Below are 72,089 nucleotides of genomic sequence, written 5' to 3'. Positions count from 1 at the left end.
CGTTATACATATATCCCCAAACTTGGAAATATAGGGAACTTTCATCCATGCCCGATTTAGCCACCAAGAAGTACAAAGATTCAGAATGGATTTGCCCAATTTTTTTTATTGTTACTCACAGACAGTATCTGCTCAGACGTCTAATATTGCTGATTTCTTTAATTTGCTAGCTTGTTTGTTGATTGAATTTAGATCCCAACTTACTGTCAATAAGTGGCTAAGCAACAATGAAAACAGAGATAAAACAAAGCCAATCAACCAAGGCAGATGATTAAATCAAAACTGAAAACGTAATTACTTCCATTATTAAAATATGTCTGTGCAGCAAGTGGCACATTTCCTACTCCTATCTCTTTCATTATTGTTTTCTTAGCAGACATATCACTATGCTGAATGCCTTGGTATGACTAGAATTTAGTCTTGGCACCATCAGAACAAGGATTAGGCAGCATAAGCTGCCACAAGACTGGCAGAGTAAGAATGTGTTGTAAGCCACCCAGAGTCACCTTGTGGCAAGATGGGCAGCCAACTATTTTCATACATACATACATACATACATACATACATACATACATACATACACCTGAATGAGCATTGACATTGTGACATTCAGTGATCTAGGTCTCCAAAATCATAATTCCTCCTATGCTTTGTGATTCAATATGCACTGCACAGATATGTAAACATGCGAATGAGGCTACAAACTGTAGCAGTCATGGCAAAGGCAGGTCTTCCCAACCACTTATCCCCACAGGCACCACAAGTTTAAGAGACAGCACAGAGTCAATGATAGCATTTGATAAGAGCAGCTCCCCCCTGAGCTTCGGCTGGCCCAAGATCTCCAGTCCTTTCGCCGCGGCCTCAAATCACTCCTTTTCAACCTGGCTGACCTAGACTGACAGGGATTTTAATTATATTTACAATTCTAACTCTATTCTTTAATTTATTTTAATTTATTTCAATTTTTATTTTTAATTTACTGTACAGAGACCTTTAAGTTTTGTTGTTGTTAGCCGCCCTGAGCCCCTCGGGAGATAGGGCGGGATATAAATAAATAAATAAATAAATAAATAAATAAATAAATAAATAAATAAATAAATAAATAAATAAATAAGAAAAATAAGGAGAGAAGCAACATGAAATTAAGGGGAAACTTCCTAACAGTGAGGACAATTAACAAGTGGAACAGCTTTGCCTTCAGATGGGTGCTTCATCACTAGAGGTTTTTTAAAAGAGACTGAACAGCCACTTGTCTGAAATGGTATAAGGCTTCTGGCCTGAGCAGGGGGCTGGACAAGTCACTTGCAGTTTTCTTGGTAAGATTTCAGAAGTGGTTTGCCATTGCCTGTTTCCTAGGGCTAAGAGAAAATGACTGGCCCAAGGTTCCCCAGCTGGCTTTTTATCTAAGATGGAGCTAGAACTCCATCCAATCATGACTTTCTCAATCCTTCTCTTCCTGTCCATTTATTCTATTTATCTATCTATCTATCTATCTATCTATCTATCTATCTATCTATCTATCTATCTATCTATCATCTATCTATCTATCTATCTATCTATCTATCTATCTATCTATCATCTATTATTTGTTTTGTGATTCAAGTTTAGTTCATTCTCTCTAAATAACCCAATTACTCTAACATAAAGGAGAGACAGTTTGGTGTAGGGATTAAGGCAACAGGCTAGAAACTGGAGATGGTGAGACAGTCCTGCTTTAGGCACAAGTCCTAGGAAGCAGGAAAGAGCAAGCCACTTCTGAAATTTTGCAAAGAAAACTGCAAGACTTGTCCAGGCAGTAGAAAGGAGTCAATATGGACTTGAAAGCACATGCGCACACACGCACACACACCCTGCATAGCATACTTTTTGTACTGCTCATTTATTTTGATATTCACTCCATTCAGCAGACATTGTTGTAAGCCAGCTGGAGTTGCCTATGTCTGAATTGGGTGGCTATATAAATTTGTTTAATAAATGATAGATTAGATAGATAGATAGACAGATAGACAGACAGACAGACAGACTTGACAGAGATAAATAGATAAAATTCTCAACTCTAGCTCTTCTTTTTTCAAACATAAACACTTCCTAAGCAATTTAGTCTCATTGTGCTATAACAAAGTGGATGGAAATACACTGTTATATATAATCATTTATGGGAGGATTTTTGGACAGACATTATTCCTTACCAGTGATTACTACCTACTACTTTTCTACCAGTGTAGAAAAGGATTGTGAGATTTATCCACCCATTTTCAATTTCTCGTAAGCAATCTACCAAGATAGATTGTACCCTTGCTGTAGTGTTTTTGTATTTATGTATAACTTGTAATCATTCACTCCATCTTCCCTGTCAAACACAACAACCTTGTCTTTCAATTTTCAGATCCATATTGTATCGCATTATATAGTCTAACACATGCTACCAACCAGTCAGTCCCACAATATCTTCTGCATGCAGAATGTATATTCATATTCAAACACACCATCCTACCCATTTCTAACATCACTACAAGCATTTCTCCTATAAATTTATCCATAAATGCATGGGTAATACACCAATACACCAAGGAAACAACCCACCCATTTTTCTCCCTGCTAGAAGAATTGCATGCTACGTTGAACTGCATTCTATGTACTTCATTTATTCTTACACATGCTTTACTTTCATCCTACACAAATATTATCAAATTCAGCAACCATTGTAACTCTATTTTGATGGAAAATATTTCATAATTCAAAGTTACAGATGTTATGATGTGCACTTTATAAATCTATATATACTGTACACAATAAATGTCTTTTTTCTCATCTGTACATTTCTCAACTTGCCAATGACCAAACTCCTGCTATATGCAACTCTTATCTTGCATAAAATCATATTATACTTCTCAGATTTTGCTCTTATACCTTCTCAGTCAGAATTTGGACAAGTATTTTTTTTAAAATACATTTAGAAAATGTACAACTCTGGCAGTAATTTTTGCATTCATTCTTGCTTGTTACCTTTCTCTTTTTACAGGAGAACAATAACAGCATTCTAACATTATCAGGTCCAGAAGTAGCCTTCAGACACATGTTAAACAAGTCACACAGACATTCCATAAGCAAATCACATTAATATTTTGATATTAGTAACATCATCTATATTTGCAGATGCAGTAGGTGTGGTTTAAAAATTGCTAGGTATTCTTGGAACCTATATACATATTCATATATAAGGACTGTTTCTATTTGCCCCATTTTGTTCACCACAAAACTTCTTCATAACCTTGACCTGGCACGCAGGCAGAAATGGGAGCAAACTACGTCTGGACTAGACTTTAAACACTCAAGCAGGAAGGCATGGAGCCTACTGAAAAAAGTGAGAAGAGACCAACCAGCTTAACTAGAGTACCCCATGATAAGAAACATACTAAATTAGTGAAAAGAGAACTAAAGCACTTAAAAACTTTGTGCTCACCTAACCAGGAATATGCTCGACCCTTCCAAGTGGCTGAAATAGATACTGCCTGTTCTGAACCAGCCCTCTTCTAGCAAACCCCTATTCAAAAGAAGAGACTGGAGAGCGTCCAAGGCTAAAAGGCTTCTGCCAAGATTTAATTACGCAGTTAACAAAAACACTAGAGCTTGTCTTCTCAAGCGGAAAAGTTGCTTTCAGCAACCAGCCCCTCCCCAAACACTCCTTTTATAGAGAGCTCAGGGCGTGGTCTCCCTGTGCCTCCTCCCGAGGAGTCCCACATTCTTTCTTTGTTTGTTCCTGCTCGACTGCCTCCTGCGTCGGGCGTCCTTGAACAGGGCCAGCTGTGGGTCATCATCTTCCGCACTATCGGGCTCACGCAGCTGAGAAGAGGGCCCCGGCTGGGAACTCTGCCAAGCCTCCACGCCATCATCAACCGGTTCGTCTCCCACACGGTCCTCCTCCCCCTCATCTGAGTCCTCCGACACATCTGAGCCGGCTGCCGAAACCACAGGCTGGCCCTGAGTCACAACACTATCCCGCACCGCAGGGCCCTTCCCCCGGGTCTGCCGATCCGGATGCGGTCGGGATGGGAACTGTTCGTGAAACGCAGTCACCAACGCAGGGGCATGAACGGCGGTCGCGTCTTCCCATGTGAAGTCCTCCGGCCCGTACCCTTTCCACTCGATCAGGTACTGGAAGCGACCTTTCAGCCAGCGGGAATCCCTGATGCTGGCGACCTCGTACTCGGGGGTGCTGCCTCCATCACGAGTTCCTGATGGGGGAGGTTCCGCTTGGCGAAGTGGACAGGCCGGTTGTTCGGGGACCAACAAGGACCGATGGAAGACGGGGTGCACGCGCAGGGAACGTGGCAGAGTTAAACGATAGGCGACCGGATTGATGACGGCCTCGACTGGGAACGGTCCAAGGTAACGGTGGTCCAGCTTCCTCGCCGGCCGAGTGGATGGTAGGTTCCTGGTGGACAGCCAGACCCGATCCCCCACCGATAGTGGAGGCGTATCCCTTCTCAACCGATCGGCGAACCTCTTGTAGTCGGCCTTGGCCTTCTCCAGCTGCCGTCGCACCAACCGATGGATCGCCTGTAACTCCGCCATAAATTCGTTCGCTGCCGGCTCCGATAAGTCCACGGGAGAAAGGGGGAAAAACCGGGGGTGATAACCCACGTTGGCCAAGAACGGTGTCATCTGCGTGGAGGTGTGCTGCGAGTTGTTAAAGGCAAACTCGGCTATGGCCAAATAGTCCACCCAATTGTCCTGCTGCAGGTTAACGTAGCAGCGCAGATACTGCTCTAAGATGCCGATGACCTTCTCGGTACCCCCGTCGGTCTGAGGATGATGCGCGGACGAGAGGCAAACCTTAATGTCCAACGCCCGCATCAACTCCTGCCAGAAGCGGGCTGTAAACTGGGCCCCCCTATCGGAGACGACTCTATCGGGAAGGCCATGCAGCCGGAACACCTGTTGGATGAACATGCGACTAGTGGCGCGAGCTGACGGTAAGCCACGACAGGGGATGAAGTGCGCCATCTTGGTCAGCATGTCCACCACCACAAACACTGTCGTGAAGCCGGAGGATGGGGGTAGATCCGTCAGAAAGTCCATGGACACAGCCCCCCAGGGTCTCTTGGGTGTTGGCAAGGGCTGCAGTAAACCAGGCGGGGCCCCTGTCGCTGACTTGGCCTGCCTGCAAGGAATGCAGGAGGTGACATAAGACTGGACATCGTGTCGGACTCGGGGCCACCAGAAGGTACGGGAGACCAGGTTCAGAGTCTTGAACAGGCCAAAATGCCCCGCAGCCGGGTTATCATGACACTGGCTGAGGACGAGTCCCCTGAGTGGCCCTCCTGGAACATAGAGCCGGTCACGATAATACAGCAGTCCATCCGCGACCGACCAAGGCGAATCTGGCCCCACCTCTTCCTTCCGCTGAGCCACCCACGCCTCCTGCTGCTGCGCCTCCCGGATCCGAGCCCGTATATCCACCGGCTCCCGCACCGCAGCAAAAGACTCGACGGGGATCACTGTCCTGGGCGGAAGCTTGTCTTCCGCTCGGGTGTATTCGGGCTTTCTGGACAGAGCATCCGCTCTCTGGTTGTGCCCGCTTGGTATGTACCGCACCCGGAAGTCAAACCTCGCAAAGAAGAGGGACCACCGGATCTGGCGTTGATTCAAATTCCGAGCGGTCTGCAGGCTTTCCAGATTCTTGTGGTCCGTCCGGACCTCGATCTGATGCCGCGCCCCCTCCAGATGATGCCTCCAAGCCTCGAACGCCGCCTTGATGGCCAGCAGCTCCTTCTCCCAGATGGTATAGTTGCGCTCCGAGGGGTTCAATTTCCGAGAGTGATACGCGCAAGGGAAAAGGGTACCGCTGGGCGTCGTTGCCTGGAGTAACACGGCCCCAATGGCAATGTCGGAGGCGTCCGCCTCCACGACAAACGGCCATTGCGGGTCGGGATGTTTCAAGATGGGCTCCTTCATGAAGGCGTCCTTCAAAGCCTGGAACGCCTGTTGTTCGGGGGCGTTCCACTGGAACCGAGTCTTCTTCTGCAGGAGCCGGGTGAGGGGGGCTGTCAAGGCAGCAAAGCCAGGGATGAATGTCCGATAGTAGTTGGCAAATCCAAGGAGTCGCTGAACGTCCTTCACGCGACGCGGGGGTTGCCAACTCTGCAACGACTCGACTTTACTCGGCTCCATGGCGATGCCCTCAGGAGAAATGCGGTGACCCAGGAAATCGATGGTCACCTGGTAGAACTGGCACTTCTCCAACTTGGCAAACAGCCGATGTTCCCGGAGGCGCTGCAGGACCTGACGGAGATGCTGATGATGCGCTTCACGCGACGGGGAGTAAATCAGGATGTCGTCCAAGTAAATCACGACAAACTGGTCCAACAGATCCCGAAAGATATCGTTCATAAAATGCTGAAACACAGCGGGGGCGTTGGTCAGGCCAAACGGCATCACCGTGTACTCGAAATGTCCATAGCGAGTACCAAACGCCGTCTTCCACTCATCACCCGGCCGAACCCTGACGAGGTTGTAAGCTCCACGCAGGTCCAGTTTCGTGAAGATCTTAGCCTCCCGGAGTCGGTCCAAGAGCTCGGGGATGAGGGGCAACGGGTAGCGGTTACGCACCGTGATGGCGTTGAGTTTCCGGTAGTCACAGCAAAGCCGTAACTCGCCCGACTTCTTTTTGACGAAGAGCACGGGCGCAGACACTGGCGAGGACGAGGGCCGGATGAAACCACGAGCCAAATTCTTTGTCAGGAAGTCCCGCAATGCAGCCAACTCGGGCTCCGACATGGAGTACAAACGCCCCACTGGGAGAGGCGCATCAGGGACTAGATCAATGGAACAGTCGTAGGGCCTGTGCGGGGGTAATTGGTCCGCCTCTGACTCGCTGAACACATCAGCAAAGTCGGACAGTTCGGGAGGCAAGGAAACCCCTGAGGAACCCTCCACCTGGCCGGCACAGATATGGCGGGTGTGGTCCACGCACTGCAAACTTGGGAAGGTGACCAAGTTCTGAGACCAAAAGATCTGTGGATCATGCGCCCGGAGCCACGCCAGTCCCAAGACCACGGGGAAGTGCAGATCCGAAGTGACGTAAAACTGAATGGCCTCCACATGGGTACTGATGGCCATACACACGGGTTGCGTGGCGGCCGTAATAGGTCCGGACAGGAGCACTCGACCATCGATGGTCTCCACAAGCATGGGCGGATCCACTGGACACTGGGGAACAGCCCATTTGGCCACAAAGGCCGAATCCATAAAGTTAGTGGTAGCCCCAGAGTCAATTAAGGCATGGACCGGAATCCCCTCTGGCTTGCCAGGAAGGATCAGTCGTGCCTCCAAAATCAAATGCCGTGGAGGTTCACAGGCACCGTCGGAACGGCGTCGCTCGGCGTGGTCGTTGTGGGTCACCCGATCTTTCACACCGTCTAGATCGGGCTCGGGCCGTTTCCCGATAGCAAAGCAGGGGACTTTCTCGGGGCAGGCTTGGTCACTGACACCCGCTGACGCTTCTTCGGGCAAGAAGCAGCCAAATGTCCAGGGTCCCCACAGTAAAAACACAACCCCTCCGATCGTCGTCTGTCCATTTCCGTCACCGATAGACGGGACCTGGCGGCACCCAGCTCCATTGGCTCCTCCCTCTGGACTGGGGGCTCACGCACAACAGGGGCGGCAGGGGTCTGTGGGGTGGCACGGCGACTCTTACGCTGCTGCAGCCGGGCATCGATCCGCAGACAAAGATGGATCAGCCCATTCAGGTCTGAGGGAATGTCCACGCGGGCCAGCTCATCCAACATCTCCTCTGACAAGCCATCCTGAAAGGCATCCACGAGCGCAGCCTCATTCCAGGCGGAATCCTGGCTAAGCAGCCGGAAATCGCTGATATAGGCCTGTAGAGGGCGCTGACCCTGCCTCAAAGCTTTCAGGCGTCGGGTGGCAGTCTGCGCCTTAATCGGGTCCTCGTACATGAGGCGCATATGGTCACAAAACCCCCCAAAGTTATCCAACAAAGGGCTAGGCTGTGCCAACAGAGGCGTGCCCCAACGAGCTGCATCTCCCGACAGAAGGCTCAACATGAATCCCACCTTATCTCGGTCAGTGGGGAAATCAGCTGCTCTCACGCTGATATAAAGCTGGCATTGTCCCAGGATGGCAGGAAACAGTTCTGGTTTACCAGCAAATTTATCCGGCATAGCTATCTGACATTTCCTCCTGGGTGGGGGTGCAGCATGTACCTGAGCTTGCAGTTGTGCCACCTGAGCTGCCAGCAAAGTGAGTTGCTGGGTGAGCTGGGCATTCTCGGCAAGAAGCTGCTCCATCGTAGTAATAAGGGGTGGGTGGCTGAAAGCAAACTGTTCTGAACCAGCCCTCTTCTAGCAAACCCCTATTCAAAAGAAGAGACTGGAGAGCGTCCAAGGCTAAAAGGCTTCTGCCAAGATTTAATTACGCAGTTAACAAAAACACTAGAGCTTGTCTTCTCAAGCGGAAAAGTTGCTTTCAGCAACCAGCCCCTCCCCAAACACTCCTTTTATAGAGAGCTCAGGGCGTGGTCTCCCTGTGCCTCCTCCCGAGGAGTCCCACATTCTTTCTTTGTTTGTTCCTGCTCGACTGCCTCCTGCGTCGGGCGTCCTTGAACAGGGCCAGCTGTGGGTCATCATCTTCCGCACTATCGGGCTCACGCAGCTGAGAAGAGGGCCCCGGCTGGGAACTCTGCCAAGCCTCCACGCCATCATCAACCGGTTCGTCTCCCACACGGTCCTCCTCCCCCTCATCTGAGTCCTCCGACACATCTGAGCCGGCTGCCGAAACCACAGGCTGGCCCTGAGTCACAACACTGCCCTGAAGAATGTCAAAGCTGGAAAATCTCCTGGTTTTGATGGAGTAATGCCTGAATTTATCATCCATTCTGGGCCTCGTACAAGAGAATGGCTGGCAAAATTCTACACAGATATCCACCTTCAGCACAATGTGATTGCGGGGCTCCCCGACAGACTATCCAACATATAGTGAGGGAAATAGAAGATACCCAGGAGATTTTAAGGACTTCCTCTGCATAACAACGGCAGCTACTGACTGGATCTCCAAACTCGACATTAAACTCTGAAATGTCATTTCTGTTTTCCTCTTAGGTTTTATAATTGCTTCTTTTTAAAAAAAAATGTTTTAACTGTTCTAACTTGTAAATATGAAGTGCTTTTAATTCATACGCTAAATAAATAAATGTTCACCACACTAATACAAAATGTTAATGCTCATGAGACATAATTTGAAATAATCAAATCTTAAAACAGATGTTCTATTTATTTTACCACAAAAATATTAACAAGTTAATATGTATATTCCTAAGTGCAATAATGGAACTTTCACAAATAGCTTCTATTTAATCTACATAGAGCTTTTCTTCCGCCCTCCCTCCCTCCCTCCCTTCCTTTTCCATTTGTGATACTTTTTTTCTTCTTTTAAAAAAATCCAAGCTAACTTCTTCATGGAGTGGTGGCTTTTCATATTTTTCTTCAGATGAAATCCATATTTTCAAACATTTTAAAATTAGACAAACTCTGGAGTCTATAGACAAGGTAGAAGAACATGTGTCTGAAGCATAATGACAGGCCAATGTTAATACAAATCAGATTGCAAACAAGTCAGAAGTAACATCAACATGAACACAGGAGTCAAGGAACTCAAGGAAGCAGCATTCAAAGCCTGTTCTGGATACTCTCCCAACAACTGAAAGCAAAGCTGTTGTAATTAGAGTCAAGAAAGCCAAAATAGAAGTAGCTCAAATAAATTATCTACTTTAGGGAAGGGGTGAAAATAATGAAATGTAAGTAAATAAATGTCACACTAATAATTGGCCTTCTTGTGAAAGGTTGCAGGCATAGACTTCAAGCTTCTTCACTTCCTGCACCATCTCCAACTACAAAGGGAACATTCTGAGGTAAGCAAAAATTTAAAATGTTTTAAAGACTTTTTTTTAAGTTCCCAAACTTCCCCCCAACCCAAAAAAAGAAGGCATGGAAATCTTATTGTTTTTTTAAAGTGATGGCAGTACAAGATATACATTTGTTTCATATATTTTTAATCCTGCATTTGTTATTTTTAAAAATTACTCAAGATGTCAAACATACCTAATACTCCTTCCTCCTTCTATTTTTCCCTACAACAAACAACCCTGTGAGGTGGCTTGGGCTGAGAGTGAATGACTCAGTCATACAAATCTATAAGATGGTGGTGGCGCAGTGGTTAGAATGCAGTATTGCAGGCTAACTCTGCCGACTGCCAGCAGTTCGATCCTTACCAGCTCAAGGTTGACTCAGCCTTCCATGCTTTCAAAGTCGGTAAAATGAGGACCCAGATTATTGGGGGCAATCTGATGACTCTGTAAAGCGCTTAGAGAGGGCTGTAAAGCATTATGAAGTGGTATACAGGTCTAAGTGCTATTTATGTATATGCTCCTGTCTGTTTCATCTTACTGCCTTACCCTGTATGGCCCTAGCCAACCTTCCCCTCCACCACTGCCACCACATCATCCAAATTCATGCATAAATGGTTTCCCTTTTTTATTTGCCAAATTTGTAATGGACAAAGTGGTGGAAGATGGATTATTTGGCTGTTGTTCCTCCATAAACCTTTTTTTAGTAAAATCAGCAAATATTGATTTCTCATTAGTTACTTAAGCTGTTTTTTATTGTCACACAGTACAAGGTGGGAAAGTACAGCACATAGTTATGTTAACATTTTTTTCTTAAAAAAATTAATAATCCCGTGGTTATAGTCCTTGATATTTATAAAACAGCCTATTTCATTAACATCTAATTGGGATACAAAATTAGCTGTCTATTTTAGGACTATCAACTGTGTTTGCTTACACAAGGTATTAGTATGCAACCTATCAGATGGAAGCGTTTTAAAATATTAATAGAAAATCAGGGAAAGAAGCCTACAGGGAAGTAGGTAGGAAGGTCTTTGCTTAAGGTGTCTTGTAGATCAATTATCTAGCTCTTTTTTCCCTTTTGCATTTTGGAAAGGAGATGGAGGAGGATCAAATTAAATGCCCTTTGTATTCTTGTATTTGAAACCTGCTGAAATGGGGGATGCTTAGAGAGTGTGGCTATTACTGCACTTCTTGATCTGTTCACATAGAAAACCCTTTCTCAAAATGTGAGCAATGACATTCATGCTTCTGCCAGAAATTTTTCTGAGGCCCATGCATTGACTGAGGAGTCACTAGAGTAGCAAGATGCATCTGCCAAAACCAAATATAAAAGTGAACCATGAGTTCACACATATCCATATATTAAAGGCGCAGAATGGCCCTCTTAAAAGAGGCTATAAAATTGAATTGTACCTTCTCATACTGATAAGGCAAGTTCTTCAAAATAAGGTCATCCAGAGAAGGACTGAGTTTTAAACAATTGCTGTATATTTTGAACATGCAATGCTCGCCATTAACATCTCTTAGATGTATTTGCCTTCTGAACCATCCTGCGGACACCATTCCCTAACTCCTTCTTTAAGGAATGACAAAATATCTTATACAGCTATGATGGGTAAAAACTGAATTGCATTTGAAAATACGTTAAGAGGATGTTTCACTTGGCAGATTCTTTTTAAAATGGGAATATCCATCTAGCTTTGGAAGAGGGGACTTTTAGGTAATCCTCAAGTTACAACCATTGGTTAGCAACTGTTCAGTTATAGGGTCACTTAAAAAAAGTGACTTACAATCAGGCCTCACACTTAGGACTGTTGCAGCATTCCCCATAGTCACGTGATCAAAATTTGGTCACTTGGCAACTGGCATTTATTTTCAAGGGTTGCAATGTTCTGGGGTCATGTGATCATCATTTGCAACCTTCCCAGCCAGGGTCTGTCAAACAAAATCAATGGAGAGGCCAGATTCAGTTAACAATTGCATGATTCTCTCAAGGACTGTAGTGATTCACTTAACAACCGTGGCAAAAATAAGTCTGCAATATTGGGCATGTCTCACTTAACAACCGCCTTGCTTAGCAACAGAAATTTTAATCCCCACTGGGGCCGTAAGGTGAGGACTACCAGAATACACTATTGATAAGGCAATTCCACAGACTCTCTATGAGCTACTGAGGTAAACTCGGGCACTGAAGAAGTTGAGATCAGTTTATTCTACAATTTTTCGAAGTTATTGTTCAGATCAATGGAGGGGGACATTTTGCTTTTACTCAATGATCAGACAGATACCACATGGAAAGAGAAATATCTGGGCTGAAATCCATCCTCTCCCCAATACTTGAATGGGAACTAATTATGATATTTAGGTATTTGAGATTTTCTTTTCACTTCCTCTGGCTATTGTCCTTGTGGGTGTTGTTTTTCCCTTTCTTTCCTTCCTTTTACTTCTTCTTGTAGTACAATCCTTTACCTAATTTTCTTCTGGACTTTGGATAGCCGTGGGTTTTATATTTGTCTTTTGCATATCTCTAGCATATGCTATGATGAAAACCTTTCTTCGATAAGTATGTAAATACAGTGACAATAACAGAATTGTCTCAGATTGTTAATAAATTGAAAAGATGCATGCTTCCTACTCTAAATAGTTTCACTATATTGTACACAAGGGACGCGGTGGTTCAGTGGGTTAGGACGCTGAGCTTGTCGATCAGAAGGTCGGCAGTTTGGCGGGTCAAATCCCGAGTGCCGCGTAGCAGAGTGAGCGCCTGTTACTCGTCCCAGCTTCTGCCAACCTAGCAGTTCGAAAGCACGTCAAAATGCAAGTAGAAAAATAGGGACCCCTACGGTGGGTAGGTAACAGTGTTCCATGCGCCTTTGGCGTCTAGTCATGCCGGCCACATGACCACGGAGACGTCCTCGGACAAGCGCTGGCTCTTCAGCTTTGAAACGGAGATGAGCACCGGCCCCTAGAGTTGAAAACGACTAGCACGCATGTGCGGGGGAACCTTTACCTATATTGTACACTGAATATTTCATTGCTGAAGAGGTAGAAAATAAAACAGATTTAAAAGGCAGTTGTCAGAAAGAATTGCATGTAGTTATATTTGCACATCTTCCTCTCTGTTCTACCCATTGCTTTACAAGTTATTCTCCAGTGCCAGGAAACAAATAAACAAAAAACCCTACAAAAACATGGAGTAAAACTATTTGACAGTCACAAATTATGAAAAACTTATAGCTTAAGATAAATTTTGCTTGGGCAATAGTGGATGAGTCCTTTTATGTGATTCATATCCTTAAAAAAAATAAAACAATGGTATTTATAAATAATGCTTTTTTAATCTGTTACTTGGAAAAAGTGAACTAGAGATAATAAATATGAATAAGGAACTAGACACTTTCATTTGATATGGATATCAAATGTACTTCTCTTTTCATACATAATGTTTAGTTATTCTATAGTCTCACTACTATACTTAACTACTTTCATTTGTTGTTACTTGGCTGGTTGGTTGAAAATGATGCCTGAATACATCAAGAGAAACTAATTTTAAAAAAAAAAGAAGAATAAGAAGAATTTTGATGAAATATTCAGAAGCAGCTTTTGCATTGTTAAATTGCCCATTGTGCTTTAAATATTGTTTCTAAAGCTGCATGTCTTTCTTTAGGAACTCTTGAATGTGGAATAATGCAGGAAAAATATGCAACTAGCCTTGCAATCAGTTTCCTAAAATTGTATAATCAACCTTAACAATTTTCATGTAATTTAGATTCCAAAATTGTTTATTAAAGAATAGAACTAGGAAAGAGTCTGTGAACAGCATGACAAACATAACTGTCTTATTGTTTGATTGAAATTCTTATTATCTCATATGCATAATGTGAGTGGTAATCTAGCTATTTAAATCAAATTAAATATTTGATAACCATTTGCAAACTAATCATTAATTTTGTGTGTATGATTTTTTTGGTTTATTGGTTTGTTCAGTTCTATAAACGATAAGATTGAAAGAAAGCATGGTAGTTCAAATTCTAAAAAAGTATAAATCTTTTATGCAACAATAGAAAAAACTCCCCCTCCCATTAAAAAAAAGTAAGGGAGATGATAATGAATGATACAAGGATACATCATTAAATCTTTGGGTACTGGACCCTAAAACTGGAATCAACAATCAGTCACAACAAAAATAATAAAAATAAAAAATTAAATTAAATTAAATTAAATTTAACACAGCAAACAATTTTATGTTGTTTATATTTCATGGTACATCTGCAAACCTGCTCAAAATATTGGGTGCCATTATCTAGGATAGGGGTCAATTTAGATGTTTTATATATTTAATACATAACACTGCAAATGTATCCTTAATAAGTGTACAGAATGCAAACATACATTAAAATAGTACAAAATTGAAAAATGGAGTGACAAATATTACTATAGGGGATGAGTGTTTCAAAAAAATGGTCTGAGGTTGACATCCAATATTTTACACAAGACGTGGAATAACCAGTAACGTCTCAGAAGATGATCAGAGGCAGATTTGCATAGGAGAAGGAGTTCTCTCAAGGATCCTAGTCTCAAGTTCTTTAGGGCTTTATTGGCTGATACTCAAATCCCAAACTTTTCTCAGTAGCAAATCAATAATCGATGCAGCTCATTCAACAGTACCATATATGGAATACTTAGTTGAATCTTAGAGTATCTTTTCTGTTGGTATTTCTAGATTATGCATAAGGGTAGCTCACATAAAGTATTTTACAATAATCAAGGTATGTACTCACTGAACTTTTCTTGATGACTCCATAAACAACCAAAGTTATACTGTTGGATCATGGTTTGAGAGACATTTCCTTATCTAAAGAGAGGAAAAGAAGAGAGAAAAAGAAGAACAGAGATCTCAGAGGTGGAGAAGAGTTGCTTTTTTTAAAGAAAATTTAATTAAATGTACATTTAAAACAAAAGTGGACATGATTCAACTTCCCTAGCTACAACACTATTAGTATTACCTTATGTTACAGAAAGAAATAATAAAAACTTAAAATACATTCTATGACAGGACAGAGTATAACAAACAGTACATATAACATCTGTAAATTTTTTAGTAAACTGTCTTTCAGTCGTCAGCATTATATTTACATATCCTTCAGTTGTGTCCTGATATAGGTGCTAATAAGAAATCCTTACATTATCAACTAATCAAACAATAGTCATCTCAGTGATCCTCCTTATCTCTAACCAATTGTTAAGTATGAATAATAAAAGAGATAGTGGACACCCTTGTCTCATACCTTTTTGTATTTGAATATTATTTGTTAATTCTCCATTTATGATCTTTATTTAGTATACTTTGAAATTCTTGCGAAACCTTCGGTAAGTCTGCTTTCATAAGATGTTATGATATTCTTTCCTCAGTGATCATTTCATCCTCTTTATAAAGATTTTTATAGAATTCATACATCACCCATTTTTTTTCTTCATTTTGATGTACTAATTCCTCTGCTTGATTACATAATTTACTAATCTATCTATAGTCTTTTTGTTTTTTCAGTCTATAGGCCAGCCATCTCCCGGGTTTATTTTCCTGTTCAAACAATTTTTGTCTAATGCTTTTTATTTTTTGTGCCATTTCTCCCTTTTCTGTAATATTCAATTTATGCTTATTTAAATCTAGCTGTTGTTTTAGATCTCTACATTGTGGTTTTTTTTGTAGTTCTAATTCTAATTTTTTGTGTTCTTCCTGTAAACTTTTTCGATATTGCCTTTTCTTTTTATATTGATTGGCCATGTACGCAATTGCAGTTCCTCTCATAACTGCCTTGGCCGTATCCCATAAATTTTGAGTGCTAGTCTCCTCTTTCTTATTTGACTGGAAGCATGTCTGCATTTGTTCCTCAATCTTATGCTTAAATTCTGTTTGGTTTAGGATTGCCTTTTTTAGAGTCCACCTCTTTGTTGTTGTCTTCTGTTCTTTCCATTTAATTACAATGGGATTATGGTCTGCCCAAGTATTAATGTCTATTATTATGTCATCAATATCTGAATTTAATTCTTTCGTTGTCCAGACTATATCAATTCTGGACCATGATTGATGCCACCCTGAATAGTATGTAAATTGCTTTTCATTCAAATTTCTCTCCCTCCAACTATCTTGAATATTTAATTCCTCCACCATTTTAAAAAAAGTACTGGGTAATATTCTCCTGGTTTGTTTCCTTACTTCCTCACTCTTATAATCTAATTCTCTGTCTATAATTGCATTAAAATCGCCAATTATACAAATTTATTCCATATCAGCAATAACCTTATGCAGTTTCTTATAAAATTGTTTTGGTTTTTCATTGGGGGCGTAAATTCCTACCAGGGCGACCTTTTTTTTACTCAAGGAAATTTCAATAATCAGTTTTCTACCTTCCTCATCTCGATAGATTTGTCCTGCTGGGATTCTTTCTTTAACATATATCACAATTCCTCCTTTCTTCTGCTGTGAATGCGATACAAATTTGATTCCTAACTTAGGGTATTTTAATAAATCCTGATCTTGAGTCTTTATATGTGTTTCTTGTAGAATTGTTATATCTAAGTTTTTCTTACTGAGCTTATTCAAAATTATATTTCTCTTAGCTGGGGAGTTTAGTCCATTCACATTTAATGATAATACTGTTAATATTTCTACATTACTGCCTCTGTTTTGATCTTGTTGCCCTTGTCAGTCTATCTTCCTTGAGTTCTTTGTGTCTACTCTCATCATCATTGTCATAGTTCATTCTCATTTTTTCTCTTCTCTCCATTTCCCGTTCTTTGCCTTGTGATTCCCATGTCTTTCTATTATATCTCTCTGTATTGTTCTCTTCTCTTAACTCTCTTTCTTCTAGTTCTTCTTCATTGCCTAGATGCTGCTGGAAAAACTCTTCTGCTTTATCAATCGAATCTAACCTATATCTTTTTTCTTGCCAGGTCACCACAATCCCTTCCGGCATCAGCCACCTAAAATTAATGTTTTGTCTTATTAATTTTGATGTAATATGTTGGTAGGGCCTTCTCAGGTCTCTTACCATCCTCTGGACTTGTTTGAGGACAGTTAGTTGTTTACCTCTGTATTCTATTGGGTCGTCCCTTGTTCTGTGCAAAATCTCATGCAAAATCTCATCCCTAATTGACTTCTTCACAAGTCTGATATGTACCTCCTTGGGTAAGTTATTTCTTCTCATGTAATTGGTGGATTCTATATATCTCATCAATCTCATTTGCCATCTCTTCTTTCCCTGTCCCTAGGGCCCTTGCTAGCAAGTCTGTCATCATTTCTGGGAGGTCCTCCCCCTTCTCTTCTTTCACATTTTGGAAACATAGAAAATAGTTTGCTTTCTCAGTTTCAAGCAGTATGATGGGTTTTTTTAACTCTTTATTTGCTTGCAAGAGTTTTTCATTCATTTCATCTACTCTTCTTTCCTCCTTATTCATTCTATCTGTGGAGGAGAGTTAGTTGAGCAACATATGACCTTCGGTGCTGGCTTCCTCATTGCCATTGCTTCTTGCCAGCCTCCTACAAGCAAAGACTTTGCCAATGGGAAGGTGGCAAGAAACATAAGCAATCATGATCAACCTTACAGTTCCTGCTGGTTTTCTCTTTGCCTAGTGGGATGATGTTATGGAACATAGGAAATGAGTATCCAATGGCTCCTACTGACTGAACAGCAGCCACACAGTGGTGCTGAAGGAGAAACAACTTTCCCAAATTTCATTCCCACAGAAGTCATGGATCCAGACATTCTGTGAATTGGCCCACTTGAGTCACTTTGGTTTAATAATCGCTGGCTTATACCTTCCAATTTCATCCAATTAAAGATTATAAACAATCAAACAGACATGAGAGATGTAATGGTTTAATCCTTGCCTACTCCTTAAACATATGCACTTGGTTACCAGAGTTGGGCTGAGTAACCAACAATAAAGCTTCCAGGTTCTTTCAAGGCAAATTCTTAGGGATTGTTCTCATGTGGAAACTGCTCAGTCTGGTTTAATGTATTAGGGCTAGTTCAGGTTTATGCTTGACCAAGCACTTGAGACAGATGCTTTGTCTAAAAAGAAGACAATTTGCCAAGTGAATGACTATAGTCCATTACAAGTATTACACTGAACAGTAATAGTACTGTTCAGGGCAACTCACAAACCACATGCAGCCACTAAATCCAATACATTTTAGATTCCTTCTAAATATCAGCATTTCTTTTTAAGAGACAATGTGAGATGGAAGGACAAGAAACAATGGTTGGAAACTGGTCAAAGAGAGAAGCAACCTGGAATTAAGGAGAAACTTCCTGACAGTGAGGACAATTAAGCAGTGGAACAGCTTGCCTCCAGAAATCATAGGTGCTCCATCATTGGAGGTTTTTAAGAAGAGGCTAGACAGTCACTTGTCTGAGATGGTATAGGTTCTCCTACTTGACTAGGGGGCTGGAATAGAAGACCTCCAACGTCTCTTCCAGCTCTATTCTATTCTATTCTATTCTAGATCTCGTAATGAGTGCATGACAGTGGAAAGTAAGCCATTTGGGAGATAATCTGGGAGGAGGAGGAGAAGGAGGAGGAGGAGGAGGAGGAGGAGGAGGAGGAGGAGGGGGAAATTCTCCATCAAAAACTCAGAATGACCAGGAATCAGGGTCAAAATAGTGGGTTGAGGGAATCACTGAATAAAACCATTCATACATCATTTCTTCATAATCAGGGTGGGGAAAGATTTAGGAATAAATCCTAAATGTAATATTTAAAGAAAAGATATAAGTGATTTGATTTTAGGTACATAGCCAGCACTGATTAAGTTGTAACGAGTATCCATGATAAGTGAGGTTTGAGTACTATTCAGCTAAAATGTGATGTTTCATGACTCAGGTTGGGTTGGGTTGGGTGCTCAGTTTTTAATCCTGGCTCCCTGCTAGACCTATAACCCTTTTGTTGGAAAATTACTGTGCATACTTTCCTACTTACTTTACACCAAACATACCCCCACTCAGTCCCCGTATCCTGATCGGAGCAAGCACATATGCGATTCAGTTCAACTAGCTAAAAAAATACAGCTTGATGTTTATTTATTAAATACCAGCAAACATTTTTAAAAAGCCAGCTGGCAAAGTGAGACAAAAGTGGGCCAAACCGTGAAGTGACAAAGAGATTTTTAAAAGACAGAGGAAATAATATCAGTAATCTATATTTTGTCTGTGTGTATTTATCTCTATCAAATGGCTCTGAGCTTTCCAGAGCCATTGCAAAGAATACTGGCAGTAAATAGCATGGACAGTCCATAAGAGAGTGGCCTTGGGTTAGTCCAACCTTAGCCCTTTTATGCACATAATGGCAGCAAAGTAAGGATAGAAAGTAGGACAACAGGTGATCCTTCCTCTATTCTCTATTAACAGGTTGGTGGATGGGAATGATGTACCCAAAAATACCTCTCCAATTAAACAAATTTATGAAAATACTTTATTTCCCATGTCTCCATTAGGACCGCAGTAACAAACGGGTTCTGGGCTGTCAAAGACCTCTTCTATATTTTATTTATTCCCCCTTTTAGGTATTAGTTGTATGAAATGTTTTGGCTTCCAACACTTTTAATTCAATGCTACATGAAGACAAGACACTAAGTCTCCTTTTCACTGTCAGCTCAATTTGTATTCCAATCTTCATTGGCATCTGGTTTTGTTTTCCAGTTGCAGTTTAGTGGTTACATTGGTTATTTAACAAAAATTGAGGTAATTTGCAAAGCAAGAAACTCTCATAAATAAATATTAGAATAGCAAATGGCTGGAATGTACACAGGGATATTAACTGCCTGCCAAGGAAGCAAACAAACCCAAAACATTAGCTACCACTGAAATGTACTCTAATATGCTATGCAAATGGCCGCCCGATTGCAATTAATGCAAAAAGACTAAGCTCTTGATTCAACATCTTACAATATTTTTCTAAACATTTATTTTGTACTTGAGCAGGGTGCCAAATTCTTGCCAGTATGCTCAAGTTTTTGTTGGGATTGTTTCAAATCTCAGGAACACACCATACTTTATAATTATTCAGTATAACAGCAGACTAAATTGCAGCAAGTATTATCTCTTTTGTTAGGCCAAAAGAGATGTTTAAAAACGTGTGTGATAAATTGCCATATATGCATTTCATAACATCACTCTTTCAAAGATGGGGGGGAAGGAATGCTAACGTGCTCTGCCTTTAGTTCCTAAAGTACAGGTGTGATATAAATCTAATAAATTAAGTAATGAAACTGTAATGTATTGGCGTTTTGTATACATTGTAAGTGTTTGCTCATGTTGCACTGTTTGCTAATTGCTTGCATTCAATTTCTAAGTGTATGCTTGTAACGGTTGCTAGCCAGCCCAGACTGGTTGTCTTCAGCCAGCTAAGTAGGTCTTTGGGTGGGAAACCTCTGCTTCAAACCCATTGGTCACCGCCTATCGGCCAACCATATAAATAGCTGCGCAGCAGCTCCCTTGTTGCTTCTATTTGTTTGACCTTCAATAAAGCATGTTGCTGTTTTGAACCTTCCATCTTGCTCAATGCCTGCAAGGAACTGGCTACACAACAGAAACAATGGACAGTGTCATTGGTGTGACTGAAATAAAACTCTTTGGGAAGCAGACCATTTCTGGATCACCATAAAGCACTTCTGGTTTTGAGGAGCAAATTCCAGAAAGAAACAGATCATCCCATTTCTGGAATGCCCAAATCAATATCTTTCACAGAACCAAAATGTTGCAAAATTATCCGAAATATTCAATTTTTAGAACAGAATGTCACCACTCTAAATCTACAGTCCTTTCTTAAAACTAAATCTGAGCAACAAAACACATGGCTGTAAGATCCAGGAAACAACAAGCACACACACAATTATATACTGTCTATATAATTCCTTCTCTATTTTCCACACTACTAAAGCTTGGAAAGATAGGAAGAAATGTCAGGACTGAGAAGCGTATGCAAAAAATTGTTCGGATGCCAATCTCTAATATCACTCCGCCTCTCGTATCTCTTGCCAGACTTTTGAACATGAGCCAGTCCCCCAATCCCAAAATGGAGGCAGTTAAAGAATCTTCTCATGCCACTTAGTGCTCGCCTAATTTTTGTGCTTGTCCTGTACAAACCCTGTCACAATGAAAGATGAAGATTGTGCTTTGAATTCTCTGGCTTTGAATTTCTCAATGCAGGTAGCCCAAGGCAAGTGAATCCCACCTGACCCATGAGGCTATTTGCTAATCCATTTTAGGAGCCAGTGCCTAAAATTTATCCTTCTCTGGTTCCTATTGAAATATTTCTGATCCCCCTGTCTTCTTCCCCCAATGTCTTGGGCATCACCTCTGACTTTCTGATAAGCACAGCTAGTCCTGAAAAATTATGTTTGTCCATCAACATCCTCAGGTAGATACATTCAAGGTGCACATCCAAAACTGGTGTAGTCATAGTTGGATGTTCTCCCTTTTTGTATAGCAGCATATCTGATGAGTATTGTATTCCGGTGATCTCAGTCCTATTTCAATAATTGTCTGGATATGTTTCTTGTCGATAATCCAAAGACTCTACATTTACTATTTATAAGCCTCTACACCAATCCCTGGCATCATTCTGAAAATCAATGAGAACTCAGCTCTGCTGTCTCCATTTGTTATTCACATGAACTCATGAATTCAGGTAATTTAACTCACTTAAGTCTCCAACTAACTTTTCCTTGTGCTTGCTCACTCAAACATACAAACATGGAACCAAGAATGCCACTCTGATTTTTCAAGGAAGACATGTCACCTGTATATGAAAAACAGATCAATTTACTCTACAGCATTTCATTTAACCCAGCAGTTGGCTAATCATAACTATCTTATTATTAATGATGAAAGTCCGAGGAAGATAAGGCAGCTTTCACTCTTTGAAGCTCTATTTTTTTAAAAAAACATTGAAATCTTTGATATATTTATGCTTGATCTTCCATTGAAATGTGGATTGCGGCTTGCAAAACTGGTGTCAGTTTAGCAAGAAGAGACACACAAGTCTAGGATATTCAGAACTGTCAAATGCATTGGGGGGGGGAACATAGCCTACATACAATATTGTTTTAAATCAGAGCATTTAATAAAAAGGAATAAGTGACATAAGCTGAAAATATTACATTGAGTATATCAGTTTGATTATTTTGTATATCAGTAGTGTATAAACAGGAAAGTTATATATTAAGGTCACTGAAGAAATACTATAGTGGAATAAAATTTCTCCAAGTCTATATTCAATTTAGAACCATTTCATTTAATAGCTAAGACTTTACACAGCCATTAAGTGTTATATAGATATAGAGATATAGCTATGGCTGTAGATGTAGATATAGTATATATTGAGTATCCTGAATAGTGCATCTATTGATTTCGTAGCTCCCACAGCCATAGTTATATGCCAGATAACATTATACTAAGAGGGAGAAAAACCATTTTTCCTTTTATTTAAGTGTATTATCAATTCACCATACTGTGGCGGAAATATAAGAGGAAAAATGCGTGGAACTTTATTTAAATAAATAATCTAGAAATCTGCAATTTGTAAATAGACAATCATTATGCCACTATTGTGCACAATTAATTTGAAACAAATGAAATACAATCATCTTCTGTGTTTTTGTGTTAATTCTCCCCCCTCTATTTTTCCATTGCAACAAATTTCCAGCTTACTTGCTATTAAATGGAAATATTCAAAACCTTTTGTCAGGACCCACCCCAATCCCCAATAAATGGATTCTGACACCTTTCCTGTTTTCCAGGATCTTTCTCGTATTTGTCCAACTGTTTCAAACTATTGTTTGTATTAACAAACAATAAGGCCGACTTAGAATATAATATAAGAGCCTAGGATATGATTTGTCCTATTTTAATAAAAACATCAATTCAAGAAGACTTAACAGCTTTACAGGGCTACCACCTATGATCATATGAACTTATTTCTTTACATTTTCTTTCTGACACATTGGGAAACATTTATCATGTTGAGTTTTCTTGATGTTAAGCATCATCTATAAAACACTTTAATTATGGTTTCACTAATTTTGGCCAAAATCAATTTCAATTAATTTGTCAGTAGAAAAGTAATCTAGTTCCATCCAGTTTTTAGATCTTCCAAAGAACTGGGTAATGGCATTGCTCTCCACTTTGTGAAGTAAATATGTTCAATAAAACAAAATTCAAAAAAAATATTTCTTTATGAAGACAACTGACAGTGCAGAAGACAAAATTATGCTTTTAAGAACAGGGCTCCACATTTTGCAAAAGTGATTCTGGCTGTATTCATTTGTAATCTCACTTTTCTGAACTGCTGCTTTAGGAATCTATAATGGAAGGTTAAAAGCAGTATTCTGAGTAAATCAGACTTCATATGGACCACGGAAAGAAGAATTTAGAGAAATAAAAATACATCCAAAGGGGAAAATCCATTGGATATGTATAGCCAATCTATAGTATTTCATGAAAATCTGCATAATAGAAAATATAATTATATATGCATATTCTGAAAAGATTAAATAAAAGCTAACTTCCTTTTTAAAAAATGCCATATTTTTACTATACTCTTAACTATTTTTGAAATAACATCAGAAACTACTATGTTGAGTCTTGCTAGTATACTTTTATTATTATTATTAGATAGTCAAGGTGTGTTGGTGGGATAGAAGCTTATGCACTCTCTAACGATGTTGATTACAACAGCTAAATCTTTGGCCATACTAGCTAGGGCTATCTTGAACCTCTAAAATTGCTATTCTATTGTCTAAGGACAGGCCCTCACAAAAGTCAGTTTGACAGTTCTGGAAATTACCTGCATCTCCTTGGACTGATTTACTGAGCTCAGTTCAACCCAAAATCTAAATCCAAATTTCTGTCTCTCTTTTCAGAGAGTGAAACTTAACATATAAATACAAAGGTTTCCTTGTTCAGCATCTTTCCATTTTTATAGAAGGAAGAAAATGCCAATAATTTGTTTATGTATTGGAAGAATTGAACGGAACTGTCAAGCAGCATTGACCCTTCTCAGAAGATCAAGTCCACCAGATTTAATATGAGCAGATTTAGGAGAGCTCTGCAGAAGCAGCACTCCTACATGGCCATTGAAGACTTTCCTATTATCAAAGCAGATCATACGTTTTTTCTAAGCCATGAAACAGCAAGCAAAACATTCTTCTAGGCAGCATTCAAGATAACTGCAGTTAAAATGCACTATCAAAATAGATATATGCAAAAGTTAAGGCAGGCTTGTTCATTTACAGCTGGAGTCTTGGCAACAAATATGATATATCCAATAGAAGAAACTATCTGTAGCTCAGGGTTGATCTGTGGAGTCCTGGGTGATCTCTGAGCTTAGCTGTTCGCCTGCCAATGTTTTATTACTTCACTAGCTACCTGTCTACTCAGGTGATGATACATTGGCAGGCAAACAACTGAGCTCAGAGACCACCAACAACTCCACAATGCAAAAGCTAAAAACTTGGAAACAAACTCAACTTCCTGAGGCTTACACAGATCTGTCCCATACAATTTTCTTAGCATTTGCACAGAAAAAGTTTTTACCACTGCCTTTTCCTCAGATTTTTTTTCAACTTCCCAATCAAAGCATTAACTTAATCAAGCCCTACTTAGCTTTTTGAGATCAACCAAAATTGGCCGGGTGCAGCCACCCATAATACATAAAAGTGGGTTTAAAAAATAAATAGTTCCTATTCAAAAAGCACATTCTGTGTCAGCCTTCCCTAACCTGGTATTTCACAACTATTAAACCCGAGGAGACCCTGGTAAAAGAAGGACACTGCCATAGCTATTTTTGCAATGCATCACTCTGAAGTCTGCATGCCCCAAAAACATGCTTATTGGGAATTTTGGATGTTGGAGTCCCACCACATCTGAAGACCACAAAACCTGGAAAATGGGTATAATCACAACAATATAAACAGAGAACTTCTCCCAGCATTCAATTGTTCTCAGGAAGAGGCTTAAACACTAATAGTGTTTTGCCTCCGTCCAAAGAAACCTGGTGTTGATCTGAGCTAATCACAATAGCTGGTTTACTCAGGAATGACTCCCTATTCACACAATACGTGTTTTTTTTCTCAAATAGATGACCACATCTCAGGAGCTCTTCTAAGCAGTTTAGCTCTTGATGTGATGGCATTAACCTTCATATGGCCTTGGAAGAGGAATGACTGTGTCAAGGCCAGAGAGGTTTAGAGAGTTAAAACAAAGGAGGATGGCATTACCCAGTTCACATTTCTATCCCTGGGACCACAGAATTGACGTGCTCTTTATTCAGTCTTGCTCTTCCCCTCCTTCTTGTAAGAGGAGTTATCTAACATGACCATGACATCAGGATTAGTGATAACAATATTGGTCAGAAACCTTACATTGTAAATGTACCACCACTGATTAATTTTTTCCAGTGCAAAAAACAGCATTGATTTAGATACAAGCAGGGTGACTGAAAATCCATTAGTAAGCGGAAAATAAAGCATAACTATAAAAATCAATATGTTTGGAAAAATAGAATACAACAAAAGGGGAAATCATATCTCACACAGACACAGAAGATTGAACTACCACGAAACATAGTTGTTGAAGAGCAAGATACAAGACTGTTTTCAATTCAGTGCTGGAAAATGTAGGACAGTATTAACATTTAATAGGACCACATAGGAAATAAAGATATCTGAAATTCTGATGATATGTGATAAGGAAATTGAAATCTGAATCTTTGGGGTAGCAACTAAAATAACCATTTTTTTCTGATTATGTTATCAATTTATATGTGATTATATAGCATCTGTTCACAACCGGAAATAAAATGTTCCTCTGAAAAAAATAGTTTTAATAATTTATTTTGTACTTCAGAAAAAAATAGTAATACTTTTCATTTGGTAATATTTTTAATTGCACGTGTGGATATTAATGCTGATATTTTCCATTTCAGCTAATGACTGAGTTTACATGGATAAACCACAATTGTTTGGTTCACATTCTAAATCATTCATCATAGAACAACTGTCAAAATAGCTGGGCCTGTATAACACAAAATGAAACAAATCATATCATGGTTTTCTCTAAACAAGGTCTAAGTATAATCTAGATCTAGATTGAAGGGGAAAGCCATTGGATTTGGGATTCTGAAATTGTCCAGTTTGGTACTCAGCCAAGGTTTTTGGGGTTTTTTCCAGCTTTTGTTCACTAGCATACAATTATACATTAATTTCTTTCTCGACCTAAAAAGCGCTATGGCACTATTTCTATATTAGTTATAGTTCAATGATATTAAAAAGGTGGAAATGTGAGAATCTGGCCACTGCATCTTGGAAAAATAATTAATGGCTTAGTGTGATATGTAAATGCAGCCAACTATGGTTTATTCAATGAAACATGGTTGAGCAATACAAGATTTAATCAAGGTTCTAGACATGGCTCTATGACATTATACAAGGGCAATTCAGAAATAAACCTGTGTTTGGTTATCAATGACAGACACTCGCAGATACAGAACTTTTATTATACATGTTAGAAAACTACAACATTACATTACTTTTTGACATAATTGCCATTCAGATTGAGGCACTTGTCATAATGTCTTACAGGTTTGAAATTCCTTAGAAATAGTTGCATGGCACTAAATCTGGGCTATGGGGGGGTGTGATCAAAAACATCCCAATGTGTATAATAAAAGTTCTGTATCTGTGAGTGTCTGTCATTGATAACCAAACAGAGGTTAAATCATATGTTAAATCTAATATTAATGTTAAGTAATATAAGTTAAAACATGATCAGCTGCTAATCAACAGTTTGGGGCTCCTTCTGGATTGATGACTCCTGTTCCAGCAGCAGGTAGGAATCATGGCAAGAGGGTCTTCTGCTGGTTTTAACCTAGATTAGGGGAAACTTTTTCCTAACCTACACTTCTGAGAGGTGAAGGCAGTTGAAGTCCGAAGGAGTGGCTTTTTGGTGGCGGCCCCGGGTTCTCTAGAATAGTCTTCAGGTAGTGTTCAGGAAGACATGGAACTATTTTGGAAAGTTTCTTAGCAGGCACTGTACTATCTAATATTCTTTCTGTTGTTCTCTTGCTCTTTTTTAAATTTGGTATTGTTTATATTGCATCTTTTCATTTGGGATTTTACCATTATTTTTTCATTAGTATTTTAATCCTTCCATGGCTGTTTTATGTTTTTACTACATTATGCATCATGCAAGCTATGGAGAGTTGATGGATTGTGGTGGGAAATAAATATAATAAGCAAATAAATGTGCCTGGGCTGTGTAACAATGATGGGGAAGGATGATTTGAGCAAACAGGTTTTTAGAAAAAAGCAAATATTAGAAAAGCAGATACCTTTTCCCCAAAGAGTGTCTGGTATGTCTCCACAGTTTGAGACACACCAGTTTAGGATTTGTATCTATAATTATAAGAGAGAAAATGTCCCAGGAGATTACAATTGGGCCAAGTTGAAAATGACAGGCAGGTAGGGAATAAAGTTACATGAATGTTTTTGCAAAAAGCTGTTGCCAAAGGCTGGTAAATAGTAGGCTTTCTTGCTTAACAAATTATTTAGGAATGCATATGTGCAACTTAGCTATCAACATGTGACAAAAATAACTTTTTGATTTATGCAGCTTAGATGCTCAAAGCATACGTAAGGACTATTTTTTCCCACTGGGTGGCAGCAAAGTGTTCAGGTTTTATGTCCCTTTTTGCAGCCATCCAATGACAATCCAGATCTTTGCAGCCTACTTGTGACAGCCCTAGTAATAACTTTTTTTATTTATTTTAGCATTGTGTTTCTAATCTACCATTTTCACAAATAAAGTATTTTGCAGAATATACATAAGAAGTATGTTTTGAATTGTGGAGTTGTGGAATTCTGAAACAAATTTAATTCTGAATTAAAACACTGAAATTTCACAAGGCTGGGTGGTCTTGTGAAATTTGGGGTGTTGGACTCTGTGAATAGCATTGAGAGGGTGCAAGTACCTCAAGTACTAGGCACTCATCTTGCCAGCTCCGAGCCTATGTGGAACGCCATAAAAACTTTGAGTGACAATAGAGTAGTTAGCATCTAAGAAAGGCTGAAAACTGCTGTTTTAAAGGATTGTGTGCTAGATGTCTTGCTAGTAAAAGCTTCAGATGCAGTTGCAATTATTTAAATCATCCTTGTGAGGAAGAAACTACAGTTCTTGCTGAGGATTTTTCATGACAGTGAGCCAGACATATAAATGAACTATACAGGTCAATGACTCCCTTTCTGTTTCAAAGGCACAGATCAAAGACTAACTTCCTATTCCCACTCTGTAATGATTTCATGTTCCTTACACTTGTGCTGTCTTTCAAGATGTTAACATTCAAGTGATTTGTGCTTCTCTTCCTCTGTTCCCACCTTCTGCTCCAACCTGATGCCTACTTCTTTTATTTGAAGCTTTTGAGCTGCCTCAACAGTGCTGGCAGTCACAGCTATTAGACAACCCCATCAATACTTTAAAACATTCTTCTAAGCAAAAAACAAAAACAAAAAAAAACCATGCTGGCAAATATAACCCTAGTTGCTAATTTAATTGAACAAGCTAATGACAGCACATTGACAAGGTTCAGGTGTGTGACCTAATGATTTATGAGGCATGTTACATTTCCAGGCACATTGATTTCCATGACTAGGCCACAAACAAGACCAGAGAATAATTTCTGATTCCTTTATTGTTTTAAACATCTCATCTCACGCTCATGTCTTGTTATCTCAATAAAAAAAATACATCTTTGAAAATTGATTACCTAGGCAACTGATGCAAGGCATGGAATTGATTTTGACTTCATCTTGCCTGGCTAGAGGGCAGCTCCTAACCAAACTTGGCTAGTCTTGAAAAACAAGCAGAATCAGAGCTGGTTAATACTTGGAAGGAGGTTAAATTGGAATATTGATGAGAAACTAAAAATTGGATAAAAATTAATAACAGGATATGGATTGCTTATGAAAATTGAATGTAATTAAGATATGTATAAGCTAAAAAATTATTGATAAATGTAATAATGATGTTTTTATTCAGTTGATATAACTAGAACTGTACTAGCTTGAATACGAGACAGTAAATGTTAAGGGAAAAAGAGAAGAAATATCTGATGTTGTAACATGAGATTTGCACTAAAGATTTTGTTATTGAACTATTGATTAACCCAGTCACCACATTACTTTTTAAATACCTAAATGTAAAATTAATAAAATATTATTATAAAAAATACTTGGAAGAAGATCAGGGTTCTATTATAAGGGAGAGTTTATATATGGTGCCTTCAAATTCTGAAGTTTTGACAGCTGTGACCCATTTGGGTATTCAGCAACCAGGCTGAATACAAGGCCACTGGCAGCATCCCATGGTCATGTGACTACATTTTACAATTTTATTGCCAAAAACTGGCATTTACTTCCAGGTTTTCAGCAGAACCAGCCCACAGTGAACAATTAGTGACCAAAAGGTGCAAAAAAAGGATATAAAAATAGGTTGGTGATGTGGCTGACCTGCTTTGTGGTTGTCATGACTTACAACCGTAATTCAGCACAGTCATAAGTTAAGGACTACCTCTGTCTGTCTATCTTGCACAACAGAGTTGTTGAAAAAAAATCAGGTTCACTTCCAAGCTGGGAATAAAATGGAGCCTGTTTGGAAAGAAGCTTAGTTTATTGAAGAACAGAACTAATAGCAGCATGTGGTTCTGGGACGGCTGACCAAGTGGGATTGGGATAGGTGGGCTTTTATACATTCTTTGGGGTTTTGTGTTTGGAATGCTCCAGGGGGTTGGGCAATGAGGTGGGCTTTTGTGTTCTAAAAGAGTGTTGGGTAACTTCTATTGTGGCTGATGACTATGTCCTGTGTTGGATTTTTTTGGGTGAGGGGTTGCTGGTTTTAATCCTATCAGTCTGCTATTGTGAGCTGTCAAACCTTGCTCCAAGGGATTTCGAAAGATCCTGTCTTGAATGGGCTTCTGCTGTTAGTATTTGTTTGTTCATGAATGTGGTCTCAGGCTTTATGAATAGATTACTGAATCTGCATTTCTAAAAGCTGGTTTCTGCTCAGTTTCTGCTTGGGGCAGGGAGACTTGGGGCTGTCTTTGCCTAAGATTTTTCATTATTCATTTTGTATGAAAGCCCTAATAAGCAGGCATATACATAGAATGAAGGCTACTGCTAAGCTTGTAAGCCGCCCTGAGTCTTCGGAGAAGGGCGGGATATAAATGGAATTAAAATAAATAAAAATAAAATAAATTTGGGGAAATATTATATTCTGACTTTTTTAATATTTCCTTCTCTAGGAGGGTGGGTGACGATGTCAGTGTCAGTGTTCTACTTATATACTTATGTACTCTTTCTGATGACCCACACCTGGCCCATCACAAGACCCTCACTTGACATTCCCACACTTGAACCCCTTATATAAGTAGAACAGTGACACAAACATCCCCTAAACACCACTGGAGATGTTAACTAGCCTGGTAACGAAACATTCGGAAACCAACCCTCAAGCTCAGAGAACAAACCTTCACCCTCACCCTATACCCGATCTACAGATGTTTGCCACTATTGCAAAAGAAAGAGAGTGCCACACACCCACAATCTCACTATATCCTTCTACGCAGATTTTTTTTTAATTTGGAAACTCACAACCATGGTTTGCTTAAGCAGTTTTTTTGGCAAGTCATAGTGGCCATATTCACATGACACTAAGCCATAAACCATGATTGACAAACTATAACTGGATTTATACTCTACATTTCATTGGCTGATCACAAATAAATTACATTATGTTTTAGCAGAAGTGAACCCAGTTATTAAAAAATTGATTGAAGGTTTCCATTTTGATCACATTTTCAGAAAAAAAGGAGATGAGACTTACTTAGCAATCTTTTTCTCTTTGTCTTTATAAATTGGGATGAAAAAGTTCCTTATTACCTTATTACCACATTGTTTCATATATTCAGACATACAGAAGAAACAACAAACACAAAAATGCAAACGTTTTGCTTTAATTGGTCCATCCCAAATATTGGAGGCAAGGCAGTGGAATAATTGTGGAAGTGGCATTTGAGTCGAGAGAGTATGATAAGATTTATTTATTTATTTATTTATTTATTTATTTATTTATTTATTTATTTATTTATTTATTTATTCAATTTATATATACCGCCCTTCTCCTGTAGGACTCAGGGCAGTTCACAAGGTTATTAAAAACAATACAATAGGTTACAAATCAATTAAAAAGATTATATTAAGGTGAGGTGAGTGAGGAACCCTTGCAGGGGCGTGCCGAGGAATTTAGTCAACATCTGTCGGACAAAATCGCTCGGATTCAGACCGGTCTGGACTCCGACTGGGCAGTATCGGACGAGCAGGACACGAGCGGTCTTGTCAATGTTACCTGGGAGGAGTTCGATCCTGTAACTCTGGAGGAAGTGGACAGGATCATGGGGAGGCTGAGCTCCACCACATGTTTATTGGACCCGTGCCCTTCCTGGCTGGTTTATGCAGCCCGGGAGGGGACACGAGGCTGGTTCCAGGCGGTTATATCTGCCTCTTTGAGTGAAGGTAGTTTTCCCGCCGCCTTGAAAGAGGCGGTGGTAAGACCTCTCCTCAAGAAGCCTGCCTTGGACCCGGCTGTGTTGAATAACTTTCGTCCAGTCTCCAACCTTCGCTTTCTTGCGAAGGTTGTTGAGAGTGTGGTGGCGCATCAGTTCCCTCTGGTCCTGGATGAAGCGGATTATCTAGACCCGTACCAATCGGGCTTCAGGCCCGGGTACAGCACGGAGACGGCATTGGTCGCGCTGGTGAATGATCTCTGGAGGGCTCGGGAAGGGGATATTCCTCTGTCCTAGTCCTATTAGACCTCTCAGCGGCTTTTGATACCATCGACCATGGTATCCTGCTGCGGCGTCTCAGGGGATTGGGAGTGGGAGGCACGGTCCTTCAGTGGTTCTCCTCCTATCTCCTGGGACGCTCGCAGTCGGTGTTGGCAGGGGGGCAGAGGTCGACCGCGAGGCCTCTCGTTTGTGGAGTCCCTCAGGGGTCAGTCCTCTCGCCTCTCCTGTTCAACATCTACATGAAACCGCTGGGTGAGATCATTCGTGGGTTTGGAGTTGGGTATCATCAGTATGCTGATGATACCCAACTTTTCATTTCGACCCCAAACCACCCCAGTGATGCCCTCGACGTGATGTCCCGGTGCCTGGAGGCGGTCCGGGTCTGGATGGGGAGGAACAGGCTTCGACTCAACCCTGACAAGACTGAGTGGCTGTGCGTACCGGCATCTCGGGATATTCAGGATATCCCACCCCTCACTATGGGGGGTGAGTTATTGCCTCCTGTAGATAGGGCTCGCAACTTGGGAGTCCTCCTAGATTCACAGCTCTCCCTAGAAGACCATATAGTAGCTGTGACTAGGGGGGCCTTCGCCCAGGTTCGCCTGGTGCGCCAGTTGCGGCCCTATCTAGACCGGGATGCCTTACGTACGGTCACTCATGCGCTCGTGACCTCTCGTCTTGATTACTGCAACGCTCTCTACATGGGGCTACCCTTGAAGACCACTCGGAGGCTCCAACTGGTACAGAATGCAGCCGCGAGAGTTGTATTGGGAGTTTCCCGATACTCCCATGTTACACCTTTGCTCCGCGAGCTGCATTGGCTACCAGTTGTCTTCCGAGTGAGGTTCAAGGTGTTAGTAATGACCTACAAAGCCCTTCATGGCATGGGTCCGGAATACCTTGGGGAGCACCTGCAGCCGGCGTCAACTTCCCTCCGCCCAGTACGCTCCCACAGAGAGGGCCTCCTCAGGGTGCCGCCGGTCAAAGAATGCCGACTGGTGGCCCCCAGGGGGAGGGCGTTCTCTGTGGGTGCACCGGATTTATGGAACCATCTTCCGGTCGAGCTCCGGATGGCGCCCGATCTCCGCTCCTTCTGGCGCGATCTTAAAACCCATCTCTTTAAACAAGCTGGCCTGGCCTGATGGGACGGGGTGGGATTTTTATAAATGGACTTCAATTTTTAATCTGTATTAATTTATTATGGGCATTGTTTAATCACGTTTTAATAATTTTTAATTTTTGTATCTAGTTTTTATGTATTGCCCTGTTCACCGCCCTGAGTCCTCCGGGAGAAGGGAGGTATATAAATTAAATAAATAAATAAATAAATAAATAAATATTAACCTTGAATAAAACCCCAATTAAAATACACTTAAAATCCCAATTAATATTCTCAATCCAGGCCAGAGAGCTCAAAGAGCCAGGTCTTCAGGTCCCGGCAGAATGAGCAAAGGTCAGGGGCAGTCCTAAGCTCTACAGGCAGCTGATTCCAAAGGGCAGGTGCACCCACAGAGAAGGCCCTCCCCCTGGGTATTGTCCGCCGGCAATCTTTTACCGGCGGTATCCTGAGAAGACCCTCCCTGTGGGAGCGCACAGGACGAAGGGAGCTTGATGCTGGCAGCAGGTGTTCCTTCAGATATCCCGGACCCAAGCTGGGATTGTGGAAATAATTTTACAATTATATCATTTCAGTTCTCAAGGAAGAATTCCAACCCATTGTATTATTCAGTAAGCAATATCAGCTGCATGCAGTAAACAAAGTCATTTCAAGGCACCTTCCTCACCAACTTTCAGTTCCAGCTACTATTTTGCTACTTCTTTGTCTAAGCTGACCTCTTTTGCAGAGTTTTCAATGGAAGAGATGTGTATGTGTCTCTTTTATGGAAGTTTTTTGATCAGCTGCCAGCAACTAAACTCTTAAAATATTAAACATTTGTGAACAGATGGATTAAATATAAGCCCATGCAAGAAACAGTGAGCATATTTTATATCCTAAGGGTCAGAATATCCCATCAAATTTACCTAAGCCCATATTTGGTAGGACTTTAAAAGGAATCAGTGACACCAGATGCTGTCTGTGACTGCTCTGGTTAGAGGCAAAAAGACAGAAGGGTTGGGAAGCAGATATCTCTGAGAGCTTAGTAGTATTTGTGAGGTTTTGACTAACAATCCATAAATGGTTGACTTTTTTTTTCCTCATGCACAGTGTCACCCCAGTGTAGGTAATGAAATAATCAAACATACTGAAAATTAGACAGCTGGACCATTTAAATTATCCTATACATGTTCACTGTAGATTTCATTTTTTGATTTTGTTTCCCTTCAGGTATACTAGAATAGCAAGGAGCTTTGGCAGTGATCTACTTTGGTAAGTTCTCGTATTAAGTAGAATTCCACTTTACCTCTGCAAGTGGGGTGGAGAGCAGGTGTCACATTCTACCTTTTATGCTTGCAGTATTCATTTTGCTGAAACATTGAAAAATTTTAGAGCATTGGAATTCTCTGATGACACATGACTATCATTTGTGTGGCCAAAGAATGTTAATGTGCCAACCTCTCTGTGTGAGTAATTTGATAAATCTCTAAAAAGATCACATCTTCGTTTATCATTCTGGCAGCATCATTTGGCTGCATCATTTAATATGCCATAAAGTAGCCCATTTGGAGGTGAGTCAGCTATGTTATTCTGGCTTTATTTATGTTTATGTTTATTGTTTATTTCACTAACTGATATCCTGTCCTTCTTCTAATGACTCAAGGTGGATTCTTTGCCTGTGTACATCTATATAGACTCCACAACACCAGTACAGATCGTAAGACATTCACAGTCTTTTTTTAAAAAAAACGGAACCATTGAAGATTCTTCCAAAAATGTAGAAATAATGATTTTTTAAGTGCCTTCTATTTGGAATATTTGCCTTTCTGTTTCCAGAGGAGACTCATGCACACTTTAAGCCATAGAATCTTTTCAACCTTTGTGCGTTTTCCTTTGTGTCAATTTGCCATTTCAGTTTAACTACAATGGTTAAGTTGTAGCAGAGTGTGTAGGGGGGAAAGGGGGGGGGAACAGTGGAAAGGGTACAATGAGTATTAAATTGTGTATATGTGTAAATTAACTGGGGCTCTTCCTTGGTTGAATGGGATATAAATGAGCCCTGGTGGCACAGTGGTTAGAATACAGTATTGCAGGCAAACTCTGCCCACAGTCTGGAGTTCGATCCTAATGGGGCTCAAGGTTGACTCAGCCTTCCATCCCTCTGAGGGTGGAGGCAATATGCTGACTCTGTAAATTGCCCAGAGAGGGCTGTAAATGTACTATGGGGCGGCATATAAGTCTAGGTGCTATTGTGAAAACTATAAGCACAACCTGTCCCCTTGGTAAAAGATAGAATGCTGAGAATTGGAAGTTATGTTAGGGATTTGGTTGCCATTTAGGAGATCAATCCCCTTCTGCTTGTTGAATTTTTCTGAGTCCATGTATACAATTCTGCTTTGGGTGCATTTTAAAATAGATATTCTTTTAAAGAAACCAGTGTCTCTGCTAAACATATGCTGTAATTATTCAACATGTTGGAAGCAAGGTCAGTGTCTTTTAAAAGCTATGGTGGGGGAAAAGAGAACTTTGTGTGGTAGAACTTAGGTACCTAAGTAGGACCTATTTTATGAGGCTGACCTTTCATTTAAAGATGAAAGCTGTGATTATATTATATTCACAAGTTCACAATCTGCTTACTTGCTTTAGGTTGTGTCTGAGGGGTGAAGTGGCCTTTTATCTCCAACCTCCTTTCCTCAGAATTCAATAGTGAAATTCTCAGAATTATTGTTAAAGAACTGAATATTGGTTACAATATTGAGGTAATTTAATAGTTATATTATTGTTACATGTTTCTATATAGAAAAATTAGGACTGCATGGAATATAAACACTTGAAATTGATTAATATTGATATTGTGTTTTAGAAATGTTAGAGTAATAGGTGTAATAGGTTTGATATTATGTTAGCAACAAAATATAGCATTGTTAAGATATAAGGCACTAGTGATTATAACCTTGGAAGAATAATAAATTCTCCAGGTGTGGTGGAGGGAAAGACAAAGATTGTGTATAAGTGGGAGGGTTGGTTGATGTCATTTAGAAAGATGACAAGCATCCCAACTCTAACAAGAGTTGGGACTGGAAGAAGGCAGATGACCAAAGCCTCATCAGCAGAATTAAGCCCAGCAGGGCAAAGATCCATAGAAGAGATAATGCCACGGGAGAGAGCAGGCTCACTTAAACACCTACAAGCAATAATACAATCCATGCAAGAAGTTATGCTGAGAAATCATGAGGATTTAAAAAAAGAAATAGGTGAAATAAGGAATGATACTGGAGAACTTAAAGAGAAGATGGGAGCAATGGATGGAAAATTTGAATGTTTCCAACAGCAAATATTGAAAAATGAACAGAACTTATTAGAAATGGAGGATAGAATGAATAAGGAGGAAAGAAGAGTAGATGAAATGAATGAAAAACTCTTGCAAGCAAATAAAGAGTTAGAAAAAACAATCATACTGCTTGAAACTGAGAAAGCAGACCATTATCTACATTTCCAAACCATGAAAGAAGAGAAGGGGGAGGACCTCCCAGAAATGATGACGGACTTGCTAGCAAGGGCCCTAGGAAAAGGGAAAGAAGAGATGGCAAATGAGATTGATGGGATATATAGAATCCACACAAATTACACGAGAAGAAATAACTTACCCAAGGAGGTACATATCAGATTTGTGAAGAAGTCAATTAGGGATGAGATTTTGCATGAGATTTTGCACAGAACAAGGGACGACCCAATAGAATACAGAGGTAAACAACTAACTGTCCTCAAACAAGTCCATAGGAGGGTAAGAGACCTGAGAAGGCCCTACCAACATGTTACATCAAAATTAATAAGACAAAACATTAATTTTAGGTGGCTGATGCCGGAAGGGATTGTGGTGACCTGGCAAGAAAAAAGATATAGGTTAGATTCAATTGATAAAGCAGAACAGTTTTTCCAGCAGCATCTAGGCAATGAAGAAGAACTAGAAGAAAGATAGTTAAGAGAAGAGAACAATACAGAGAGATATAATAGAAAGACATGGGAATCACAAGGCAAAGAACGGGAAATGGAGAGAAGAGAAAAAATGAGAATGAACTATGACAATGATGATGAAAGTAGACACAAAGAACTCAAGGAAGATAGACCGACAAGGGCAACAAGATCAAAACAGAGGCAGTAATGTAGAAATATTAACAGTATTATCATTAAATGTGAATGGACTAAACTCTCCAGCTAGATAGTTGGAGGGAGATAAATTTGAATGAAAAGCAATTTACATACTATTCAGGGCAGCATCAATCATGGTCCAGAATTGATATGGTCTGGACAACGAAAGAATTAAATTCAGATATTGATGACATAATAATAGACATTAATACTTGGGCAGACCATAATCCCATTGTAATTAAATGGAAAGAATAGAAGACAACAACAAGGAGGTGGACTCTAAAAAAGGCAATCCTAAACCAAACAGAATTTAAGCATAAGATGGAGAAACAAATGCGGACATTCTTCCAGTCAAATAAGAAAGAGAAGACTAGCACTCAAAATTTACGGGATACGGCCAAGGCAGTTATGAGAGGAACTGCAATTGTGTACATGGCCAATGAATATAAAAAGAAAAGGCAATATCGAAAAAGTTTACAGGAAGAACACAAAAAATTAGAATTAGAACTACAAAAAAACCCACAATGTAGAGATCTAAAACAACACCTAGATTTAAATAAGCATAAATTGAATATTACAGAAAAGGGAGAAATGGCACAAAAAATAAAAAGCATTAGAGAAAAATTGTTTGAACAGGAAAATAAACCCGGGAGATAGCTGGCCTATACACTGAAAAAACAAAAAGTTAATAGATAGATTAGTAAATTATGTAATCAAGTAGGGGAGATAGTACATCAAAATGAAGAAAACAAATGGGTGACGTATGAATTCTATAAAAATCTTTATAAAGAGGATGAAATGATCACTGAGGAAAGAATATCACAATATCTTATGAAAGCAGACTTACCCAAGGTTTCGGAAGAATTTCAAAGTATACTAAATAAAGATATAACAGTCCAGGAAATTACGGAAGCCATTAAAAAAAAGTAATAAAACACCTGGCCCTGATGGATTACCATCCAAAATATATAAAAACCTCCAAAAACCTTTGGTCCCAACCCTATTGGATTTATTTAATGAAGTACTAAACACAGCAAACACTCCAAACTCATGGAAAGAAGCAATCATCTCACTAATCCCTAAATAAAACTCTGATTTGACCTGCATTAAAAATTATAGGCGCATTTCTTTACTGAACACGGATTGCAAGATTTTCACGACTATAATGACAGAAAGATTAAAAAAATATTTAGCTGAATTTATCCATACTGATCAAAACGGCTTCTTGCCTAAAAGACAAATTAGACATAATCTCAGGGTCATAGTAGACATCTTAGAATATTATGAATTACACAGCGAAAAACAAGTGGCATTATTTTTTGTTGATGCTCAGAAAGCGTTTGATAATGTCAAATGGAATTTTAGGTTGACTCAACTCAAACAGATGGAATTCGGGGGGAAATTTATAAATATGTTTAAAGCAATCTATTCCAAACAAGAGGCAAAAGTAATCATAAACGGGGAATTAACAAATAGTATTCAAATACAAAAAGACAAGGCTGTCCACTATCTCCTTTATTATTCATTCTTTCTTTAGAAGCACCCACAAGAATAATCCAAAAAGATAAGCTAATTAAAGGATTAGAAATCAGAAAAGAGATATTTAAATTACAGCCTTATGCTGTAAGAAGACTACTACAGAAGACTACTAGCATTAGAAGGTCATGACATGCAAATTGGGAGGCATGCTGTAATGTGGGACGGAAAATATAAGGCTCATCAGTACTTCCAGAATCATCATATTAGACGGGCACTATTAGACATGTGGATAAAAATTAAAAAAAATAATTATATAGAAATCCCCAATTGGCTATCCATATTAGAGATTTTCATGCACCCCAAATTCATAAATTTAGGAAGTGTAATTACATATAATTACACTGGAGAAGGAAATGGCAACCCACTCCAGTATCTTTGCCATGAAAACCCTATGGACAGTACCAAAAGGCAAAACGATATGACGCTGGAAGATGAGCCCCTCAGGTCGGAAGGCGTCCAATATGCTACTGGGGAAGAGCAGAGGACTAGTACTAGTAGCGCCAGAAAGAATGAAGCGACTGGGCCAAAGCCGAAAGGACACTCAGCTGTGGATGTGTCTGGTGGTGAAAGGAAAGTCCGATGCTGTAAAGATTTTTTCTCCATAGGAACCTGGAATGTAAGATCCATGAATCAAGGAAAGCTGGACGTGGTCAAACAAGAGATGACAAGACTGAACATCGACATCTTAGGTATCAGCGAACTAAAATGGACAGGAATGGGTGAATTTAATTCAGATGACCATCAGGTATACTACTGCGGACAAGAATCCCTCAGAAGAAATGGTGTAGCCTTCATAGTCAATAAAAGAGTAGGAAAAGCAATACTGGGATACAATCCTCAAAATGGCAGAATGATCTCAGTTCGAATCCAAGGCAAACCATTCAATATCACAGTAGTCCAAGTCTATGCCCCAACCACCGGTGCTGAAGAGGATGAAATTGACCGGTTCTACGAAGCCCTACAGCACCTTATAGAACTAACACCAAAAAATGATGTCCTTATCATCATGGGGGATTGGAATGCTAAAGTAGGAAGCCAAAAGATAACCAGAATAACAGGCAACTTTGGCCTTGGAGTACAAAATGAAGCAGGGCACAGGCTGATAGAATTTTGTCAAGAGAATACGATGGTCATAGCAAACACTCTTTTCCAACAACCCAAGAGACGGCTCTACACATGGACATCACCAGACGGTCAACACAGAAATCAGATTGACTATATGCTCTGCAGCCAAAGATGGAGAAGCTCTATACAGTCAGTAAAAACAAGACCAGGAGCTGACTGTGGCTCAGACCATGAGCTTCTCCTTGCAAAGTTTAGGCTTAAACTGAAGAAAGTAGGGAAAAGCACTAGGCCACTCAGGTATGAATTAAATCATATCCCTGTTGAATATACAGTAGAGGTGACAAATAGATTTAAGGAATTAGATCTGATAGACAGAGTGCCTGAAGAACTATGGACAGAGGTTCGTGACATTGTACAACAGGTAGCAACCAAAACCATCCCAAAGAAAAAGAAATGCAAGAAAGCAAAATGGCTGTCTGAGGAAGCTTTGCAAATAGCTGAGGAAAGGAGGGAAGCGAAAGGCAAGGGAGAAAAACATAGATATGCCCAATTGAATGCAGAATTCCAGAGAATAGCTAGAAGAGATAAGAATGCCTTCTTAAATGAACAGTGCAAAGAAATAGAAGAAAACAATAGAATAGGGAGGACCAGAGATCTTTTCAAGAAAATTGGAGAGATGAAGGGAACGTTTAATGCAAAAATGGGCATGATAAAGGACCAAAATGGCAGGGACCTAACAGAGGCAGAAGAGATTAAGAAGAGGTGGCAAAATTACACAGAAGAACTATACAAGAATGAGCTTAACGTCCCTGATAATCACAATGAGGTGGTCACTGACCTCGAGCCAGACATCCTAGAATGTGAAGTGAAGTGGGCCTTAGAAAAGCTTAGCAACAACAAAGCTAGTGGAGGTGACAGTATTCCAGCTGAGCTATTCAAAATCTTAAAAGACAGTGCAGTAAAAGTGCTACACTCAATTTGCCAGCAAATTTGGAAAACTCAACAGTGGCCACAGGATTGGAAAAGATCAGTTTACATTCCAATTCCAAAGAAAGGCAGTGCCAAAGAATGTTCAAACTATCGCACCATTGCACTCATTTCTCATGCTAGTAAAGTCATGCTTAAAATCCTACAAGCTAGACTTCAGCAGTATGTGGATCGAGAACTACCAGAAGTACAGGCAGGATTTCGAAGAGGCAGAGGAACTAGAGATCAAATTGCCAACATACGCTGGATCATGGAGAAAGCTAGGGAGTTCCAGAAAAACATCTACTTCTGCTTCATTGACTATGCTAAAGCCTTTGATTGTGTGGATCATAACAAACTGTGGCAAGTTCTTAAAGAGATGGGAGTACCAGACCATCTTATTTGTCTCTTGAGAAACCTATATGCGGGTCAAGAAGCAACAGTGAGAACTGGACATGGAACCACTGATTGGTTCAAAATTGGGAAAGGAGTCCGGCAAGGCTGTATACTGTCGCCCTGCCTATTTAACTTATATGCAGAGCACATCATGAGAAAGTCAGGGCTAGATGAATCAAAAGTTGGAATTAAGATTGCCGGAAGAAATATCAACAACCTAAGATACGCAGATGATACGGCTCTAATGGCAGAAAGTGAAGAAGAACTAAAGAGCCTCTTGTTGCGGGTGAAGAAGGAGAGTGCAAAACTTGGGTTGAAACTTAACATTAAGAAAACCAAGATCATGGCATCTGGCCCTCTCAATTCCTGGCAAATAGTTGCGGAAGAAATGGAAGTAGTGACAGATTTTATTTTCCTGGGCTCCAAGATAACCGCAGATGGGGACTGTAGCCAAGAAATTAAAAGACGCTTGCTCCTGGGGAGGAAAGCCATGGCAAATCTAGATAGCACACTAAAAAGCAGAGACATCACCCTGTCAACAAAAGTGCGTATAGTCAAGGCTATGGTCTTCCCAGTTGCAATGTATGGCAGTGAAAGTTGGACCATAAGAAAGGCCGAGCGCCAAAGAATTGAGGCCTTTGAACTCTGGTGCTGGAGAAGACTCCTGCGAGTTCCTTGGACTGCAAGGCGATCAAACCGGTCAGTCCTAGAGGAGATCAACCCTGACTGCTCTTTAGAAGGCCAGATCCTGAAGCTAAAACTCAAATACTTTGGCCAACTAATGAGAAGGAAGGACTCACTGGAGAAGAGCCTCATGCTGGGAAAGATTGAGGGCAATAGAAGAAGGGGACGACAGAGAATGAGGTGGATGGATGGAGTCACTGAAGCAGTAGGCATGAGCTTAAATGGACTCCAGAAGATGGTAGAGGACAGGAAGGCCTGGAGGAATGTTGTCCATAGGGTCGCGATGGGTCGGACACGACTTCGCAGCTAACAACAACAACAATTACATATAAAGATCTCTTAGACAAAAATGGAGACCTGAAAACAAGAAAAAGACTATTAGAAGATGGTATAGAGTTCGAATGGTGGGCATACTTACAAATACAGTCACGATACAGAAAAGACAAAAAAGAACCAGGGATAAAATTAGAGCATACAAAATTAGATAAAATTCTTCTAGGAACAGAAGACCAAATGATAAAAAAGATATATCAATATTTATTAGAACAGGATTTCTTAGAAGAACAGGTAAAAGAAACAATGTTAACCTGGAGTAAAAACTTTGGTTACAGTATTGACCTAGATAATTAGCAATCACTATGGGATACAAATAGGAGGTTAACGCTAGCCACCTCCTATAAAGAGAATCTGCACAAGACGTTTTATAGATGGCACCTTCCCCCTACAAGGTTAGCAAAAATAGATTAAAAAAACTCACCAATGTGCTGGAAATGCAGAAGGCTTCCAGGGACTTACTATCATATGTGGTGGGAATGTTCAAAAGCGCAAAATTTTTGGCAGCGGATAAAAAAATTGGTTGGAAGAAATATTACTACAAAAAATTGATTTAAAACCAGAAACCTTCTTATTAGGGATTATTAATGATAAACTCAGCAAAGCATCTTTCTACTTATTAGTGCATATTTTAACCACAGCAAGATTGGCATATGCCCAAAAATGGAAAAGAAAGGAAACACCTACTGAAGAAGAAATAATAGATAAAATTTTATCCTGCACCGAAATGGACCGGTTAACCCTAGAGATCAAAAATAAGACTGAAACAGAGTATTATGAAATTTGGCAAAATTTGTACAATTGGTTAGAGATAAGGAGGATCGCTGAGATGACTATTGTTTGATTAGTTGATAATGTAAGGATTTCTTATTAGCACCTATATCAGGACACAACTGAAGGATATGTAAATATAACGCTGACGACTGAAAAACAGTTTACTAAAAAATTTACAGATGTTATACGTACAGTTTGTTATACTCTGTCCTGTCATAGAATGTATTTTAAGTTTTTATTATTTCTTTCTGTAACATAAGGTAATACTAATAGTAGTGTTGTAGCTAGGGAAGTTGAATCATGTCCACTTTTGTTTTTAAATGTACATTTAATAAAATTTTCTAAAACAAAAAAAACAAACCACAATGTTTTTCTGTGAATCAAAACTCTCATTCCATCCAGTCTGGATGCTGTCATTATAACCAAGTCAATTACAGTATAGCTAAAATAACTTCACTTACTGAAATACAAGATTTGGATAACATATTTCCTTTGTTCTTTTGAGGATCACAGATTCAATATTTGGGTTACACTTTCAAAACAAATCTTGTATTGTAATGAAAAATAAAATATGGCCCCACATTCCTAATATTTTAAGAGGGTAGAGAGGCCTTAATTCTACTTATCCTATCTCTCCTTGCTCTATTTTTGATATTTAATTCCTTGTGGCTAAAATGCCCAAATTCCAGCTATTGATCCATGGTTTAAGGTGATATTTGTTTAAGTTAAGGAGAATTTGCTGAAGTGTAGTCATGTTCCTAGACATGATTAGCATCATAACCATATCAAAAGGATGGGGCATTCCACGTCTCTGCCCAGGCCTGATTATTTTATCAGTGAAGAAGAGAACATTTCTCAAGACAAAATGCAGGATCTTTCAGCACAGACTCCTTTTATATTCTTACAATTGGAGACTCTCCCATGGCAACAATGTCATAAATGTATGGAATTGCTATGTGCACAATTAATTCAACATAATCCTCTCTTTCCTCTTTTGTGTTTCAGACTTTTATTCTCATAGCCAAGGTGAATCCCATTTGAATTCAGCACTCCAAAGAATTAACTTAATGAAGGTATTCAATGGGTAAGACGGCAACAAAGCAGTAAGGTTTTTCCCTTTGTGGATCCTGCATAAGTAGACATTTTTGGCCCAGTGACTATGTGGAATTTTGAATGCAGGTTATGGGCTCTTATAACATGAAGGGGGAGAGAGGGTTGCCCAAAAGTTGAAGTTGTTCCATAGCAATTCCCCCAACTTTAGCTCTCTGCACTTTTTTCTTAATTTGCCTCTATTCCCACAACCCCAATCTGTTGGCAGTTGCCTAAATAGACTTCCCGGTGCACTTTTCGATTTTCTGAAAATGTCTCTGGGGTGTAAGTACCATTATTAGAAATTTAGATTATGGCTGTCTTCTTTTTTTAATTAAGAGAATCTGGGGGAGGGGAGAATGAAACCAGCCATGGTGGTGGGAGCCAAGGAAAAATTGCTGGACACCCAGGTGGTGTTGCTACACCATGCCAAAACTGGATGCAGATTTTATTTAAAGTATTGTTATCCTTTCTTTCTACTGCAAAATTTCCCAAAGGGTTTGCAAAACAAAAATTGCATGCATTTTTTGGGGGGGCATTTGCTTTAGGAAAGGAAAAAAAAAGGTCAAGTGGATAGATGAAGGAAGCCTTGCTGTTTTTCAAATTCTTCTAATGCCGGAAGACTATGAAGTAGGATCTTAATGGCACCTAAAGGTACTTTTCTTGATTTTTTTTCTTTAAAAATGTTTCACTTCTCTTCCAAGAACTGAAGAAGCTTCTTAGATGAGAAGCAAAAGAAAAACAAAAACAAAAATGTCCAGTTGTCTTTTGGAAAAGCATCTTTGGGACCAACCATGACCTGGATGATTGAGAATTTCCATAGACATCTGAATTTGTCTGATGAAGGCAAGAGGTGTGATGGACTTTCATTCTTGGAGGGGAGCAGCTAAACTAGGCACAACCAGGCAGAAGAAGGATTTTTTCAGACTTTTCTATAACTATCATAGATATCAATAAGATCCCATCATCCTTCATTCTGAATTATTTCAGGAGCCATCTTCTCACTCTTTTGAAATTCACCTTTCGAAGAGGTCATCAACCTATTTCAAACTTTTCTTTTTGGCTTTGTGTTTAGCTAAATGTCATTAGCTCAGCTGGATACATCAGTGAGCCTGGGCTATTGCTTATGACTTTGATCAATTATTTCCAGATAGATGGGGATTGTATTGTATTGATCTTTCCCTGCCTTTAAAATAAGAACAAAACTGCAGGCTTTCCATCCTTTGTTCATGAGGTAATAATGACAAGTGTGCATGATTTGGCAAAGCAGGCACTTGTGGGATCCTTTCAAAACAAAGCGGCAGTATTTCAAACATCAATATCAACACATTTTAGATATCCCAGAGTCTTTCAGCTCAGAAGTCGGTGAAATAAGATCCCATGTAAATGTCAGTTATTAAATATAATTTAAGGACTGTTCACAGAATAGAATAAAATATTAGAGTTGGAAAGGACCTTGGAGATTTTCTAGTGCAACACCCTGCTCAAGCAGGAGACCTGTACCATTTCAGACAAGTGGCTATCCAGTCTCTTCTTAAAAGCCTCCAATGATGGCTCACCCACAAACTCTGAAGGCAAGCCATTTTATTAGTTGACTGCTTCCACTGTCAGGAAATTTCTCCTTAATTCCAGGTTGCTTCTCTCCTTAATTAGTTTCCATCCATTTCTCATCCTATCTTTGGGTACTTTGGAAAATAGGTTGACCCCCTCTTCTTTGTGGCAGCCCTTCAAATATTGGAACACTGCTATCATGTCACCCTTCTTTTCACTAGACTAAAGTAAAGGTAAAGGTAAAGGTTCCCCCGCACATGCGTGCTAGTTGTTTCCAACTCTAGGGGCCAGTGCTCATCTCCGTTTCAAAGCCGAAGAGCCAGCGCTTGTCCGAGGACGTCTCCGTGGTCATGTGGCCAGCATGACTGGACGCCAAAGGAGCACGGAATGCTGTTACCTTCCCACCGTAGTGGTCCCTATTTTTCTACTTGCATTTTTTACGTGCTTTCGAACTGCTAGGTTGGCAGAAGCTGGGACGAGTAACAGGCGCTCACTCTGTTATGCGGCACTTGGGATTCGACCCGCCAAACTGCCGACCTTCTGATCGACAGGCTCAGCATCCTAACCCACTGAGCCACCGCGTCCCTTTTCACTAGACTAGCCATACCCAATTCCTGTAACCATTCTGCATAGTTTTATTCTCCAGGCTCCTAATCATCTTTGTTGCTCTTCTGTGTACTTAATAAATGTTTAAACATAAATATTAAAAATAAATTCTAATAAATAAATATTAAACATAGCATTAACATAAATGCTTCATACCTGCAAATCTTCAAGGGAGAAATTTATTTCAACCAAACTTGGAACAAAGCAAACTTTGCTTCATCAAGCACCATGAATCATTTGTTTCTATGAGTTTCTAACTTGCTTTGTTTTACTCTGCTTCATTTATCTCCTTTGGCACCTTGCACTTTCCTCCGATGTTCCAATACCCAGAAGAGCTTCTGCATAGGCACAGTGCCTGCATAACAGCTTCTTCCAGATTTTGCAAGCCATGGAGAAGGCTGCATACATGAAGTAAGAAAAACAAAAAGGCACTTTCATTGTGTTGCCTCTCTACCTTGACAACAAGAATCCTTCTGTGGTGTGAAAAGAAGCTTATTGTTGAGGTCTATCCAATGCCAAGGACTGCAGAAACCAATGATGTAAGGAATGGGGTTTTGTAGAAAAAAATATGCTTCCATTTTTCAGTTCATACTTCAGCCTCATCTAATTCATTTTTCTTAATAATGGACAGAATATTAAGCTTGTTCTTAAGAATAATCAGACTGACAAGGTCAGTCTTACTTAAGGCCTATGTGACATATTTAGAGCAATCTTCCCTTTGAATCATGTAAGGTTTATTATCGTCAACTAATATCATAGACAAACTGACTGGTTCAGGCAAAGGTCAGATTTGTTGTCAGACAAAGATCTAAATCAAGATCCAAACACACAGACACACACACACACACACGCACGTGTGATTAGCTTTTCAAAGGAGTTATTCTACCATTTTAATGTTCTCAGATACAGGTTTTTATGCTGGAGACACCCAGCCCTGGCATGCAGATCAAGGTCAGTTCCATGCATCCTTTGACTCACGTTTCTCTTTCTCCCCTTCAGCTAAAGATCCAACTGAGATGAATATGATAAGAATATTGAGCCAGGTGGCTCAGTACTGGCTCAGTTTAAAACATCTTCCTATATCTGAGCATGGCTTCTAATGTCTGTGAAGGTTTAAGAGCCAAAGCCAGATGAAAAACAGGGAGAGTGACTGGTTATATGCCACCAAGTTGGTATTCTCACTTAGTGACCACATCATTTTTTCCCCTAGAAGTATCTGTCTCCAGACTGGTCTTTCAGGACCACTTCAACTGAATCCACCCACCTTAGTGTTGACCATTCTCTTCTTCTCTTCCTTTCACTTTTCCCAGCATTAGAACCTTTTCTAGAGAGCTGGATCCAAAGTAGATTAATTAAGCCTGGTCAGTTGTGCTTATAATAAGAACCTGGAATTTGTAGTTGATGATCCCTTGGTGTTGTTTCTTTCTTTCATAGTAGTCTCAGGAGGTTTTCCCCAACACCAACCTTTGAAAGTGTCACTATTCCTTCTATCCTGTGTCTTTAAAGTTTAACATTCACTTCCATAGAAGGTCATAAAGATTACCATGGTTTACCAATTTCAGATCTTTGTAGGTATCAGCTTGTATTTGAGTATCTTTTCCAAGACTTACATTGCTACAGTCTGCAATGTATTTTTTGACTGCTGGTTCCTTTATTGTTGTTAGACAGTTCTAAAAGGCAGCAGCAATCCATCATTTCATATCTTCATTGTCAGTTCTAAGGCTGGTTGCTGTACCTGTTGTCATTACTTTTATATTTAATCTTTGTCCCATTTTACTATGCTGTTTGACTTTCATTATGAAAGTTTGCAGATCATTTGCATTTTCAGCTATCACAGAATGCTACCAGCATAGGACAGGTTATTGATCTTTCTTCTCCTAGTTTTAAAACCAAATTCATCATCTTCCAATCCAGCTACCCAAAATATTGTATATACAGCATATAGGTTGAATAAATAAAGGAACACTATGCACCCTTACCTGCCTCCTTTGTTGTTTCATCACATTGTATGGCTTCCTAATACATGTATAGGTTTTACATAAAAAGAATTAGATGGTCTGGTATTCCTATTTTTTATGCACATTCCACAGCCTGATATGATCAACAAAATGAAAGACCTTTCTATAATCAGTGAAGCACATATTGACTTTATGTTAGCATTCTTTGATTTTCCACCTCCAGTATCTTCCTATATTACTGCTACTCAGTGTAGATATTTGCTTGCTTTAGCTGGGATGACCTTCACAACTTGCAGGTGACACTCTTGGGATTATATAATCTTTGCATCCATTACCAGCATTCTTTGCTCATCCCTCCCACAAACACCTCCCTATCATGACAGACAGTAATAAAACCCCTGTCATTTTGCTTTGTTAATTAGTAGGTCATAATATAGCTTTGAAAACAGGTTAAATGCTCCTCTGGGAGATATTACACTTTCCTGGACTTTGTTGTTGTTAGTTCCAAAGTCATGTCCAACCCATCGTGACCCCATGGACAATGTTCCTCAAGGTCTTCCTGTCCTCTACCATCTTCTGGAGTCCATTTAGGCTCACACCTACTGCTTCAGTGACTCCATCCAGCCACCTCATTCTCTGTCATCCCCTTCTTCTATTGCCCTCAACATTTCCCAGCATTAGGCTCTTCTCCAGTGAGTCTTTCCTTCTCATTAGGTGGCCAAAGTATTTGAATTTCAACTTCAGGATCTGGCCTGCTAAAGAGCAGTCAGGGTTGATCTCCTCTAGGACTGACTGGTTTGATCGCCTTGCAGGCCAAGGGACTTGCAGGAGTCTTCTCCAGCACCATAGTTCAAAGGCTTCAATTCTTTGGTGCTCAGCCTTTCTTATGGTCCAACTTTCACTGCCATACATTGCAACTGGGAAGACCATAGCCTTGACTATGCGCACTTTTGTTGGCAGGGTGATGTCTCTGCTTTTTAGTGTGCTGTCTAGATTTGCCATGGCTTTCCTCCCCAGGAGCAAGCGTCTTTTAATTTCTTGGCTGCAGTCCCCGTCTGCGGTGATCTTGGAGCCCAGGAAAATAAAATCTGTCACTACCTCTATTTCTTCCCCATCTATTTGCCAGGAATTGAGAGGGCCGGATGCCATGATCTTGGTTTTCTTAATGTTTAGTTTCAACCCAACTTTTGCACTCTCCTTCTTCACTTGGAACAAGAGGCTCTTTAGTTCCTCTTCACTTTCTGCCATTAGAGTGGTATCATCTGCATATCTTAGGTTGTTGATATTTCTCCTGGCAATCTTAATTCCAACTTTTGATTCATCTAGCCCTGCCTTGCTCATGATCTGCCATTTCCTTCTCCAGTGGATCACATTTTGTCAGATCTCTCTGCTATGACCTGTCCATCTTGGGTGGCCCTGCACGGCATAACTCATAGCTTCATTGAATTACGCAAGCCCCTTCGCCATGACAAGGCAGTAATCCATGAAGGGGTTTCCTGGACTAAAATGATTTTATTCATTTGTTTCTACACACATGTACCACATCCCAACAACTCAAAGTGACAGTGTATTCCCTTCTTATATTCACTACAACTGTGGGAGAGGATGAGTAGTTTACAATCATCCAGTCAACTTTCATGCCTACCTGAATTTGGAGTCATGATCTGATCTTTTCTCTATCACTTTTATATCACATCAGCTCTCCACACCTGAAGTTACTAAAGATGTTACACTTACTAAAAATACTATTAATTCCACAAGGAAAGCAGGGGAGACACCAGCTGCTGTCTGGAATAAAAATGTGTTATTTTTTAACTGACCTACTTAATATCAAAATATGTTTTGGCTTCTTTAAAAAAAGAACAAGAAAGAAAAGGGTTCAGCATCCTTTCCTGGAGCAATGTCTCAGTTGAACTGCAGATCTCTCCCACTTGATTTCAAGCTGAAAAACAAGATGAGACTTCTAGTTTGATTAGTACCAGAATTTATTTTCTCAGTGTCAGTTCACCTGCATCTACTTGACAAACATTTCCTCTCGAGAACAAAATCCTTCATTTCATAGCAGGACATATGCTTTCACTACAGAAGTACACTTCAGCCATTTCACTGGGACTGCTGGAGACTGTATTTCAGCAACATCTGGAGGGCCACTAAGAAGAATGCCCAGTGGTAGGATTCAGCCAGTTCACACCACTTTGGCAGAACCAGTACCTAATTTTTTGTTGCCCAGGCCCAGAATGGACTTCTGGAAGTGGCATCCACACAGAGAAGTGGTTGTTCACATATTCACATATTTGAATCGCGTCACTGAGAATGGCTCTGCTTTATGAGTCCAGTCACTGTCAGAGATTGAAAGAGTCTGAGCATTCTTCAGAGTGTAAATCCATAAAGAACAATGAAACAACTTTTATAAACATAGATTAGGTAAAGGTGAAGGTTCCCCCGCACATGCGTGCTAGTCGTTTCCAACTCCAGGGGTCGGTGCTCATCTCCGTTTCAAAGCCGAAGAGCCAGCGCTTGTCCGAGGACGTCTCCATGGTCATGTGGCCAGCATGACTAGACACCAAAGGTGTACGGAACGCTGTTACCTTCCCACCGGAGTGGTCCCTATTTTTCTACTTGCATTTTTATGTGCTTTTGAACTGCTAGGTTGGCAGAAGCTGGGATGAGTAACAGGTGCTCACTCTGCTATGTGGCACTCAGGATTCGACCCACCAAACTGCCGATCTTCTGATTGACAAGCTCAGCATCCTAACCCACTGAGCCACTGCATCCCTCAAACATAGATTAGTTTGCAGGAAATATATTAAAGGGATAAGCAAGGTGTAGCTTTTCATGAACTACATTCTACCAGGAAAAGAATCAAAGAAGATGTACCCCCTATATGTTGGCTTGTGAAGGAAGCACAAGACACTGACTTCAGATTAGCAATCTCTGATATAGGAAGGCAAAATGATAGGCAAAGGAGAAGATTACAAAATTAATTTTTAACTCTGATTATACCGTTGCCTCCTTGGGGCATCATGGGATCCTGATGATTCAGAGCTATTGGATCCAAGCTTTTAAAACAAACTTGTCAATAGAGGTAGAAAATTTCCACTATGATTTGTTTTCATACTGGGATCCTTTGGTTAAATCTCTGTACATTTGTATTAAAAGGGCAAAAGTTCTGCTACAGAAAGAAACTTGCAATCCAAAGTTTTAATTTTGTCTCAGTGTAACAAGAGCATATATATCTTTCAAAATGGCGATAAAGCTATATAAAAAAAGAATGAAAAAATAATGACCAAATTATGTGTTATTCTTTGCACATGACAAAACAAGGACTTGGGGTAAATATTCAAAAGTAATTTTCAGTTCAGATTGTCTACAAGGCCTCACTATTTCCATGGTGATGTTGCTTTCTTTGTCCAGAAAGACTGCTATGTGTGAGACATTTTGTCTGTTACTTTTGAGAGATTGTAACATTTCAAGTAATTCCAAAACAGAGTCATGCAGTGTAACCTAATATACAATTAGCATCTGTTGGGTAGCTTAGTCTTCTGGCACATCTCCAGTGTCTGCTAAGGATCTTAGTATGAAATAAGCCAAACCAATTTGTCTATGCTCTTCAATAAGGTGATGGCAGCTTGCAAGGCATTAAAACAATTACATGTATTTGTGCAAGCAACATTACCTACAGTTTGTAAAATGAGCATTTTGTTACATGGCAAAATATCCCAATGTACAGAAAATAAGAGAAAATCAGACTGAAAAGCCACTTGCAAGCAAGTCTGTATAAAATAAGTCCCTTGTTTTAAAATTGATCAGTAGTTTTCTTTGAAGAATGCACTTAATGTAATGACAAGGCCTAATTTTGATAAGATATGTTTCTCTTTCAGGAGGATTTATTTTGAGATTGGTAAAAATTGTTATCAACTGCCTAAGTAACTGTTTTGTTTTTATAAAAGTATAGCTATTGCTGATGGGAAATAAAAGAAAGCTAAAAACATTTGAGTGCAATTGATTTGCTTCCTGGGAAATGCTGCACGTAACTTTGTTTTCCAATGTCCTGTTTTCCTAACAATATGTTCTATCATTATGGTCCTTCCTCTGCAGATTATCCATCATACCAAAGCATATTCCCCAAACTCTTAATCCATCACTCAATTTGTAGGGTCACTGTTACAATAATGTCTGGGTCTCTGGGCAAAATTATCCTGAGTTTGCAGGAGCATAAAGTGACACCCCAGAGAACTGCAGATAGGGATATTACACCCATAGCCATTATCCCTATCTGGATAAATATGGACATGCTTGGCCCAATGACGATGCTACTTCTCACCACATCATCCTTTCTCACTTCTCTTCTTATTAAGAAATTAAAAAAAGTTATTAGTCAAAATGTGAAAGAAAAATCTGGTCCTGCTGAAAGCTTAGATATTCAGAATCAAGAATTAACTTTACCTTGTAAATTAGTGCTTGCCATTAAAGTGCCCACCCAGATCAACCAACTGGTCTGCAAACTCTAGATTATTTTTCTGAAACTGACAAGGAGAGACCAAGAGGATTTTTCCCCCATCCACTCTGTATAATCTCCAAACTAAAGCATCTATTTTGCAGCTGCTGAAAATAATAGGTTAACTATATTTATAGAGATAAAATCATGCCTTATTGGATCATAATTTCATCAAGGACTGGAGCCACTGAATGTCAATAAATATTTTTAATATTTACATTTTAATACATAGGTTTAAAGAACCACATCAACAATAGAAGATCATGAAAGATGAAAACAGAATTATCCTCTATATTAGTAGCTGTTATGCCTTTATTGTTAGTCATTCTCATTCCATGCAGATGAAATAATTTAAATAGCAATATCAATAGGTGTATTTTTAAAAAAATCACTGCAATCAGTATTATACGAGAAAATAATATCACTGTTCAGATTTACTGAGAGTTTCCTTATGATTACACTGTTATTATTTCAATAGATCCTTCACTTTTGACGGGGTATATATAGCTTTCATTTATTCTATTCCACATACCTCTTTTATCATAGTTATTGAGTGTATTATGCTGTTAGTAGTACGTACTGTTATAAATACTAGGCAAAAATGCTTTTCATAAAATTACTAATCTTGAGAACATATAAAAGCACATTAACAAGTTAGGAATAATGGGCTTCATTTTTTTAAAAAGAGAACTCCTGAAAATTAAATGAAATATAAGCCTATAATTATTGGTTGATATTAGCTGTGGTCAATCACATTATTAAACCGTTCTCATTAATCAAACCATTTTTATTATGGTCACAGACTAGCATTGCATTAGTAAACCATTCTGAATTACTTTGTTTCTGGGCATCATAGTTTGTACACCATAGTTTGTCTCTTAGTATAGTATAGTGCTATGTGTGAATACAGCCAACTGTAATTTTTCTTTTTAACAAGCCACAGTTTTGCAGGAAGCATGAAACCAGTCACTGCATTAAAAATTTACCAGACTACTTTTTCAAGCCCACATTGCTGAAGACAGGGATTCAAAATAATTATCTAGGACTGAATATGCACCAGATTTTCCCCCCTACACCAGCTTGTTTTTGTGAAAATACAATTCTTACTTTTCACCTCACTTATGAAGAAACTTGCAAATGTTGGAAAGTGTCTATAAATGTACTGTGAACCTGTAAAGCCCCTGACCTGTTAAAACTGAAGAATAAGTCAGAAAAAAAGAAGAAAATCTTAATTTGGTACTAGATACATGGTTGCCTACCTAGACTTGTTTTAATTATGCATTTCAAATCTCTTTCCTTGGATGGATGACTCTGTCAATTCCACATTGTCTTCTCAATTGGATGTTTTCAAATCTCATTCACTTTCCTTCTCATTTATGTTATGTTTTCCATACTTTCCCCACTTTCTTCAGAGCAGTTTAGTTTGGGGTTTTGGGTGAGACGGATCTATAAGGGAATGGGAAAATCACAAATAAGATTGTGGTAGAATTGGCCTCTGTATCGAAACAATTGCCGTGTATAGCAAGTGGTGATAAATTTCATTAATAATGGCAAATGAGATATCTGAAAGCAAATATACATGTCCCAGGATAATGTTGCAGGATCCAATCTGAGTCGATCACCGGAATCAGAGGTCTCCTCCTCTATCTCTTTCCCCCTATTGTTTTAGCTTGTGTTAGCAAGTACAGGCTTCACACTAATAAGAAGGCTGAACTATGGATTACATCTGTTTCTAATCCTTCTAATGACACAACAGGTTTTTATTGACTTGCCAGTTCCTGCAGTTTTATTCTGAAAGAGAAGGAGAAAAGGATCGGGAAAAGGCAATATCTGCATTTACTCCCTACCATTTGTTACTGATATTCCAACTGTAATGTTTCTTCTCATTTTCTAATCCAATACAAAACACTTTAATATAAAGACAGCTTTTGTTTTCACAGAGGGCAAAACCCTTGGCTGAGATGCAAGTCGGAGGCAGTTTTCCCCCCCCTAATCTCTGAATCAGTGGCTGTCTTTTACATGCATGATTGAAAAGTGTCAGGGCTTGGATTGGCTGATCATACCTGTTATTTTGACATTATTCACACACATACACACACACACACTAATAAAGAGCGGCCATGCTAAAACTATTGTCTGTTGTATCGCCATGCGGTCGAGAACCCACAGCACAATAGAAGGTAAAGATGTCTGATAGCATGAGATTATCAGCTAGATGTGGTTATATCACTGCATGCTTGTTACGGTAATAGCTGCTAGACATTGCAGCAGATCAGCCAAAAATCCAAATAAATAGGATCAACAAAAAGCAATAAGTGGGAAAGGCCAGAGAAACAACAGCAGGCAGTGTGAAATGGAGCCCAGCTTGCAATCCAATTAACAGAAAACCAATTTATGGGAAAGGTGAAACTTCCTTTCCTCCCCGTCTAATTTTGACTTCATTAAATACTAATGCAATAGCACTGTGGAAAGTGATTATGGGGAAACTGAAACAATGCTATGCTAATGTGAAGAAGCGATGGCTCAGAGAAGTCTGTGGCCAAGGGCATAAGTTGAGAAGTGCCCCATAGCCTTGCTGTGATTTTGTGGCAAGAATTAGCCAGGATATGAAGAGGTGAGAACTGTAGAATTGTCTGCACCTTCCCTTCAAATACACCCCCAGAGTCCTCCTGAGGTTGCCACACTAATCAAAGGTCTATTATTCCAAGGAGTTTTTTCCCCCCAAAGTACATTTTTTATTAAAACTTTTAAACCAGAAGATACAAACTAGTCCAGACTAATAGAATGAGAGGGGGTGGGAGAAACAGAAGGAAATCAAAGGATTTTGAAAAGGTGCAAGAAAAGGAAAAAGTTTAAAGAAAAGCAGAAAAGAAGTATAAAGAAATGGCTTCTGATATTCTTCACAGCAGTTATAAGCACAGGCTCTTTTATACTTAAACCTCTCTCTCTAAAGTTACATCGTATTATTCTGTTTACTAGTAATCTATCCTGTCTAATCATTCTAAACCATATCACAAGTTCATTTGTTCTCATTTTTACACAAAAAGTCCATAAGAAGCTTCCAATCAGCAATAAATGTAGATAAAGTCTTTTCTCTAATCAAATTAATTTAGCCATTTCAGCATAATTTTAGGGATGATCTTTTTTTAATCTCTGTGCATACAATGATCTCACTGGTTTATATTTATGACGGTTGCTGTGTCCCGGGGTCATGTGATCATCTTTTACAAACTTCTGACAAGCAAAGTCAATGGGGAAGCCAGATTCACTTAACAGCCATGTTACTAACTTAACTGCAGTGATTCACTTAACAACTGTGGCAAGAAAGGTTTTAAAATGGGGCAAAACCTGCCTAACAAATGTCTCATCTAACAACAGAAATTTTGCACTCAATTGTAGTCATAAGTCAAAGACTACCTGTGTTGAAATCATGTTCCATTTTCCCCCCCTATTTATCCTAAAAGGTAAAATTCCAACTTCAATTGAATGTTGATTCTCTTTATGAAAGCATGTATTTGGATCTGGGTTGTTGTTTTTTTAGCTTTTTACATGTTTGCTTAGCATGATAAAATGTCCTTTCATGTTGTACACATATACAACATGCATTTGAAGGGCCCTTATATATTCTAGATAATTTCTCTGGCATCATGTACCAATGATGTATCATTTTACAAAAATCCTCTTTCATCAACATTTCATCAAAATTTCAACTCTTTGAATGACATATTTTCCCACTGAGCCATCTGTATTTCATAACCAAAATTCCTAGCCCACTTTATCATGCACCCTTTCACCTGTTCTTACTGTTCAACAAAAGTTTGTGCATTTTAGCAGTTGCATGTTCATCATCACTATAAAGTTGTATTTCAAATTCTGATTTATTTTGCTCTGTACCCTAAGTCTTTTTATCCATTTAAAATCTTTCAGATAACTGTAAATGGGAGAACTATTGACAAATATAACCTTCTGCTCTTAATTGTTCTCTTGTTTTATTTTTAATTTCTCCTTGATAAATTTCCAATAGTTCCTGATATCTTTATCAACCATTTATCTTTATCTATCATTTCCCTTCTCTAATATGTTTTTAGAGCTGAGATTCATAAAGGTGTTTTTGGATACAACCTGGGTTTATATCTATTCCACATTCTCAATATAGCATATCTAATACAATTATTTTTAAAGCCCACATTGACTTTAACTTTATCATACCATAAATACCCATGCCATCCAAAACTCAGCTGGAAAATAGCAATAGCACTTAGAGTTAAATAATAATAATAATAATAATAATAATAATAATAATAATAATAATAATAATAATAATAATAATAATAATAATAATAATAATAATTTAATTTAATTTAATTTCTATACCGCTCTTCTCCCGAAGGACTCAGGGCGGTGTACAGGGCAAATACAATAAAAATACAACATACAAAAGTTAAAAAGGAATTAAATAGTGCAGCCCAATAACAATAAAAATAATACAATTAATATTAATATTAAAATACCCCAAACCCATCAGACCAGGCCAGCTTGTTCAAATAAGTATGTATATATAATGCTCCATAGTGCTTTACAGCACTCTCTGGGCAGTTCTGTCAGCATATTGCACTCAACAATCTGTGTCCTCATTTTACCAACCTTAGGAGGATGGAAGGCTGAGTCAACTTCAAGTCCTGTCAGAGTCAAACTCCAGGTTGGGGGCAAAGTTTGCCTGCAATAGTGTATTCTGACCATTGCATCACCAGAGCTCTTCAGAAAGTGTTCAGAAAACCTTTTATTTCTCAGCAACATCCATTCTTTTATCCAGAACAAACAACAAGTAACAAAATACAATTTTAAATCCAGTAAACCTATTCCTTCTTTTTTCTTTGCAGGTTGTAACACTTTATATTGCTTTTCCCCCTTGCCATATGAATTTAGATATCTCTTTTTACCATTGTTTAAATGGTATATCTGTTGTCAAGTCAGGTACTGTCTGAAAGAAAAAAATATTCTTGGCAAGCATACATTTTTATCGCAGAAATTCTCTCCAAAAGCGACAGTTTTGTATTCTCCCATCTTAACATGTCTCTCTTAATTTCAGTCCAGATTTTAATGTAATTATTCTGAAATAAAACAATTCATATCTGTCAAGGTAGTACCAAAATATTTTAATCTTCTGTGTTATCTTCTTCCTGATAAAGTGTACAGTGATATGTCTTGAAACATTTCTTATAAAGGAGAATATTTGTAACTCAGGGTTGACATGAGGGGCCCTTGGTGCTCTCTGAGTTTGCTTGTTGTCTTGCAGATGTTTCATTACCCAAACTAGGTAACATCATCAGTGTGCAAGACAACAAGCAAGCTCAGAGAGCACCAAGGACCCCTCAGACATTTCTTAATATTGATCCTATTGGCCTTATCAATCTCCCTTTCTAGATCATCTTCCAAATCAGAAATCCAGATTGAATTTTTTCCCCTCCAATATTCTCTCCACTTTCTTCTGGAATTGCTCTAAATATTAAACAAAATTCCTTTTTTTCCTTAAGTTCCAATAATGTCAAATTTTCTATTTGTCAGTAATCTGTTTTAAATTTGAGCCAAGTTACTTTACAGATTCCTCAATTTTCCTAACTTCTTCAGATCTTTCTTTTTAATCTCTACGAAACTTTCTTCCATTTCCTTCTTTTTTTTTTTAATTCCATTTATATCCCGCCCTTCTCCGAAGACTCAGGACGGCTTACAAGCTTAGCAGTAGCCTTCATTCTATGTATATGCCTGCTTTTTAGGGCTTTCACACACACCCCAAGCGGCATTATTACAAAGTCAGCTTATTGCCCCCAACAATCTGGGTCCTCATTTTACCTACCTGGGAAGGATGGAAGGCTGAGTCAACCTTGAGCCTGGTGGGATGCGAACCTGCACTAATTGCAGGCAGCTGGTGTTACTTAAGGAGGCATTAGCCCACTGCTCCACCAAGGCTTCTTAACTGGGGCAGTCATCTTTTCTCCAAATTCTTCAAACAATTTCTGTAATAAATTTGAAGAAATACCCTTATCAGAAATTTGTTCTGGTGAACTCCTATGTCCTTCTTTCATTTTGGCAGCTGTTCTTGTGGTTGCCATGGTGAGAAAGTAAAATAATGTCAGTTACTATGGTGAGAATAAGAGCAGACTTCTTTTTTGTGTTTTGCTTTTGCTTAAGCCTTTTGGTCTCAGTTAGCTTTCTGTAGACACAGAAAAAGAGTGTAACTTTTATTACTCTTATCTTCTTGTTTTGTACAATCCACCAATTATTACTGCCCTTATAACAATCAGCATGCCTATAGAGGTCTGGTCTGTTGGTCTAATTAAGTTTACTATTTTCAAAGATACTTTAGTGAAATATTTCTTTTTAAAAAATTACTGCCCTCTTTTTCTATATGAAATATTCTAATATCACAATCATGTCAAGCTTTTTCCCTTTAAATTAAAATCTTTGTTTAGATGTTAACCTGTATTGCATATATACTATGTAATTTCCAAGCTCACGTTATGAATATTTCCTGTACTCCTTGAGCTCTGCCATATCATTGTTACTTCCTATATATCTTAATCCAACAGTTTCCTTATTTTGTCCTGCTATCCATAGATCCCAAATTCTTTAGCATGATGTTCAGCCTGCAATTGCTACTCAAGCTGACTTTAACAATATAACGGTTCATTTAGTGACTGCTTGAAATTACAACAGCACTGAAAAAAATGACTTATGACCTTTTTTCACTATTACGACTGTTGCAGCATCCCCATGGGTCATGTGATCAAAATTCAGACACTTGCATTTATGACAATTGTAATGTCGTGGGGTCATGTTGTTGGAAGGAAAGTCTTCATCATGGTTCCATTCAAGCCGGGGATAAACAACATGGTGACTGCTTTAGGAAGAAGGTTACAGTTTATTGCAGAGAAAAGCCAGACAGAAAGCACATGTGGGGAGTGGGTTTTTATACCCCCTGGACTCTATTGTTTTGTTATTTCCTGTTTCAGGCTTTGTATTTCCTGTGTCACATATTCTGACCTGAGTCTGGTGTGCCTTTCTGGTATTCTTGATGGTTGTGGGTTAATCCTATTATGTCCAAAGGTCATATCCTGCTTTCCTGGGGCTGGAGTATGTAGATGTTAGGGCTTTGTCTTCCTAAGCTTCTAGCTCCAACCTTCTTGATGGATTACATTTGCATGTCTATAGAACTGGTTTTTTGCTTAGGGGAAGGAGACCTGGGACTATTAAGAAAACTGGGCATGCTTTCCTGGTTCTACAATAACTTTTTAGGAAATATATTTTCCTGCCCTTTTAATATTTCCTTTTCTAGGGAGCTGACTTTCCTCAATGTATTTGTCTTTTGTGACCTTCCAACAAGCAAAGTTAATGGGGAAGCTTAACAACTTAACAACCGTGTTACTGACTTAACTACAGTGATTCATTCAACAACTGTGGCAAGAAAGGTGGCGTTGCTCCCGGGCCGTTCTGGGCCACTTCGTTGTCGACCGCTGCGGTCTGGCCTGCTTCGTTTGGACCGTTTGTCCCGCTGCCGCCTGGGCCTTTTCAGCCCGCTTTCCATCGGCGGCGACGATGGCCTCTTCTGGATTGTTTGTGGCTTCGGCGGTGCCCTGGTGACAACGGTGATGGCGGCGGCGGCGGCTGTTGCGGCATTCCGGCAATGGCAGCGGCCCCGATGGCTCGGCGGGGGTGTTGGCCGACCTGCTTTCTCCTCTGCTTGTTCCGCATGCTCCAGATGGCCTGGCATCCCCACTGTTCCTGGTGGCCCCGAAGGTTCCTGGGTTAGCCGGTTAACCCCGGTGGAGCCCAGTGGAGCCCAATGGACCCTGGTTATTCTGGAGGATCCTGGAAGACCTACGCTCTCCATTGCACCTGTTGTGATCCGGTTGGTGCCGCTGGTTTTTGAGGGGGCTCCGGGGAAATCAGTAGACTTGGGGGAATCAGACTTTGTTGATCACACTCTGGACGGCCCCAATGACTATAGAACTGAGGGCCCATGGAGTTGTGGTCAGGTACAACCCCCTGGAATGGCGGAGCAGCGGGGGACCTCGCCGTTAGCTGACCAGACTATGATGGCTTGCCCTTTACACATCATCCCCAAAGGATTCAGAGGACCCTGGGTATTAGCCACCGTGAGAGGGTGGCTTGAACTGACATCTGCTGCCCCTAGAGGTGAGAGCTCTATGGGGCATGCTATATCCAGAGTGGTTGTTTCAGACCACCATCCCCCCGGGAATTGGCTCTGCGGCCGTCGTGAGAGGACGGTGGTCGACCTGCCCGGGGGGTTCACCCAGCTGAGTGGCAGCGGCTGGGCGGAGGTCTGGGACACCTATTTATCCTCTGTTAGATCCTCCTTACTGACTGACTACCAACTATGGACTGCCTTCTATCTGGACTACTCCTTATGCCTTCCCTTAAATATTCTTGCACGGACTTGCTCGCCCTCAGGGGTGCTCCCCCTTCCTGGGTGCGACCCGCCTTTCTAGCCGCTTATGATCTCGAGGAAGGGCCCATTTATTGGGACCCCGAGAGATGGCTGGGCACGGGTAGGGGCCTTCGACGGAAACCCAACAAGAGGCCCCTGGTTAGTTTTCTTTCTAATTTTTTTAGGGGGTTAGGGAGGGGGGAGGGTACTCTTTTTGGTTGTCTGGACAAGGGGGGCAGTCCAACAACCTCTGTTCAGGCCAGTGCCAAGGTAGATCGCGGGGAGGAGGAGCGGGGGTCGGTTGCCTCTGGGGCCCCAGGGCTGGTCGTGGGATTACCTATTCCCACGACGTTAGGGAATGGCAGCAGGTGTAGGAGCAGAGGGCTGTATCAATCTCAGGGAAGGCCTCTCCGCTGCAGGGAAGGCACTCCGAACCTCTGGCTCCGCCCCGAGGTCCCGGGAGTGAGGATGTGCAGCCTCCTGAGCTCCGGCTGGTGTACTTGAATGCCAGGTCTGTCGCTAATAAAGCTCCTCTCATCCGTGATTTGGTCGAGGGTGAGCAGGCGGACCTGGCTTGCATCACGGAGACTTGGTTGGGCCCAGAGGGCGGGATTCCTCTAGCTGACCTTTGCCCACCAGGTTTCCGGGTGCTACACCGGCCTCGGGCTCAGGGTAGGGGCGGGGGTGTGGCTGTTGTTATGAGGGAGACCTTGTGTCCGCGGGAGGCCACCGTTCCCCAGATAGTCGAGTGTGAGTCTCTCTTTTTGAGATGCGGCCCTGGTGTGCAGTTGGGCTTGCTGCTGGTGTACTTTTCGCCTAGTCACACAGCAGCAGCCCTGCCTGAGCTTCTCGATGTCCTCTCTGGGTTGGTGATTGAGTTCCCGAAACCTATAGTTTTGGGGGACTTCAATCTACCATCTCTGGGAGGATCATCTGAGTTGGCTCGGGAGTTCATGGCTTCCATGACGGCCATGGACCTGACGCAAGTAATTTCGGGACCGACTCATGAGGGAGGCCACACCCTTGACCTAGTTTTCTTATCTGGACGGTGGTTAGATGATCTTGGTGGGGGCTCCCCAATTGTTATGCCCCTGTCATGGACCGATCATCATCTCCTGCGGCTGGTCTTCCGTTTTGCCACCCCCCGCCGTGGGTGCGTGGAACCAATTAAATGGTACCGCCCCAGACGCTTAAAGGATCCCCAGAGGTTCCAGGCAGCGCTGGGGTCCCCACCTGCCTCCCTTGCTCACAGCTCGGCAGATGCCTTAGTGGAAGCCTGGTAAAGGGCAGCCACTGAGGCTCTTGACCGAGTTGTACCCTTGCGGCCCCTGACCCGGTGCAGATCCCATCGAGCTCCATGGTTCTCCGCGGAGCTCCGGGAGATGAAGCGTCGGAGACGGGGCCTAGAGAGCGGTTGGAGATCCAGCCGATCCGAATCCGACCGATTGCGACTAAGAGCCTATACTAGGTCTTATCTCGCTGCGATAAGGGAGGCGAGGTCTAACCACTTCGCTACCCTTATCGCGTCCGCAGATAATCGCCCGGCCGCCCTGTTTAGGGTGACTCGCTCCCTCCTGAATCAAGAGGTGAGGGAAGAACCCTTGCAGGGTCGTGCCAAGGAGTTTAACCAACATCTGTCGGACAAAATCGCTCAGATTCGGACCGGTCTGGACTCTGACTGGGCAGAGTCTGGCGATCAGGACGCGGGCGGTCTTGTCGATATTACCTGGGAGGAGTTTGATTCTGTGACTCCGGAGGAAGTGGACAGGATCATGGGGAGGCTGAGCTCCACCACATGTTTATTGGACCCGTGCCCTTCCTGGCTGGTTTATGCAGCCCGGGAGAGGACACGCAGCTGGTTCCAGGCAGTTATATCGGCTTCTCTGAACGAGGGTAGCTTCCCCGCTGTCTTGAAAGAGGCGGTGGTGAGGCCTCTCCTCAAGAAGCCTGCCTTGGACCCAGCTGTATTGAACAACTTTCGTCCCGTCTCCAACCTTCGCTTTCTTGCGAAGGTTGTTGAGAGTGTGGTGGCGCATCAGCTCCCTCTGGTCCTGGATGAAGCGGATTATCTAGACCCGTACCAATCGGGTTTCAGGCCCGGGTACAGCATGGAGACGGCATTGGTCGTGCTGGTGAATGATCTCTGGAGGGCTCGGGACAGGGGACATTCCTCTGTTCTAGTCCTATTAGACCTCTCAGCGGCTTTCGATACCATCGACCATGGTATCTTGCTGCGGCGTCTCAGGGGATTGGGAGTGGGAGGCACGGTTTTACAGTGGTTCTCCTCCTATCTCCAGGGACGTTCGCAGTCGGTGTTGACAGGAGGGCAGAGGTCGACCGCGAGGTCTCTCGTTTGTGGAGTTCCTCAGGGGTCGGTCCTCTCGCCTCTCCTGTTCAACATCTATATGAAACCGCTGGGTGAGATCATTCGTGGTTTTGGAGTTGGGTATCATCAGTACGCTGATGATACCCAGCTTTTCCTTTCGACCCCAAACCACCCCAGTGATGCCCTCAACGTGATGTCCCGTTGCCTGGAGGCGGTTCGGGTCTGGATGGGGAGGAACAGACTTCAACTCAACCCCGACAAGACTGAGTGGCTTTGCATACCTTCATCCCGGGTTTATTCGGATATTCCACCTCTTTCTATGGGGGGTGAACTATTACCCCCCGTAGATAGGGCTCGCAACTTGGGAGTCCTCCTAGATTCACGGCTCACCTTGGAAGATCACATAGGGGCTGTGACTAGGGGGGCTTTCGCCCAGGTTCGCCTGGTGCACCAGTTGCGGCCCTATCTAAGCCAGGATGATCTATGCACGGTCACTCACACGCTCGTGACCTCTCGACTAGACTACTGCAATGCTCTCTACATGGGGCTGCCCTTGAGGACCACCCAGAGACTCCAACTGGTACAGAATGCAGCCGCGAGAGTTGTGTTGGGAGTCTCCCGATACTCCCATGTTACACCTCTGCTCCGTGAGCTGCATTGGTTACCAGTTGTCTTCCGGGTGAGATTCAAGGTACTAGTAATGGTGTTTAAAGCCCTTCATGGCAGGGGTCCGGAGTACCTTAGGGAACACCTGCTGCCGGCATCAACTTCCCTCCGCCCTGTGCGTTCCCACAGAGAGGGCCTCCTCAGGGTGCCACCGGTCAGAGAATGTCGATTGGTGGCCCCCAGGGGGAGATCCTTCTCTGTGGGCGCCCCGGAGCTATGGAATCAGCTACCGGTTGAGCTCCGGACGGCGCCCGATCTTCGCTCCTTTCGCCGCGAGCTAAAAACATACTTTTTTGAACAAGCTGGCCTGGCCTGATGGGGGACTGGGGGGGTCGTTATTGTTATTTAATTGGGGTTTTTAAGATGTATTTTTAGTATATGGGCATGTATTTAATTATTTTTTAACTTTTGTAATCTTGTATTTTTATTCTTGCCCTGTTCACCGCCCTGAGTCCTTCGGGAGAAGGGCGGTATAGAAATATTATTAAATTAAATTAAAATTAAAAATTAAATTAAAATGGGGCAAAATTTACTTAACAATTGTCTCACTTAGCAACTGAAATTTTGGGCTCAGTTGTGGTCATAAGTGAGGGACTATCTTTACTAGATAGCGCAGTGGCAATGTTCAGCAGATATTTTCACTGCTTCAGATTGGTTGGCTACCAAGTGGACTTCCCAGAATATGTGGTTCTCAAGAGAAGGAAAGATGTTTTTGGTGTCTTTCAGCGTACTTGCAATAATCCTTATGAAGTATGACCACAATGAAGCTGAATCTGAGGGCTTTCCCTTAATCTGGATGGAATGAAATGGAGAGACGGAAGGCAAGAAAATAACAAATGCCCACAAACATAGAATGGCTTCGGAATGAGGAATTGTCTTGCTAGAAGACAAGACATTGGTAACTGAAGTGAGAGAGAAGAAATCCCAGGGTTTAGGGATCAAAGAAATTGAGTTTAGTGCCCTACATTACTGCTGATTTCCTGTTGACAGTGAGTTGTGAGTGGAAGCATTTGCAGCACTCAAAGTGGGTGGGAAAGAGTGATGTGTTATACAGCTTCTTTGTAAAATTTTGGAACTCAAGCTGTGCTGAAATACTGACTGGATTTTTAAAAATAAAGTCTTCCAGCCATGCTTAGAAAATATAGGGTGCAAGCCTGATATTATGAAAGCCTTTCAGGCACAACATTTCTTACTTTGTTACCTGGATATAAGTAGAACTAACATTAAGAAATTGTGAATGTTCTGGAGTTATCCATCAGCATTCAGTTCACTATTCTGTATCCAACACAACTGTAATGTTTGTTGTGAATAGGTTACTATAACAACAAAAGCTAAGTTCTTGAAGGTGTAGAATATATCTCAGGGTGTTCATGCATTATTCACTACAAATAAAACAGCAACAATACTTGAGCTCAGGTCTTGCAGGTTTGCATCAGTGTCTTTTGATATTAAGTTGGAGGTTTCTTAATTCTACAGTTAGGGGTTTATCTCCCAAGGAAACAAGGAACAGAAATAACAAAGATGTATTTGCATCCAAAATGTGTTTTCCAATAATGTCTTTGGTGTTTCTATACATGATATTACGCTCATTTGAGTCACCTTGATTTAAAGGAAATTTACATGAGCCTAGCTTTAAACAGTGTAGCTTCTATGGCTCTTAATTTATTCCAAATAGTTCAGAAAGGGAAATGAAAATGTGATTGCATTATACAATATTTAAATGGTCTGTCTCTTGTTTCACTGGCTGCCCGGGGCTGCACTGACAGAGGAGTAAGCTAAACATGTTTTGCATTCCTATGTAACTTAAATAACCTGGATTCCTTACTGGAAATACATACATTAACCAATGCAATTGGAATGGAACAAAATGTTATAATTTTAGCTATTCATGCTGCCGCCACATTTTGAGAGGATCTTACACAGATTCTAAAAATGCCCACTCTTTCATAAAAGCTGGGAGAACCCATTTGTGGGTGCTGATGTCATAGAAGCACCCTACAATATTCCTACTGTAAAAAAAAGTGAAATAATTTTATTGGATTTTAAGAATCTAGTTGCAAGCCATTCTTCTTTATTGTGAAGAATGCTTACTTACTGGTGGTTTGTTCATCTTGGGGAAATGTATTATATGCTGTTGTTGTGGTTAGAGAACTCCCACCAAATTTAGAGTATAGTATGCAAACTTAATATCTATGGGTCTTTCTTTGCAATCCAGAGGGAATTCTGAGATGGAGTATCTATGCTTAGTCTGAGACCCTCTAAATTCCTGGTCTAAATCAAAGAGTGGACATTCCACGTGCGAGTGGTGAGTGGTTCTCTTTGCATTGTTTTCCATTTTGCCCTTTGTTGCATTTTCAAGAGAAAATGTGTAAATTTATATTTGAGAATCTGACCTCACCTTTGTATTGGACTCAGTTCCTTGGGCACATTTTGAGCTGAGCTCTTTACTTCCACTGTGGTTGAAAACGTTCTGGATTCAAGAGCTATTTTGTATTTTGGAATCCGAACACCTGTTTTGGCCTTTGGGAAGATCCTTGCTTCCTGCTTGATTGTGTCCATCATGGCACAACCTGATTTTGAGATTTCTCACAGTATATTTACAGTACTTTTTATCAAAAACAGATTTCCAGCAGTTGGGTTCTTTCTATTAGAGCATGTCTCAGCTAAATCATGCCTATGTTTATATTATTCATACTGAAATTAAGACTTTAGAAAAGAATTTTTAAAGACATACAGTACTTTATTTAGCATTGACCTATTAACCGCTTTTATTTTATGGAAAATTTCCAGTTTTTTTATGCATAGATTTAATTAATTTATTTTTGTTCCTATAAAGGAGAATATTTGTTGCTCAGGGTTGAAATGAGGGTTTCTTGATGTTCTCTGAGTTTGTTTGTTTTCTTGCAAACATTTCATTACCCAAATTAAGTAACATCATCAGACCTAGTAAGGAGTGCGGTTTGTCATTTATATTCTAGAATATTATATTACAGGTTATATAGAGTATTATAGAATATAAACTGACAGCAAACAATACTCCTTACTAGCACTGATGATTTTACTTAGTTTGGGTAATGAAACGTTGCAACGAAACAAGCAAGCTCAGAGAGCACCAAGGATCCATTATTTTTGTTCTTATCCATATTTATTTATAATCTTTAGAAATTAAAAATAAAGAATTTGGTTCACTGGTGTGTGTATGTTTGTGTGTGTGTTAGGATGAGTTTTTATTTGATTGAACTGTTTTTATTCTGTTCATTCTATTGATAATCTTGATCATGTAGGTGTAAAATTTCAGTAGACAACATACAAACCTTTATTTTAAAAACTAATATATTTTCAGTGAATAAAACATAACAAGACTTAACCTGGACCAGGATTTCAACATTCTAGTCATAAGCACTTTGGAAATCAGGATTAATAAAGGAAATGTTAACGGAGCCACAGCTATGCTATGTGCTAATACCAATTAAAATACCGTGTTTGCTTATCACTTATTTAAATGTTCACATCTTTTAACCGAGAGAAAGAACTATTTTATTAATAGCTTTTCTATCTTCTTGGCAGAGTATTAAAAATGGAATTCAGAAAACAAAAGTTATTAAAATGGCAGTCTCGCACTGAAATATAATCTTTGCTTGTTGCTTTTTATTCAGTTGCTCAGAAAACGTGATTTTAAATAAATCACAAAGACCAATTAAAATATTATATAAAATTTGTTTATATTTATGTGAACTGCTTTTTTCTACACCAAAATCAGCAGGTCTTTCATATTAGATTTCTTTTTTTCAATAAGTTAATCACAAGGTTGTGGGGGGTTTTTAGAACCATTTTTTTTAAAAAAAAGAAGTGATGAAAAAGTTTAGAAAGTACAAATATATGCAGATTGCTCCTAACAATCTGCAATTTTCAGGTGGATGGGATTTAAGACTGAATACATTTTTCTGTATTAAGATGAAAAATGTTTCAGAGGCAATAGTTAACATTTGCCTTTAGCTGAGAATCATCAGAAATGCAATATGGAAAATGCATTCTCTCTGAACACAATCCTTGGGAGAAATGGCACCATCATCCACCCTCATTTCTTTTCTCCCCCTCTTCCCAGAACAGTTCCAGAGGGTTGCCCAGTGTTCCTGGGCAGATCTGGGAGAACTTTTTCAGCATAGAGAAGAAAGCAGATTTCATTCCATCAACAGAATGATCTCTAAAATGCAACCATGCAGGGAGGTGGAAAACATTTCCACCTCAGAATATTCTAACTTTAAAATTATTTTTTAAGTTCTTTAACCTTAAAACAAGATACAATGCTTTGAGAATTTTTTTTTATTGAAAAGTTTAACAATACATTTTATCTTTAACAATCCCTCCCCCCTCCCTCCCCCCACCCCTTCCTAGCCCTCCCTAACCCTCCCCCCCTTCCCCCCTCCCCCCTCCCCGACTTCCCAGAGCTAAATACAAGGTATAAAAGCAAGAAGCAATCATAAACAACCATATGCTAACAACAATAAACTATTAAGTCTATCACACTCTAGCTCATATGAAATGACTACAAGCAATACTAATATCACATTAAAAAAAGGAAAAAAAACTTATTCAAATGCTAAGTGAAACTTTTTAGTCCCATATTTGTTCTGGATATAATCAATCTACTTTTTCCACTCCATAATATAACGTTGTTGCGAATGATCTTTCAAATAAGCCGAAATCTTTGCCATTTCCGCCAGGTCAGAAACTTTTAGAGTCCATTCTTCTATAGTCGGGAGTTCCTCCTTCTTCCAATATTGACCTACTAAAAGTCTTGCTGCTGTAATTAAGTTCAACATCAACTTAGTGTCCACAACAGTAGTATCTGTAATTATGCCCAATAAGAACAATTGCGGACAAAACTTTATCCTTTGCCTAAATATCTTCTGCATATTCCACCAGATTTTAATCCAAAAAGCCTTAACCTTTTTACAGGTCCACCATATATGAAAATACGTTGCATCTTCGCCACCACATCTCCAACATTTAGGTTGATAGTTCGGATACATACTTGCAAGCTTTTTAGGATCTAAATGCCACCTATAAAACATTTTGTAAAAGTTTTCTCTTAGGTTTTGAGCTTGTGTAAATTTTACGTTCCTCACCCAGATCTTTTCCCAAGTGTCCATTGTGATAACTTCTTGAATATTCTGAGCCCACTTTATCATACAATCTTTAACAAGTTCTGTTTCTGAGTCAATTTCTACAGTATCAATGCAAGATATATCCATTTGATATGTGCCGGAACCTGATTTCTAATTTGCTTTACCAAATTTTCATCAGTCATTGAGAAACCAATTTTCTGGTCTTCTTTCCACCAGGCCCTTAATTGACAATATTGAAACCAAGTTTGAACAATCTTCTCATCTCGCAAAAGATTATACGGCTTCAAACACCATACGTTCCTCTCCAAACTTAAGATCTCCTTGTACGTAGTCACATCATGTTTGAAGCCAAATGCTTTGAGAATTTTTATTTCAGAGTCAAAACAAAACGTGCTCTTTTGTTCTAACCACAGAACAAAGCTTGGTTAGTTTCTTCCTTTCAAGTGTTTCAAATGTTCTGATAGAGCTAGTTGACTTCTTGCAACTGAATTGCCTTTTGTTGTTTTGCATTTTTGGTTTACTTTTTTTACAGACCAGCAAGTAGAGAAGCAGGAACCAGTCATCTTTGGCTACCATCAGTTTGAACTGGATGGGGTTATAAGGGACATGTAGTGGTGTGTGGAAATGACTTTGGAAGATGAAGAGAAGAGATATTGCCTCTAAAATGATCAGATAAGAGAGGGTGAAGACCACAGCCATACAGTGGTATCTCAGTATTTATCATTAACTGGTTCCAGGAGGCCTAATGAGTACCAAAAACAATGAGTACCAAACTTTTTTTTTCCTCACAAGGAATAATGAGTCACGAAGCAGCAGACACTAACAAGTTCCAGCTTGTGTATTAAGTACCAAACAAACAATGAGTACCAATACAAAATTTTCATGTCAAGATGCTTTGAGTACCAAATTCAATGAGTTTCAAAGCACTTAGGTACTAAGGTGTTAAACAGCGGGTTCTTTGGCACAGGAATGAAGATGCTGAACAGAGTACAGGGTAACTCATTATTTATTTCGTGCTGGAACTGTACTGGGGAAATGCCTGCAACTAGCCGCAATATATAGTCTAGCCCCTAGGTGGCAGCCAATAGGTTTGAATCAACCATTGCCGCCTGGAGATAGCCAATTGCAGCACAGGAGACTTGTAGTCTGGGTTGCTGGAGAGCCGTTAGCTGCTCCAGCAAACCACGTGGTATTTCACAAGGGCCCAGTATATAACACCGGTACCACTGTATAAAGGGCAGAGAAAGGGATTCAGAAGAGACATTCTCATACGCACTTATGCACACACAAATTCTCGAAAGATAAGTGAGACCACAGAAGATTTATACTCTCAAAACATCTCCAACAGGAGCAGGTATGAAACTTAGAAGGCGCTGCTCGTTTTTACTCTTTATGAGTTGCTCCTAGGCTTTTAATTAAACAGCATAACTTAATTTACTTACAATAAATAAATTATATAAATTAAAGTATAAATTGCCACAAGTTCTTATATTAACCACTGTACTATTGTCAAAGCATGTTAGACAATCACAGATTGGCAAAGAAACATCCCATGATTTGGGAGAATCATTGAAGTGTCAACCTGGTTCTCCTCATAAATGCTCAATGGCATCCCCATGGAAGATTTGTACACTCAGACTTGCAAGAACCTGTTAATTTAGCCTTACAGCATGTAGAATTAGCTCACCTGGCCTTGTTTCCTCCGGTCTGGTCTAGTTGGGAAGGCTGAGAGGACAAGATGTTGAAAGAAAAGCAACTATTAAGCACATGGCCAAAGAAAAAGTGAAGGCTTCCCATAGCTGGACTCCTGCCAGCCCACCTATGACATTTCTACTATAACCTCAGCATTTTTTGCCAAGTGGAAATTGTAGTTCCTCTCGATAACTTGGGATAAATATGTGAAGTACATATGAGTTGTGCTTTACAGACAGGCAGTGTGTGTCCATGTATGATTTTGTTTTATCCAGAAGTGTTGCTAAGGAGGTTGGGCATAGACAGATTCAATAGTCTTTAGATCAGGATTGATTTGACTTGTTTGTTGAGCTTTGGCATGCCTGTGCAATCTGTACATTTTCGTTGTTGTTGTTATATTGTGCTAAGCTTTGAGTGTTCATCTTGTTCTTTTGTATGGCTGGGATTTTATTCTGTTTACGTTTTCTGATCTGCCCTGTGTTCTTTGTCGTTTTCATTTTGCATGTGCTTGCTGGTTGTAGAAGAAGCTTTTTTTATTATTATTATTTTTCTTTTGTATTCTGAATTGTGTCTAGGGGGCGGAGAGATATGATTTAAATGGAATGTTCTTATTCATCCTAGGAATGCAGGAACTGCTTTTGTTAAAAACCAAGTGGCTTCTAACTATAAATTAAGTGTGAAAATTCTCTTCATTCTCTGTGTGTTGGCTGAGTACTTCAAGTATAAAGTAAATGAACCTTTTTCTGTTAAGAACTTGTCAGCCAACTAAGCAAACCAGAGTGCGAAATCAACTCCAAAGAAAGGCTAAAACTACTTTTATTGTGATAGGCTATAATAACAGAATCTTGCAAGTTTGATTGTGCTGTAGCTCCTTCTTTTTCATATATTTTATTGATTCAGTTTGGTGTCTGCCTGAGTTATTTCTGAATATTATTTCTCTGAATTTAAAAATGTTTTAGCCCCCTTTGCCTGGACAATGATTCTTGCATGTTTCTGTCAAGGCCATCTCCCTTACTCTCTACAGAATTACAGGGAAAGAGGGTTGTGATTCAATATACTTCAGTTCTTTCTATGGGGGATTTTTTAAACATTCTTCAAACAAGTTTTAAAATAATATTTTTGACCATTTTTTGTGCAAGCTGGCTGGTTGATAGTACTTACTATGAGCAGCTACTCTGCCGTTGAGGAACAAAGTTAGTGAGACAAGACTCAGCAATTCCCAGACTAGAGAAAACCATTATATCAGCACAGATCATGTCCCTTACAAGGCCATCAAAGACATCCTTCATACTGCAGTGGAT

Source organism: Vipera berus (assembly GCF_964194415.1).
Source record: "Vipera berus genome assembly, chromosome: 1".
Classification (NCBI taxonomy): Eukaryota; Metazoa; Chordata; class Lepidosauria; order Squamata; family Viperidae; genus Vipera; species Vipera berus.
This window is presented reverse-complemented; position numbering follows the sequence as displayed.